The sequence below is a fragment of the Ruditapes philippinarum genome, unplaced genomic scaffold (genome assembly GCF_026571515.1).
Source record: "Ruditapes philippinarum isolate M1 unplaced genomic scaffold, ASM2657151v2 ctg4062_1_1_1_1, whole genome shotgun sequence".
Taxonomy (NCBI): Eukaryota; Metazoa; Mollusca; class Bivalvia; order Venerida; family Veneridae; genus Ruditapes; species Ruditapes philippinarum.
This window is the reverse complement of record NW_026858275.1, coordinates 301-72,389: the sequence shown is the minus strand read 5'-3', so window position 1 is coordinate 72,389 and position 72,089 is coordinate 301. Positions and strand designations below refer to the sequence as shown.

The 72,089-nt window shown below is 33.0% G+C and overlaps 3 protein-coding genes across 5 annotated transcripts; all 3 read right to left on the bottom strand.

Moving 5' to 3' along the window:
- Window positions 1–36,095: 36,095 nt before the first annotated feature.
- On the bottom strand, window positions 36,096–38,331 carry LOC132752643 (uncharacterized). The gene is made up of 2 exons (XM_060742993.1): window positions 38,128–38,331; window positions 36,096–36,960 (listed from the first exon to the last, which is right to left on the bottom strand). Exons 1-2 carry the CDS (start codon window positions 38,297–38,299, stop codon window positions 36,755–36,757), a joined length of 378 nt encoding a protein of 125 aa, XP_060598976.1. The 5' UTR covers window positions 38,300–38,331; the 3' UTR covers window positions 36,096–36,754.
- A 1,777-nt stretch (window positions 38,332–40,108) lies between these two features.
- On the bottom strand, window positions 40,109–41,451 carry LOC132752642 (complement C1q-like protein 4). Its single transcript, XM_060742992.1, has 2 exons — window positions 41,328–41,451; window positions 40,109–41,032 (listed from the first exon to the last, which is right to left on the bottom strand). Exons 1-2 carry the CDS (start codon window positions 41,449–41,451, stop codon window positions 40,614–40,616), a joined length of 543 nt encoding a protein of 180 aa, XP_060598975.1. The 3' UTR covers window positions 40,109–40,613.
- Window positions 41,452–48,194: 6,743 nt separating this feature from the next.
- On the bottom strand, window positions 48,195–69,704 carry LOC132752641 (uncharacterized). 3 transcript variants are annotated; one of them, XM_060742991.1, is made up of 16 exons: window positions 68,897–69,702; window positions 68,403–68,594; window positions 67,542–67,559; window positions 65,909–66,112; window positions 64,437–64,637; window positions 63,690–63,840; window positions 63,246–63,348; window positions 62,973–63,056; window positions 62,482–62,697; window positions 59,303–59,458; window positions 58,646–58,728; window positions 56,784–56,856; window positions 56,397–56,585; window positions 55,915–56,144; window positions 52,866–53,100; window positions 48,195–48,900 (listed from the first exon to the last, which is right to left on the bottom strand). In XM_060742991.1, the coding sequence occupies exons 1-16, from the start codon at window positions 69,105–69,107 to the stop codon at window positions 48,895–48,897; spliced, it is 2,352 nt and encodes a 783-aa protein (XP_060598974.1). In that variant the 5' UTR covers window positions 69,108–69,702; the 3' UTR covers window positions 48,195–48,894. The 3 variants fall into 3 exon arrangements, with proteins under 3 accessions (XP_060598974.1, XP_060598972.1, XP_060598971.1); XM_060742989.1 differs by having other exon boundaries at window positions 48,195–48,889; XM_060742988.1 differs by lacking the exon at window positions 48,195–48,900 and having other exon boundaries at window positions 51,414–53,100; window positions 68,897–69,704.
- Between the last annotated feature and the right edge of the window lie 2,385 nt (window positions 69,705–72,089).

The window sequence follows — 72,089 nt, the reverse complement described above, 5'->3', positions numbered from 1 at the left end:
CCAAAGGGCTTTACGAACTATCCATCATAGAGTCTCCCACTTGGTCCGTCAATGCAATCAAGAGGAAAGCGTAGTGTCCAACTGTAAAGGGTTTGAACACTAAACATGCAGTATGTCTTACTAAAGGTAGGGTCATAACCTCTTTTAATAAAACGTTTAATGATTTTAGTAAAAACAGCAGAAAAATTACCATGACCCAAAATCTTTACGAAGTTTGTAAATCACATCGCCATAAAAACCAGGCTGGCTAATCCCTTGTCGCAGAAGAGTTTTTAAAAATCACTATTGAATTTGGAAAATTAAATCAAAGTTACGATTGTAAAATTTAGTAAAATATTTCCGTAATTATGATAGCGGTAGCCCTGTTTTAGAAAGCTTGCTGGTAATAAAAATGTTCCGCTCGTTGAAATCCTTTACGTTGCTACAAGCTCTAGCGAATCTAATTAACTGGAAACATAAACCCCGTAAGATGTTGCATGGGGTACGTCTCCATCTAAATGTGGATAATTAACTATACAAAAGTCAAAGTCATCTCTTTTATCATAGATTTTCGTGTGAATAGAATTGTTGTTGATAGTAATATGAAGATCCAAAAATGATGTACTAAAATTTTTGAAGAGTTCGTTTTATTAAGTTGTAGTTCATGCGGATATATGTCAGACACCATTTGATCAAAATAAGGATTATCTAAATTAAAAATATCATCAAGGTATCTGGAAGTATTATTAAATGCGACTATAACATCTTGTTGTTTATCTTCAGAGAGACTCAACATAAAGTCTCTTTCATAGCAGTACAAAAACAAATCGGCGACCAGGGTGCACAATTAGTACCCATAGGAATTCCTATGTTCTGTTTAAATAGGGTATTACCAAAACCTGACATAAATGTTGTCTAAAAGAAAAGAGAGTGCTCTACAAACTTCGTCACAGGTCCACATAGTATAATGTTTTACAATACCGTTAGTAAAAAAAGCTTTGTTAGAATTACATGCTAGAAAGGTAACTTTTTCCCGTGCAAAAGTTTTCTGAATTAGGGAAATTTAGTTTATCATTGATTAATTTATGTGGCAAAGTTGTATAAAGTGTAGAAAATCGTATGTACTGACAGTTGAAGCTTGAAAGTTCTTAATTTTGAATTTATCCAAGATTTCACCAGAATTTTTAATTGACCAAAAGAGATGTTTGCCTGTGTTTTCATAGACTTTATCACAATATCTAATTACATGTGTTTTAATGGCAGTCAAACAAGACGTCAATAAAATGGAAAGTTTACTTGTAGTGCAAGATGTAGAATTAGCAATGAATCTAGCTTGTAAGGTTTTTTATGTAATTTAGGAATCCAATACATAATAGGAAGTTTAAGTTCTTTTTCATTAATTTGTACTTTAAGATTTGAAATATTAGTAATATGATTGTTTACAATGTCTTTTTCGGAGGCAGAGGTTTTAGAATACGCATTAGTACTATTAAGTTCCTTATGCAAAACGTTAATGTAATGGATTCGTCATACAATTATAATTATTATTAGCCGCCTTGTCCGCTGGCACCAAAACAAATTTAGAATGAAAAGCTAGAATATCTTTCTTCAGATGTCTTAAAGTAAGTCTTGTTTTAGGTGGCAAAAGATGTTCATTTCCACGATAAAAATTAATACGTGAATCAATAATTTTAAAGATGTTACGTTTCCATGTAACTAGAGCATTACTATCCGCATTTTCACGGCGACACCCATTTGACCGAAAAATCCTCTATAGATTCAGCAATCTGACCACGACAAGCATTAAAATCAATTTCAGAAGGAATTCTGTATTTAGGTCCTTTCAAGAATAAGTTACGAATTCTTTTGTCTGCAATTATATCAAAAATTTACCAGTGATTATATGGCCAAAAATCTGAATTACAGAATTTAGAAGTATTGCAGTCTCAAGTTGTTGGAGTATTAGACTGAATATCTAAGTCAGAAACCACTTTGTTGTAATTAAATATGATATTTCTAACAGGTTTCTTATATTTATAGCAAATAATTGGTATCTCGGTGTTTTTGAATTATTATTTTCTTTGAATTCCTAATCAGTTACAAATTATTTATCATTTATTGATTAACGTGTCGTTGCCCTGTCCTTTTTATGTTTGGGGTCCGCCTGGGCTCCTTGCCATTGGTTCTTGTTGCTGGGTCATATGGGGGTTGCGTTCATTGAACGCCGCCTTTCCTTGTTGATCTTGTTTTTCATATTTTGAAGTATAAAGGAACTGAATTAGTGACACGTTTATCACGAAAAATACTTGGTAAATCGATGAAATCGATACCTTTATTAAGAAAGGTTACTTTTAGGAAATGCCTGTTGTGGTCAGAAGTGTTGTCGATATGAGGTCTTAAGACGTGCTGAGTATAACTTTGAATAAGATAAGCTGCTGTATATAAAGGATCTGTTTGAATAACTATATTATCTGCTTCCGCGTCTAAGATTTTCAGAGATGATAATGAAAGGGAAGTAAGACGTGATAACATTGCATGTTTACCAGAGTTCTTTAAGATAATATTTAAGTCGGTGACAGACAGGGTAATTTTAGATTTACGTTTGATGTTGCCATTTCTACGTACTCCGTGAGATCGGGATTTACGTTTACGAATATTCAGAATAGAAAATATATCAATGTTTGGATCTTTAGAGATGTTACCTTGTTGAAAAATATTGTCATTTAGGCCAAGTGGGAAAGGCGTTTGTAAGTTCTTGATCCATTTTAATTCTGCTAAGTGTCTAACTTTAACTTTAAAACTAGCAGAAGCATCAGAATCATAAATTATTTGTTCCACTGGTTGTATTGAAACATTTTTAAATGAATGACCATCTTTACGAAAATGTTGATATAGAAAAGTTGTAAATTTTGTGCGATTTCTCATTTTATAAAAATGTTCACGGAATCGAATTTTAAGAGAACGTCCTGTCTGACCAACATACTGTATGCCACACCCAGGGGTGTTTCAAGTTAAAACATAAACAAAATGAGTTGCCTTTCAGTCAATATCTGTATTTGAAATAATATTAAAAGTTCTCCCATTTACATTAGAGGTTATTGTAGACCTGTGCGATAAAAAGTTACAACATCCGCACCTCTTAGAATTACACTTATTAATAGAAGGATACACTCTAGCACTATGAGGATAATTAGTATGTGTGATATTATATTTCTTAAGAATGGTATGTTTTATAGGAGAAAGCCTAATGCGTAAAGAATTATTAAAAATATTAGAGTTAGTGGATCGTGGAATATAAAAATGAATTAACAGATGAAAAAGTTTAAAGGCGAAAGAACGACGGTTGGTGTTCGTCTAGGTGTACTGTAATTTCTAATCTGTAAAGAATTAGTAGACGTAGAATGTACCCGAAGAGGTGAAAGAAAGTGTGTATTGTTTCTATTCAATGTATTCATAATTATATGTAGTAATAAAATGATTCCGTGTCCAGTGGGGCACCAATATTAAAGTAACGAGACTAGAACATTAGTGCCACATTGTACACAGAACCTGCAAAATGGTAAGATTAAAGAAAATTTGGGTTTAAAAATAAAATAAAGTGGAAATAAATATAAACCATTAGTCTATGAAGGCTGGACATGGAGGGGGACACCGACACTGAACGCCGAACAATCCCTTGAGGATGAAAATATAACAACATTGATTGCATGTACGGGGAGACTTTTTACAGCCGCCACACGGCACAAACAACACGGTTGTGAGCATAAAATATGATAAACAAGATCAACAAGGAAAGGCGGCGTTCAATGAACGCAACCCCCACATGACCCAGCAACAAGAACCAATGGCAAGGAGCCCAGGGGGACCCCAAACAAAAACAGGACAGGGCAAAGACAGAGCACGGACAGGTTAATCATTAAATGATAATTAATTTGTAACTGATTAGGAATTTAAAGAAAATAAAAATAAGTCGTATTTTGAAGCGGAGCATGCGCATAACAGTTTTTGTAGACTGATCCTTATGATTTTACGCTTTAAATGAGGTTCATTTACTACAACCAGATACGCAAGAAATGATGCCGCTAGCAACCAGTCTGAAATAGATAAATACAGAATCCCTGAAGAACGCCCAACACGACAAAATTGAAAATGTTGCAGGCTCGGTTTGATTCGGCCTGTTCATGGACGGTACTGGAAAGTGCAAGTTACCGTCCACGCCCCCTAGCACCGGCTTAAGTAGAATTCAACATTTAACATGAACTGGTAAAATTTAGAATTTTGAAACATCCGTGGATTTGTTCATATGGCGGTAATCATGGAACCTTCCTGAACACTGTGAATAGGTCTGATGACCTCTACAATAAAATATTTAATATCACCGGGGTGGTCCGGGATGATCCGGTAAGATATAGCTTTGCCGGTTTCATCCTTAGCTCATCAGGGAACGACTCGGGTTACACCTTGGAAGCAAGTAGCTCTGCCGGCACAAACCGGGGTTGATCCGGAGTACGATATAGCCGGTAGAGCTACGATAGAGCCCCGGTGAATGCCGGGCAGAGCCCCTGTAAATGCCGGCAGAGTCCCGGAGGATGACGATGGAGCTACGGTTGATCGTGGTAGAGCCTCGGCAAAGCCCGAATCAGTTCAAAAGAAACACGACAATTAAGGATATTTGCACTTGTTTGTATTAAAAACCTTCCCCATTTCCTTTATGTCCAGTCTCACATAAAATAGATAAAAACAGAATCCCTAAAGAAAGCCCAACACGGCAAAATTGAAAATGTTGCAGGCTCGGTTTGATTGAGCCTGTTCATGGACGGTACTGGAAAGTGCAAGTTACCGTCCACGCCCCCTAGCACCGGCTTAAGCAGAATTCAACATTTAAACATGAAATGGTAAAATTTTGAATTTAGAAACATCCGCAGATGTGTTCATACGGCGGTTATCATGGAACCTTCAATCTGACACTTCCGTGCCATTCCATGAAAAGAGGGATTATTCAGAAAATCATCATTATTTATTATTAAATGGAGAAAATATATTATTGTGTATCAACGTCATCATTTTCGTGCGTTTTCAATCCAACGGGGTTTTGCCGGGGCTCTGTCTGGATCGACCGGGACTCTGCGTGGATCAACCGGGGCTCTGCCGGCGTAATCCGGGAACAACCGGGGAAGCACCGGCATGAACTGTAAGTTCACTTGGGCTGTGTCTGGATGGTCCGGGACGCATCCAGGGTGTTAGTTAGTATAGGAATTACCGTAGTGCTGCCGGGATGTGTGACCGCAACAATAATTTCATCCTGGATCGTCCCGTATCATCCTAGTATCTTACCGGGGTGGTCCTGTGCTCTGCCGGGAGTAAGTGAAACCGAGAAGCATTTAATATCCAGTTTGTAAATAGACATAACTTCAAGTGATTGACACGTAAAAGAATAAAATAAGCATAAAGATACGGATTATTTTAAATAGCAGATCAAATTTTTTATTTTTATTCACTGCAGCGATGGTGCATCACTAGTATAAATGGAGCTTGTCAGCAGTGTGGAAGATTCCGTGAAAGTATGGAAACGAAGTCGTAAATACTTTTTGGTCAGAAATCTCAGATATCTGGTACTAAGGACGTTTAATGATTTCTGTTCAAACCATAAGTAGAAATAATTAGATTTAAGTATTTTAAACGAATTGTTTGTTTTGGTTTTGTCTCCGTACGATTAAGATCGAAGTACTAGTACACAGAAATCGTACTAGACATTAGGTGCTAAAATATATTTGCTGTGTCAGGAAATATGTTAAGAATTGGATAGATGTGATAGATAATGTATTTACTGGTACAGAGAAATCTTAAAAGCTTTCTTGCTTCAGTAAAATGTTTGATAGGAAATAGTTTATTTTTATTTCGAAGATAATACTTCATTAGCGATATTACGTCATCGCTCAAAACGTGTTTTTAAACAAACAATCACCGAGTTATTAATGCAATTATTAATGCAGTATCTTTTACGAAAATGAAATTAAAAATTGAAAAGGTTGCAGGCTCAGATTGATTGAGTCCGTTCGTGGACGGTACTGGAAAGTGCAAGTTACCGTGCACGCCCCCTTGTACTGGCTTAAGAATGAAACATGAAACGGTAAGACACTCATTTATGCATAACTAAACTCGAAATTGATGGACAAGTGGAATTTCAGGTTATTCAGCTGTACCTTTTTGTAAAAGATCATAAATGTGTTTTTGGTTTGGTGCCTTCTGGGTGCCTTGCTGTGGTGGCTTGGGTGTGTCAGGGTGCTGCGTCCTGCGAACGTTGCCTTTGCATTTTTAATTTTTGATCTTTGTTCTTGTTTTTTTTTAGCACACATGAGCTACTTCAGGGTAAGCTTTTAGAATCGTTGGATCTTCATCGTCTGTCGTCCGTCCACATTTGTTCTTTAAAAACATTTTCTACAATTCAAGGAAAATTTAATCCTTTCATAGAAGTTTCTAAATTGTAAAATGGCAGTTTCCCTGGTAATCGTAACAAAACTGTAATAATAGCCACACTGTGTACTAAAATATAATTCATGTATAAGACAGCTTAATACACCAAACAAGCACAATTTTATACATAGTTTGCTTTATCGAATGATTCTGTGTGATACAAATGATAATTTGAATACATTTCTTTAAAATATGCGTTTTTCAAGCTTTTTAACTGAACAAAAATGAGAATTTAAAGATATTGGAAACATTCTTTCATAGAATTGTCTAATTTTTTTATCTCATAAGTAAAAATTAATGATAAAAACAAAAATAACTAGAAATGTGACAATTAGACACGGGTGCCCCCACACTGCACTGTTTTGTCAATCTTATGACTCTAGTTCAAATATTTTTAGGCTACATGTGCCACAAGTTGAAAACTAAAAATCTGTTACTAAGTAAAGGGCAAGAACTTTACAAATACTGAATAAATCCACAAGCGAACCCCAAGGTGCATAAGTACGCATGCTGACCAACATTCTAGTAAACTTTCAGGCCTACAGGTAAAATACTTTGAGCTATGCATAAACAAGTATGTATGTAGTTTATGGCTAATGAGGGTCTATCCGCCCTTTCAGGCATTAAATGCAGCTTTCGCTGTCGAGTACAGACCCCGGACATGTTACCAGTCATGCCCTTGAAGCACAAAGTGGTGATAATTTACCTTCATGCAATTTCCACGGATTATTAGCCAAAGATATGAATTGGAGTCAAAAGTAGGTCACTGCACGGCGGTCATTGAGAACCTTAATGTACAGTCACTTGAGACAATATTAAAGGGTAGCCCTGAAAAGGGCTGTTGGTGCCTGCAATAGGCCTGTCGTTCAAGCCGTCTAACCGCACCCTAGCACACCATCCTTGTCGACCCAAGCCTACTTTGTAGTCCCATCGGCTGTAGTCAGGACATCGGCAGCTGGTCCGCAGCACAGGTTCCGATCTTTAGCACCGTCCCAAGTCTTCAAATGCCCTGTGTCTTCTGTACGACGTACAAAAACCGAGGGGAATAGAGAAGTGAATGCTATGCATAAACAAGTTGAAAATGCAAATTTATATTAAGTCAAGGGCAATAACTCTAACAAAGCTGAAACAATCCACATGCAAACGCCCAAGTGCATAGCTTCACAGTGATGTTGATCATTATTCCTGCAAAGTTTATTTATTCTAAATCAAGCACTCAAGGAACAAATAACACAACATTATGAACGTTTTACTAAGTCAAGGGCAATAACTCTACAAATACAGGAAGAATCAACAAGTATAATTTAAGGTACACAACTACATATGCTGACCAACATTCCTGTGAAGTTTCATGACTCTGGGTTAAATACATTTTGAGCTACGCACATCACAAATTTAAAATTGTAATTGTCACTTAGTCAAGGGCAATTGCTTTGACAAAACATATTATTTCAAAGAGAAACCCCAGTTGTCAAACTTTACATGCTGTGCAATATTTCTGTAAAGTTTCATGACTGTATGTCAAATACTTTTCGTGCTACATGCGACACAAGTTAAAAATTGCAAATTTTTACTAAGTTAAGGACAATTAACTCTACAAATACTAAAAAAATCTAAAACAAAATACGCACGTGCACAACCACACATGCTGATCAACATTCCTGTAAAGTTCCATGACTCTAGTTAAATACTTTTTGAGCTACGTGCGACACAAGTTGAAAACTGAAATCTTTATTAAGTCAAGGGCAATAACTCTTACAAAATAGAATTAATCCACAAGCGAAACCCCAGGTGCACAATTTCACAAACTGAGCAACATTCCTGTAAGGTTTCATGACTCTATCTTAAATACTTTTTGAGTTACATGCGACACAAGTTGAAAATTGTGAATTTTAACTTAGTCAAGGGCAATAACTCTAAAACATCTAAATTTATCCAGGTGCACAACTTCACATGCTATACAACATTACTGTAAGGTGTCATGACACTTGGTCAAATACTTTTTGAGTTACGTGCGACACAAGTTGAAGATTGTAAAGTTTTACTAAGTCAAGGACAAACACTCTACAAATACTTGATAAATCTAAACCAAAATACCCAGGTGCACAACCACACATGCTGATCAAGATTCCTGTAAAGTTTCATGACCCTAGGGAAAATACTTTTTGAGCTACATGCGACACAAGTTGAAAATTACACAATTTTTATTAAGTCAAGGGCACTAACTCTGACAAAACAAAATAAATCCACAAGCGAAACCCAAGGTGCACAACTTCACATACAGAGCAACATTCATGTAAGGTTTCATGACACTATATTAAATACTTTTTGAGTTACATGCGACACAAGTTGAAAATTGTGAAATTTTAGGAAAGGGCAATAACTCTAAAATTACTAAATATACGAAAGTATCCAGGAGCCCAACTTCACATGCTGATCAAGTTTAAGTTTCATGACTCTATGTCATAACTTTTTGAGCTACGTGCGACACAAAAAGTACGGACGGACGGATGGACGGACGGACGGACAAGGTTAAATCTAAATCCCCCCAAAAGAAAAATATATGTTGACGTGTCGGATGTTTGTAAAATGTTCCATGGTAACCGTATCTATCTCAAGTGTCAAAATAGCCATACTGTGTTTATAAAAATGTATTATACAGCTTATTACTTACAACAAGCAAACTTTATTACAGATATAGCTTTATCCAATAATAATGTATGAACCAAACGATAATTTGAACATACTTCTTTCCAAAATGTGTTTTGCATGCTTCTTAAGATCCTGTATTTTTTTGTGATTGATATTGTTACTGCGTGTGTACAACACTTGCAAAAATTATATATGTATATAATTATCCAAATAAAACAATTTTCAAACATCAAAGAATATGTAAAATGTGTACAGCAAATATTTGTTCACATGATATTTAATCATAAAATTATATGCATTCATTTCTTATTGGAAAATTTGACTTAGAATTTATAGAAAATGAATTTCTAATTTCCTCCCTATATTTACATGAAATGTTAAATTCGGTATATCTTTATCAATAATGCTTATTGGAACTTACAATATTGACATATCTTAATTTGAACATCATATTAATTATGAAATAAAACCATGAAAAAAATGTGTTACAGGATCTTTAACTCAACAAAAAATAATATAAATAAACATGAATTTTGTAAATAATTAAAGATATCAAAAAATTTATTCCACATAATTTTCTATATTTACAAGGTATAATTGAATGACGAATTCAAAAATAAAAGTATAGATTGACGTATTAGATGGTTTGTAAATAGACAGTTTCCATGGTTTCCGCAAATGCCAAATGTCAAAATGACCACGCTTTCTTACTTATCAGTGCTATAACAAATGCATTATTATATATACAACAAAAACAATTCAAAATATACATTTATAATTATTTCTTTTGATGTTATAAGAAGTAAATAATACTGCACATGTTTTTATAACAAGTCTCCCATAAGGGCTATATATCTCATCATTCTGCTAACATACGAGCACATATTCAGAAAAAAGATAAAATTGGAACATTTTTATGTGTTATTTTTGTTTTTCTATTCAACATTTTTTACTATATCGTTAAAACTTCTCTTCTCACTTGTCTGCCAGTAATTAAGTGGCGACACACTTTTGTCATCACCACTAGTGGGTTGGGTAACATGCACGTAATCATCATCAATTTTGTCTACTAATGCTAGAAGACATCTTTTCTCTAATTTTGTCTAAACGACCCTCTTTTTCTTCTGATGCGTTTCTTTCGGAATATTTAGAAATATTAATTCTTTTATTATTAATTACTCAGCCGAAACTTAATACAGTTATCCGAGTACTTTTCAACATAAGAGTAATTATCCGTGATCCGTGATTATTTCCCTTGGGTGTACATTGCAATGCGCAAAAATAACTACAGAAAACATCTTTATCACTATAGCGGTTACATTTTTGCCGCAATCAACCACAAACTTGGTCAGGATGCTTGTCTAGGTACTTGCTCGGATGAGTTCGAACATGGCTTATCTCGGATGAAAAAAAAAGGTCACAGGAGCTAAAAATAGAAAAATCTTGTTGCCACTCTAGTGGTGACTGTTTTGATCCAAATATCCTGGAAGTATTCTGAAACTTTGTTTTCGTTATTTGAATATGGATCACCTGGGGTCAGAAACTTGGTTACACCACCTAAATATGGATAAACCTTGTTAACACTCTAGTGGTCACATTTTTCACTCAATCATCATTAATTTTTGTCAGGTTGCTTGTCTAGTCATCAAACTTGGTCAGGATGCTATTGTACAAATGAGTTCGAATATGGCTCTTCTCGGATGAAAAATAAGGTCACGGGAGCTTAAAGTAGAAAAATCTTGTAAACTTTCTAGTGGCTACTGTTTTGATCCAATTATCCAGGAAAGTTTGAAAGGTTGTTTTGATGATTTCTAAATCAATTTTGAATATGGGTCACCTGGGGTCAAAAACTAATTCACATCGCCCAAATATGGAAAAACCTTGTTAACACTCTAGTGGTCACATTTTTGACTCAATCATCATTAATCTTTATCAGGTTGCTTGTCTATGTAATTGGAACATTGGGTATTTCGGATGAAAAACTAAGTCACAGGAGCTATAAAGAAAAAATCTTGTTTACATTTTAGTGGCTACTGTTTGCGTTCATTGAACGCCGCCTTTCCTTGTTGATCTTGTTTTTCATATTTGATCCAAATATTCTGGAAATTGATCTGATAGTTAGTTTTGATGAGTTCTAGATCAGTCTCGAATACGGAAACTCACCTGGGGTTTTCCTTGTTCCCTGTCCTGTTTTCCTTTGGCCCTGCTTGGGTTATAACCACTGCTCTATGATGTTGGGTCATATGGGGGTTGCGTTCATTAAACGCCACATTTCCTTGTCGATCTTGTTTACCGTATTTCACACATAACTTGTCCCTCTTCTCCTTTCGCCGCCCTTACGTCCACTTCCGGATTTGTTTTGGTGCCTTCTGGATGCCCAGCTATGGTAGCTTGGGTGTGTCGGAGACTTTGTCCTGTGAAAGTTGCCTTTGCCTTGTTGATCTTTATGCTCATCTTTCATAACCTATGATCCCCTTTTAAAACTCCATTTAGTTTAGCTCCGCCCAATGTTTTCTCGTTGAAGATTACTTGGTGACCATACGTCGCTTTTCATAGAGTGGCACGGAAGTGTCACATTGCCTTCAATGATAACCTCCGTATAAAGACATCTTCTTATTCCTATTTTCTCCATTTACTCACAAAAATGGCGACTTATTTTCTCCATTTACTCAAGAAAATGGTATATCTCTGTAGCACTTACAATCGTTTAACCAAAATCTGGAAACAAAGTGATCACTCGGAAATACTAATCACAACAAAATTAAATCAAAATTGCAGACTCGGTTTGATTGAGTCTGTACATTAGGGATATAAGTGCAACATCCTTCACGACCCCTAGCACTGGCTTGTGCGGTTCTCAATTTTCGACACTTAATAGAATATAACAACACTGAAGTGAAGTACGGGGCAACTTTTTACAGCTGCCACAGGCAATTGACACCTGTGACACTAATCACATCAAAATTACATAAAAATTTCAGACTCGGTTTGATTGAGTCTGTACATGAGGGATAATAAGTGAAAAGCACCGGCTTGACCCGTACTCCATTTTCAACAATTAAAAGTGCTTGACTCAATGATCCCGAAGGACCAGATATACATCTGAGGAACACAGAAGGGTCTTCGAAACGTCTGTCGTATAAGTACTGCTGGGAGTTTAGCCCAACTATGTTCCTATAAACGAGACTGTGTAAATAAAATGAAACTTGCCAAGTAAAATTCTAACAGTTGCTATGGTTACAAAAGGTGAAATAAATTAAACACCGAAATGATAATGTAGAAACATCTAAAAGAAAACCCAATGGCCAGAACAAACTTACTCAATGTCTTTAAAGAAGACAGAACAACAAGAAAATCACCTACAAGGGCCGGACGAAGCAAGGCAAAAGACAAACATTCAGGCAATTCAATCCAAACTGCCCGTCATAGAGGCTCCCACTTTGTCCGTTAGATGTAATCATAAGAGAAGTGTAGCCTCCAACTGTAGAAGGGTTGAACACTAAGCATGCAGTATGTCTTAAAAAAAGGTCACAACCTCTTAGTCACAATCAAATTAATATGAGTAAACTTGATAAGAGACTATTAAGAATGCTACAGACAATTTGAAAGTGTGGTGATTATTCATCAATTATTTTAGTATTAGATGATATTCAAAGGTTTCTCTATTTTTAGCTTAAGCTGCCCCTAAAAGGGGCCAATCAAATTACTATGAGCAAACTTGATAAAAGACAGCATAAGAATGCTACAGACAAAATTTGGTGATCATCCATCAAGTTTTTTTGAAGCAGACGTTTAAATGTATTTCTATTTTTAGCTTTAGCGACCCCTTCAAGGCGCCAATAAAATTTAAATGAGCAAACGTGATAAAAGACTACCTAAAAATACTATAGACAAATTTTGGTGATTATCCATCAATTACTTTTGTAGAAGAAAATGTCTAAAGGTTTTTCATTTTTAAGGTTTAGCAGCCCCTAAAAATGGCCAATCAAATTAATCTGAGCAAACATGATAAAACACTACCTAAGCATGCTACAAACAAAGTTTGATGTTCATCGATCAATTAGTTCTGTAGAAGGATACGTTTTAAGGCATTTCTATTTTTAGCTTCAGCGGTCCTAAAAGGGGCCAATCAAAATAATATGAGCTATTTCGACAAAATACTCCCTAATAAAGCTACAGACAAAGTTTTGTGATCATCCATTAATTGGTTCTGTAGGAGAAGATGCATCAAGTTTATTTTTCCTACTTTTAGCTCTAGAGAACCCTAAAAGGGTCAATCAAATTAAAAAGAGAAATTTGATACAAGACTACCTTAGAATGCTACAGACAAATTTTGGTGATCATCCATCATTTAATTTAGTAGGAGAAGATGTTCAATGTATTTTTATTTTTAGCTATGTTGACCCCTAAAAGGGGCCAATTGAAATGGCATGAGCAAATGTAAATGTGACTGTCACAAGGATGCTGCATTCTAAATTTGAGGTAAATCTGCCCAGTAGTTTCAGAGACGCATGACAACGGACGCCGGAGGATCCCCTTTGATACTAATAGCTCACCCTGAACCTTCGGTTCTGGTTAGCTTAAAAGAATTATCTAATTAAAAATATCATAAGTATTATCAATTGCTTCTATAACATCTTTTTGTGAATCTTCAGAGAGACTCATCAAAAAGTCTTTTTCATAGCTGTAAAAAAAACAGCATGTGACCAGGTGTGCATCATAAGTGCCTACAGGAATTCCTATGATCTGTTTTAATAAAAGTCTACAAAACCGTACATAAATGTTGTCTTAAAAAGAAAAGATACCATATACAAAAAAGGAGCGATAGATTATGAAATGAAGAAACTGCTTGAATGTGGTACCATTGAACCAGCAAATTCTGACTATGATTCTCCAATTGCTTTGGTGAAGAAAAAGGATAATACAAACCGCTTTTGTATTGACTTTAGACGACTCAACACTGTAACACAAGTTTGATACAGAATATATGGGTAATGTTGAAGATGTGATGGCAAAGCTTAAAGAAGATACGTTCTATACAAAAACTGCTTTGACAAAAGGTTTTTGCAAATACCAAAAAAGCAAAATCAAGACATCTGACAGCATTTTCTACAACCCAATTCAGAAACATGCAATTTTGAATGGTCAATTCTAATGCAACATTTAATAGAAAGATGTGGAAGTTGCTTTCCGGGGTGAATGATAATGATCACTATGTTGACGAAGTACTTAGACGTACACGTAACCTGGGAAAGACATATGATGGTGAGACAGTTGTTCGAAAGAATACGAGAGGCAAAGATTACAGTTAAACCTTTTTAATGTATGATTGGATTTGAAAGATAAACATTTAACGGACATGTTTTGGCAACGGTGAAATGCAAATGGAAGATGACAAATTGAATAAAATTAGAGATGCTATGCGACCAGAGTCAAAAGAAATTTCATAGCTTTTTTCTGCTGTTGCACCATTGACAGATCTTACGAAGAAAGGACAACCAAATGAAATTATATGGAAACCAGAATAAAGGCCTTTACGTCATTTAAGCATGTATTGCCACGATCACCAATACTACGACTTTAAGACTTCTCATAGTCGTTTGTTTAGCAGTCAGATGCTTCAGACACCGCAATATGGGCTACACCTCTTCAACAGATTGATGATTATTTGCTTCCAATAGCTTACACTAGTAGGATATTGTTGAATAGAGAACGAATCTACTCGGAAATTGAAAAGTAATGTCTTGCAATGGTTTTTGGAATAAAGAAATTCAACAATTATGTGTATAGAAATGAATTTGAGCTGCATACTGTCCATTCTCCGTTGAAATATATTCAGCTGTGTTGAAAGTGACCGTATACTGAGATGGGCATTACATGGTTATACAGAGCTATAAGTTTAGAATAGCAGCTGTGTAAGAAAAGGACAACATGTATACAGATAACCTTAGTAGACTCGATACCTAGAAAGAGACTTTGTAGATTAATAATATCGTTTGAAAACTGTGGAGTATTTTCTAAATGAGTGAGCTGTCAGTATAATTATACAGTTTATCTGTATATATATATATATATATATATATATATATATATATATATATATATATATATATATATATATATATATATATATATATATACAACGATAATATTTTTCCTAAGGCTGAAGTGTAAATATCATCATTAGTATATGTGTTTCGTTAGCGTCATGCAACGCGCATGTGCGGCCAACATCTCGGATAAGAGTCACTTCCGACGGCCATATTATGTGGGGGTGCGAATAATGTGTGAGAGGCAGCCATCTTAGACTTTTAACGAATGACTATGTGTCGAAGTATTAAAAAACAATTTAAACGCGTAAATCCTTTAACACGCTGTAATCAAGAAAAAGGGGCCAATCAAATTACTATGAGCAAACTTGATAAAAGACAGCATAAGAATGCTACAGACAAAATTTGGTGATCATCCATCAAGTTTTTTTGAAGCAGACGTTTAAATGTATTTCTATTTTTAGCTTTAGCGACCCCTTCAAGGCGCCAATAAAATTAAAATGAGCAAACGTGATAAAAGACTACCTAAAAATACTATAGACAAATTTTGGTGATTATCCATCAATTACTTTTGTAGAAGAAAATGTCTAAAGGTTTTTCATTTTTAAGGTTTAGCAGCCCCTAAAAATGGCCAATCAAATTAATCTGAGCAAACATGATAAAACACTACCTAAGCATGCTACAAACAAAGTTTGATGTTCATCGATCAATTAGTTCTGTAGAAGGATACGTTTTAAGGCATTTCTATTTTTAGCTTCAGCGGTCCTAAAAGGGGCCAATCAAATTAATATGAGCTATTTCGACAAAATACTCCCTAATAAAGCTACAGACAAAGTTTTGTGATCATCCATTAATTGGTTCTGTAGGAGAAGATGCATCAAGTTTATTTTTCCTACTTTTAGCTCTAGAGAACCCTAAAAGGGTCAATCAAATTAAAAAGAGAAATTTGATACAAGACTACCTTAGAATGCTACAGACAAATTTTGGTGATCATCCATCATTTAATTTAGTAGGAGAAGATGTTCAATGTATTTTTATTTTTAGCTATGTTGACCCCTAAAAGGGGCCAATTGAAATTGCAATGGTTTTTGGAATAAAGAAATTCAACAATTATGTGTATAGAAATGAATTTGAGCTGCATACTGTCCATTCTCCGTTGAAATATATTCAGCTGTGTTGAAAGTGACCGTATACTGAGATGGGCATTACATGGTTATACAGAGCTATAAGTTTAGAATAGCAGCTGTGTAAGAAAAGGACAACATGTATACAGATAACCTTAGTAGACTCGATACCTAGAAAGAGACTTTGTAGATTAATAATATCGTTTGAAAACTGTGGAGTATTTTCTAAATGAGTGAGCTGTCAGTATAATTATACAGTTTATCTGTAGAGATATATATATATATATATATATATATATATATATATATATATATATATATATATTATATATATATATATATATATATATATATATATATATATTATATATATATATAATATATATATATATATATTTACAACGATAATATTTTCCTAAGGCTGAAGTGTAAATATCATCATTAGTATATGTGTTTCGTTAGCGTCATGCAACGCGCATGTGCGGCCAACATCTCGGATAAAAGTCACTTCCGACGGCCATATTATGTGGGGGTGCGAATAATGTGTGAGAGGCAGCCATCTTAGACTTTTAACGAATGACATCATATCTCCTGCAGAGCTGACACTTAGAGCTTGTTCGCGTCCATTGAAGGTCAGGAAGACGGGGAAAAATGAGTTTATAGGCACACGTGATTTTACTAACAATCGATCATTAGCGTTTGATAGGACGTCCAAAAACATTTCGTTTGATAACCAACTTGAATATGTTCCCACCGCTCGTTAGGAAGATATCGACAATGTTCTTCGCGAATGATTTTTGTTCTCTTACACGTCTCAATTTTACGAAATCTATTCTTAATATTTTATGCCCTTTTGTTTCTCCGTTGTTTATTTCCGTAAATGAAATGAGCCACTGATCTATTTTTAGTTCACCATAAGCTATTTCATTAGCCCCCACGTAAAATGATACATCGTTTTATAATTAGAATGACATCAATATTTTATTTATAATCTCCCGGAAGTATATCCGAGTTAAAGTTTTTAGATCCTCGACGACAAGTTTTATATTTAAATATATCCATATAAACTATAGGGTTTTCCTTCACATTTTTATGTCAATATTCTATTATTAAGGTCGTTTCGATTAGGAAAACCAGAGTGTAAATTGCTAACTTTCCTGTACATGTAAAGAAGCAAGTTTATAGTGAAAATGTTATGTATATTTAACTCAAAAATGCATATAATTGTTACCATTTTACATACTGTTAGATAGTGATTACGGAAAGAGTTTTTAAAAAAGCTTTCAAGCTTACTACTCAATCCGTACTATTTATTATTTGTCAATTATCATGTAAATGTAATACTTATAAATAAAATATTGTTTAAACTAAATATATCCATATAATATATCCAGTTTATGTTACGATTAAAGTAAAGATAACTATTTAAATCGAAATCGTTTTATTTCATTAAACAGCGAACAGATAAACCGAAATTATTATTTTCTATCGACGATGCCTTAAAAAGACCCTTATTGCGCGGTGACCATATTAATTATATGGCTAGTCCTAATAAGCGTCTCCATTCGAGAAACCATAGTTGTGTAACGTATCAAATCAAAATGACAGAATAGGCTTACCAAGATGTTTTTCCTTCCATATACGATCCATGAATGACCAATTCGGGTGCAGACCGGTATTCATGTAACCTCTTTCGCATGCTGATTGGTTATTAATACAGTATTTTGAAACGAGGAAGAGGTGTAGGACTAGGGTGGTTATTTATGCTAACAGTCTACCGATTATTATGAATGCTAATTAATAAGCTGCAGATAAAGTCATCAGTGCATCAAACCTATTTATTGCTAAATTTGTCAAGTACTCGATTAATTTTAAGTCCGCTTTAAATCAGTCAATACAAATTAATAAGTAAGTAATAGCTTACGGAGATTTGAGTCTCTTAGCTATTCAATTTAAAACTTAATGCAATGAACCAAATAAGATGTTAATTCATATCAGCATGGAAATGTTATACGGGATAATAATTCGTACGGTTTTTAACATAACCAGAATAAGTTTATGCAGTAATAATTGCCGATTAGTTTGTCACTAATATTCTACATTGTTACGTGCGCAAAAAGATCGTACAAACATTAATTGTTATTAAGTATTAAAGCTTGCATGCCAATCCTCACGGAAAAACAGCTCGTACAACTCTTAAACCTTCGAATTCTAACAGATATAAACAGAAATGAAATGCGCAGAATTAATGTTTTTAACTTGAAATAAAATAGTTTGTAGATTTTTATGAGCACTATTTAAGTCGATTCATCGATTATAGTTAAATACAGCGTGTTAAAGGATTTACGCGTTTAAATTGTTTTTTAATACTTCGACACATAGCTTATTACTTATACTAATACAATGTATATAACATATAAATTATGTTAGTACATGATATATCAACAGAAAAATGTATGGCGACTTTTGTATAAATTGACATCAGTAAAATTACATTTAGAAATTGACCAGCCGTTGACCGCAATTGTTTTACGAAGGCCCAGTGTTCAATCAGGCGTTTAAATTTTCATTACTGCACACAGTTATAAAGGTTTAAAAAAAAGGCAAAACAATTTTTAAACTTTTACTTTTCATTAAAGGGAAGTATCGTGGTGAATGAAACGGATATTGTTGTGTAAAGGTATGTCCCTTTTACGGCTTTTTGATATAGCGTGGTAAATATTTAACGCGTTTAATAAATCGGTCCGTCGAATCATATTATGACGTTCATTTATAACAAACTTTATGGATTTATTTTACGAGTTTGATAATATTTAAAAATTAATAATGACTCAGTAGTCAAGTGTCATTGGCACACGCCTCCGATAAACGATTTCTGTCAAATGAAACTTAATGGTCATATTTGTTTGAAAACAAAAGCGTCCTTATTTTTAAAAAATATTCACAAACATTATAATTATTACTTAACCATAGGAGATATGAAATAAACGTTTCCAATTTTCTTTCATATTCATAAAAATGAAAAATGCACACCCACCAATTTAGACAATATATCGATTTGCGAGTAGCTAATTATTTTGATGACCGATACAAATTGACCATGCACGGATATTCTATTTAAGTTGTCACTTAACAAATCTGTAATTCAATTCGTTTATGACAGACATATATCTTTATTCACTTAAGCACATTTGTACGTACAAGATTAGGATTTTCTAATATAATGAATATAATGCATTAGTGCATACAAAATTTTACACATGTAAACAATATGAATAATTATTACAGTTTTTCTTTTTAAAAACTGTACAGCGGCGAAGCTTTAGAACCGCATTCCCCACTAAATTAAACGATTTCCCAAAATCAAAACCGGGGAAAATGCGACGATTTGATGCGGAACTAAAATGCGCCAGAGGGTTGCGGGGTCCTTACCCAAGGGAGTCATAACAAAAATTCTTAATATCTTTACGCAAAATTTTTTTCCCGAAGGAAAAAACCTTAAAAAATATAAAAGATGATGGAAGCAAAATGGCGACGTTGGCGAGAAGAATTTATCCCTCCTCCATTTACATTTAAATAGAAATAAAAATTGACATAAATTTCGTCTTTTGTTTTTATTGATGTGGCACTTTCTTAATTTTATAAACTCTAACTTAACAAATTGAAACAATTGTTCTCCACCCAAATACTTTAAAGGGATGAGCTTACTGTAACAAACGCTTCTTCTATTTGGTCGATTGCGAACAAGTTTTGTGAGGTACACTTATCCCCGAAAATATCTAAATCCATACTGATATTTAAAATTCTAAAGTTACAATGTTACTCGTTAAACTTTTAAAATCGGAATTATTAAAATAATCAAAACCCTTGTTATATACTCTCCACAAAGCCGATGCGTTCCCATTTTTAGAAAAGACGTCATGTATAATCAATTTTATTGGTTCCAGTTTCCTTTATGTTAAATTTAAGACTTAACTTTATATATTAATTTGGAAATAATAATATTATTATTTATTTTATACGTATCTTTTTTCACAAGTGGCATTTTATATATATATTTAATAATAATAATAATGATAATATTGCTTTAAACATTCAAATCAAGCACTTTTTTCATCATTGTTTATTTTAAGTCATGTTAAATTTCATTTTATAAGTATCGGTTGATCAGGATTTTTAACGCGTGCAATGCGAGTTATTGTTACTAGTCCCCATATAAAGTATTTGTTAATTTAAAATTTTACAATTACTGAATAATGATTAATATTGATAACGTATTTATATCTATTATGTTTATGTCTAAATTGGTGGGTGTGCATGTTTCATTTTTATGAATATGAAACAAAATTGGAAACGTTTATTTCATATCACCTATGGTTTAGTAATAACGATAATGTTTGTAAATAATTTCTAAAAATAATGACGCTTTTGTTTTCAAACAAATATGACCATTAAGTTTCATTTGATAGAAATCGTTTATCAGAGGCGTGTGCAAATGACACTTGACCACTGAGTCATTATTAATTCTTAAATATTATCAAAATCGTAAAAATAAATTCATAAAGTTGGTTATAAATGATCGTTATAATATTATTCGACGGACCGATTTATTAAACGCGTTAAATCTTTACCACGCCATAAAAAGGGACATAACTATACACAACAATATCCGTTGCATTCACCACGTTACTTCCCTTAAATAAAAAGTAAAAGTTTAAGATCTGTTTCGACTTTTTTTTAAACTTATAACTGTATGCAGTAATGAAAATTTAAACGCCTGATTGAACACTGGACCTTCGTAAAATAATTGCGGTCAACGGCTGGTCAATTTCTCAATGTAATTTTACTGATGTCAATTTATACAAAAGTCGCCATACATTTTTCTGTTGATATATCATGTACTAACATACTTTACATGTTATATACATTGTATTAGTATAAGTAATAAGCTATGTGTCGAAGTATTTAACATGCTGTATTTAACTATAACCGATGAATCGACTTATATAGTGCTCATAAAAATCTACAAACTAATTTATTTAAAGTTAAAAACATTTATTCTGCGCATTTCATTTCTGTTTATATCAGTTAGAATTCGAAGGTTTAAGCGTTGTACGAGCTATTTTACGTGAGGATTGGCATGTAAGCTTTAATAGTTAACAACAATAAATGTTTGTACGATCTTTTTGCGCACGTAACTATGTAGAATATTAGTGACAAACTTATCGGCAATTATTACTGCATACACTTATTCCGGTTATGTTCAAAACTGTACGAATTATTTTCCCGTATAACATTTCCATGCTGATATGAATCAACATCTTATTTGGTTAATTGCATTAAGTTTTAAATTGAATAGCCAAAAGACTAAAATATCCGTAAGCTATTTTGGTCAATTTGTATTGACTGATTTATAGCGGACTTAAAATTAATCGGGTGCTTGATAAATTTAACCATAATTAGGTTTGATGCATTGATTATCTGCAGCTTATTACTAAGCTTGTAAAAAATTTATTCATAATAATCGGTAGACTGTTAGCATAAATTTGATATTTATCTAGTAAATCGAACCAACGTCTGAATATAGAGTGTAAAGGTTTATAATTCATTTGATTTGTACATTAAGCTTTTTATTTAATGAGATTAAAATATCCGGTCATTCATTAAGGAACACATGGAACGGTGTTTTTTAATTAATCGAATGACTCAGTAAACCGGTGCTTCATAGGATGTCAAATTGATAACGGACCGTTGTAGCTATGCACTGAAAGGTTAACTAAGGACAGCACAATTTTGATTGATCGGTAAAGATGAACGCACGAAGTATATCGCATGTTCTGTAAACTTGACGTTATATAAATTTCAGAAAAAAGGCACGACATACTGTATGTATTTACCAATATGCTGTTTAAATAGATAATTACATTGTTGTACATCAAAATTGCTTATGTTTTCTTGTTACAATATATTGATGTTTCTGGTATACGTACCTAAAGCTTATTTAGCAGTAAAATGTAGTCATATAATTAATATGGCCACTGCGCAATAAGGGTCTTTTTTAAGGCATCGTCGATAAAGGAAATAATTTTTGTTTATCTGTTCGCTGTTTAATGAAATAAAACGATTTCGACTTAAATAGTTATCTTTGCATCAATCGTAAAATAAAGTGGATATATTATATTGATAATACATAAATATAATACTTGTCGTCGAGGAGCTGACCCTCAATATCTAGCTCGGGTAAACTTCCGGGAGATTATTAATAAATTAATGATGTCATTCTTATTATAAAACGATTCATCATTCAACGTGGGGGCTGATGAAATATCTCATGGTGAACTAAAATAGATCAGTGGCTCATTTCATTTACGGTGAAATCAAAGGACATAAAATATTTAGTATAGATCGCGTAAAATTGAGACGTGTAAGAGAACAAAGATCATTCATGTAGAACATTGTCGATATCTTCCTTACGAACGGTGGTAACAAAGTCAAGTTGGGTATCAAACGAAATGTTTTTGGACGCTCTGTCGAACGCTTATGATCGATTGTAAGTAAAATCACGTGTGCCTAAAAACTCATTTTCTCCGTCTCCCTGACCTTCCATGGACGCAAACAAGCTCTAAGTGTCAGCTCTGTAGGAGACATGATGTCATTTGTTAAAACTAAAGTCAAAGATGGCTACTGCTCACACGCGCCCCCACCAAATATGGCCGTACTCTTATCTGAGATGTTGGCCACACATGCGCGGTGCATGACGCTAACAAAACGCATATACTACTATCATGTTTTAATGAACCTGATGCTGTGCTTATAAAATTTATCTATATGTAAATGTCAGTTTGTTAAGCTAGCGAATATTGTTGAGAATATTTATTTATAAAAGGGAAAAGTATGAAAGATATATCTTATAAGCATGTTTAATACTGACAGTCAGTATAGTAAAATGTTGTTTTTTTTTTACAACAAGTGAATGAGGTTGTGTAAATGTAAATTAAAATATAGAAGAAAAGGTAATCAAAAGAACGCCTAAAACGAAAGAATTGAACATGAAATTCAGACTCGGTTTGATTCAGCATGTTCATGGACTGTACTGAAAATACAAGCTTGGAATATGTTGCTTGTTTTAAATTTAGCTCTATTGACGTCTATCTTCAATGAGCAGGCTTTCAAAATTCAATTTTATTTGCTCTTGTTCATTGTTTCCTCGTTAACTGTGCTTTTTACTCTATATGCTGTTTTTCAATGAAAAGCACGCAAAAGTGAAAATTAAGGTTTCCTTATTCAAACTTTCACCATTGTCATAGTTAGGTGGATCGGCCGCCGAAATTTGACCACAGACATGTTTAATATTAAGCTTAAACGCTTGAATTTAAACTATTTGTTTTTACATGATACGTCACAGAATTTATTGATGAGGGCAATTTACCCAGATATATTTATGATATTTCGTATATTCATGAGTGCAGTTTACCCAGATAAATATCTATAAATTTGAACATATATACGAGTACAGTTTATCCAGAAAATTCTGATATTTTAATCGTTTGTTGGTGCTGTTTACCAGTGTATTTATGTACGTTTGAACACATGTGTGTGCAATTTGATTACCCAGATTAATTATGTAAGTTTTATGCATTCATAGGTGTAATCTTTAATTTAATTCTTTTTAAGCAGACATGATTTCATTAAGTTTGTGTAAGTATGTTTGTTTGTTTGTTTTTGTTTGTTTGTTTGTTTCATTTTACGCCTTTTCCCAAAACTATTTCAGTCATATAGGCGGGTAGTTTCCAAACCATCGTTCCAAGAGAGTTACACCAGTACTAGACTACTTTCCCCTGCGCTAAACTACCAAAGCATCTCCCGGGGATTGAACCCGCGCCAGAGAGGAAACTGGATAAGAAGTCATCGACTCTAACCCTTCGACAACGGAGGTGTAAGTACGTGTGCAAGGACCTAGACATGTATTTCAAATAAAATATCATAATAGATGCTTTGTTGTTCATGTACTCAGATTTGTTTCCGACTAGATTCGTTATTATATGTATTTAAAATACAGTTGACAGAGATCTAATTCTTATCCTGGTTGGTTGGCTTGCCTCTAACAGAATACGCTTCACCATTTATGTAATTTGCATGATGGTGTAAATATTTGGCCAGACCCGATTGGCGAATTACTCACGCGAGAAATTTTGAGTGACATGTGCATTCCGTGACACAGAGCCTTCAATCAATTATCTTTTATTATTTCATTTCAAAATTCGCCTGAATATTTGCTTGTTAATTTTATCGGGAATTACATTTGTTCATTTTCTTTTATCATTTTCTGATGCAAGGTCATTCCAACCACTAAGATCAGCTGTTCTAGTCTTGTGCCTTTATTGTTTGAGCAGAAGGTGCAAGCAAACTTATTGAATAGTGACATTAGTACATACGTGATAAAAATGGGGGTTGTTATTTCAAATATCCAGAAAATAATCGGAAAAGAACTGTGGACTTTGTATGATAACACATTTGTGTCCCTTTGAAAACTATTTTAGGTTGAATACAATTCAAAGTCGCCTATTTTCAAGATTAAACACACCAGTATTTCAATTGTCAAACATGGTTGTCTAATTTATTTGATTTAATTTAAAGTCGCTGTTGAGCACCCTAAAAATTTTTCCAGATAATCTTGGCGAAAATCTCACATGTGTACATGTTTTAGGCAAACGATGATGTAGCAAACCTTCTTAGAACCTTTTGCTATCCATTTTTGTCCATCGTCGTACGTCGTACTTTAACATTTTAACGTTTTAAGCTTCTTCTCTGGAACCACAGAACCAATTTCAACCAATTTTGGCATAAAGCATCTATGGGTTAAGGGGAACAAAATTGTAAAATTCATGGCCCTGGAGCCTAAGGGTGGATCTTAAACCCTAAAAATTAATCCATGACGGCATAAGCATTTTTCAAAAATGGCTTTTTTCATTGAAAAGTCTCCCATTACAAGTTCAAATTGATATTAAACTATAAAAACTGCTTCAATAGTAATCAAACTTGGCACTAATGTTGGCTGGACCATTGCCTTTGTAACAACAAGCTCAATCTTAATTTTCTGTTACCATGGCAACGAGGGGACATCTCAAAATTGCTAAAAATTACTATTTTGCGTTGCTTTTTTCTTCTGCAGTTTTAGCTTCTCACAAGTCCAAAATTTTCTTGGCCAAACCCCAAAACAGAAGGGGGCACATCCCCTTCTGGCAACCCCCAGATGTATCTTTTGGTAAGGGGGCGGCGCCGAAAAAGTGGTCACTATTTTAAACAACATTTCTCAAACTAAAACAAGTGTTGAGGGTCTAAATAGGGCATTTGTCATCATTTCAGACAACAAAAGGGAGGGTGAAAAGGCGTTAAATGCGTGTAATGGGTTTTGGGTTAATACAATTTTTAAAATTCTTCTTTACTCCTAGACATCAAGCAGTCAAACTGTTGGCATAATTGTAATAAGCATGGAGCCTTCTACCAAAATTGTGACATTCATTGTCCCAGTGTCAGGGTTTTTGGAGCTAGGGCGGAACTCTGTTATATATATAGTAAAAGTTTATTATTTCCTAAATAATCTTTTCCTCTGCTCCTGTGTATTTAGGAAACAAATTAAAGTTATGGTGAGTGGAATGCCTTTTCCAAAATTGTGAATTTCATGGCCCAGGACAAGGGGTTCTGTTGTTTTTTTTTGTTTTTTTTTGGTTTTTTTTTTTCGTTTTTTTTTTTCGGAGGACTCTAATGATTATGGAGTGAAAGTCTCAGGATGGGGCTAACTTCGGTGTATATTGTAAATATATCTTAAGAAAATGTGATCTTTGCGATGAGGCAGTTAAGCCGTTTGCATAATTATAACAAGTAGCGAGTCCTTAACACTGTTGAATGCATTTCCCCTTGGTTTTTAGGGTCTAGGCGCCAGGGAGAGGATATAGGTTGAACAATATAATATAAAACATAATATTATCTAAGGACAATGTATTGAAATTAAAATATGTATGTGATGTTTGATGTTTTTAATCAATGTATTAAAGTTATTTACGCAATAAAGAATACATACCTAATCTATAAAAAATAATTCAATAAAAAAACAAGTTTATCCGGGATAATGTTGCGTACCGTAGACTCTCCACGCATGGGCAAAAATTTATGAAAAACAATTCTTAAAAATGTGACAATCTCCATTTTTCTGTTTTGAGGGAAAATAATTATATCTTCATTTTTTCCCATAGTGTTTAAGATATTTCGTTATCGTTCCTTTAGAAAATATTGTTCGATGTAGAATACTTATGTGACCTTTAAGGCCTACTGGCTTTTTTTTTTAAATATAAATGATATTTTATGTATAGATATATTATATTTTATTTAAAAGGTTCAAACTCTTAATCTATATGTCACTTAATGACCAGTCATGATGGAAATTTTATACCAACTATAAATACAATATTAAGTTAAACAGGTTTGTCGTACTTCATACACTTTTTCATTTTATGTGCCTAAGTGTGCGTGTGTTTATAGATAAATCGGAGTAAATATCAGAGACACAAGCAAACAAATATTCCTGATTTTTTATACTTAAAACCAATTACGTTATTGCGACATAGTATCATTACCAATGGTTTTTACCTAACGAATGGTGTTCTGAATACTTAGTCTATGACATATAAACTTTTTGCACATGTATTCTTAGATTGAGCAAGCAGTTAGGGAAATAGGAATAGGTCTTCAAGTAAGTCGAAATAGTAACAAGAGCCAATGCCTCGTAGGGGCAACGCTCGGCTAATTTACTTTTTCTAAAACTAAACAAATGATTGGTTTAAACAAATCTTGAAAAAAAAAAGAAAATTAGATTAAATGAGTTTTCTATTTATTTAATTTAAAAGGTCTGTCTAGTCACCCTTGTTTTTTTGCCCCCAAGTATTAACTATTTCCATAAATAGATGACAGAATTAAAAAATATAATTAGAATTCAATCATTTGACAGTCAATGTCATTTAAATATCAAGGTCTATAAAGTTATTCCGTACGTCTATTTTGTCACAAGTGTTTCTTGTACATAAATAACAAAATTATGATAGAATTAACCAAAAGTCAATATTTTGACCTTGACAGTCAATGTCATTTAAAGGTCAAGGTCAGTTCAACCTTTCAGAATGTCTTGTCCAAAAGGTTGTTTTGTCCAAGTATTATAATAATTCATTGATAAATTACAAGTTAGAGCCAAATATAACAATAATCAGTGAAAAAATAATTTGACATCCAGGGTCAAGCTCATACATGAGTCAATGTCAATTTGAGCTTGATATAAATGAAGTTCCTGACCTAAATGTGTTGTGTATTAATATGAAGTTAACCCATTCATAAATAAAACAGTTATAGCTAGTTACAGAAAAAACGAGAGAATTTCATCACAGTTTGTCAATCTAAGGTCAAGGTTACACCTACATTATTCAATATGTTTGATCGGTAACAAAGTCTTGTTTTGTCAAAGCTTAAATCAAAAGCATACATAAATAACAAAATTATGACAATTTAACCAATGTTCAATAATTTGACTTTGACGGTCAAGGTTATTTTAAGCACAATGTCAAGGTCATTCAACCTTTTAGAGGGTCTTGTCAAAAATTTTGTATTGTCAAAATATGATTCTAATTCTCATCGTGATTTTGTCACAATAGACAAAGAAGAAGAAAAAACCGGTGTTAAACTGCCAATAAACACTGGTTAGGGACTACTTGTATATGAGGCTGTTATTATATGTTTTCTTCCTTGATAATATAGTTTATAAAGCCTTTTAAAGCAACAATAAAAATCAATTTTTATTTATATTTTCAGTTCTAATAATGTTTTCTTTTTCATACAATACTGAAATAATATCTCACGTACCACAGATTTGATCCATACCAGTTAATAAATATTTTGACAAAACGGCGCCAATCCGTAAACAGCGTAATGACGTCATCCTAAGTATACAACTCATTCATAAACGTTGACGTCATTTCAAACATACAAAAATGATAAATTGGGAACTGATGTAAACACTAAACAACGTAAGTTCTTTTGTTGTTGAAAACTTGATACAATAACTTCTTTTCTTATTATTTCTTCTATTTTTTTTTTTTTTGATAATTTCTAAATCTTAGCAATAGTAGGGTGCGACATTAAACAGCGTTACACGAAAATCGGCACTGGAAGTTATTTCGGCGTAAAAAATAACATTAGTAATCTTCCTTATTTTATCTTGTAAGAATCGAAATATATCGGTCTGAGCGGTATTTATTGGCTATTTAAAACCGGTTTTGTCTTTTTGATGCGAAAGAATTAACCTCTCAGGCCTACGACCTTCGTGGTTAATTCCTATGCATCAAAACTCCTAACCGGCGCTTAGACCGATATTATTTCTTAAATATAATCCATTTATTTATAACCAAGTTTCAGTCAATTATAGCAAAAATAAAAAAAAATAAAAAAAACTTAAACCTTCAAGGTCAATGTCATATAAAACCAAGGTCTTTCCCTTAAACAATGTTCTGTTATAATATGGAGCCAAACTATTTAATAATAACAAAGTTATAGCCAATTACAGCAAAAAAATTGAAAGTTTCAATAATTTGACCTTCAAGGTCAATGTCATTTATGACTGAAGGTCAAAGTAAGGTTTGTGTAATAATTTATATGGTCTACCCTAGAAGATAATTATGGTCAAGTATGAAGAAAATCCAGTTAAAAGATAACAAAATTATAGTCTTAAATAGCAAAAATCAAGCAAAATTAAAACATTTAACCTTGAATGTAAATGTCATTAATAAATGAATGTCATGGTTAGTCAGGTCTACTTAAAGGTCTTGTCCCAAGGGTTGTTGTGGCCAAGTAAAAAGACAAAACACCAAGAACCTAAAAAGTTAATGATCAAGGTTTAAGTTTGCGGACGTCAACAACGCCATGACTGTAATATTACCTCTATTTATTTTTTTGTTAAATCGATCGAAAATTAAGATTTTAAATTAATTATCAAGCAAAAGACTGTTCTACATATTGAGCTTGTAACTTTAATATATAATGTATAGAGCAGCAAAATTGAACTCAGATATTGTTTAAAAAAACTTCCAAATTAACTTCCAAATTAGAAGTGATGCATTTTTTGTATAAAAATGAAACGAATATAGATAAAAAATAACTTTATAAATTTGTAGAACTCACTTGTCATCGTCGTCGTCGGTATCGCATAAAATAAACAAACAGAAAATGATAAAATCTGTTTCAAGTCCATCATTCTCCAATATAGATGCGCATTTAAACAGTAATTTTCAATGATTTAAGACACCACACTTCGAAATAAACTGGTATTATAAATCTTGGATTTTTTCCAGTATGTATTGAATAGGATGTAAATATGATTGGGTTGAAAATACGAGGGCTGACTGATTTAGCCATGCATGAAAGATCTTGGAAATTGTAAAACATGCCCTGTACTTTAATGTTGTTGCATCTTTCTGGTCCTTTAATTGGGGTTTATTTATTCTTGTACCTTTTTAATCAAGAGGTTTGAATACTCTTTAAACCGGAGACTGGGTGGTAAGTGTGTAAGAGGTATTGCCCCTTCTTCTATTGTATCTCTCTAACAGACTGAGTCATTCCGTGTCTACATTTTTTTCTCTATTCGTATATGTGTTAACTTATTTCAAGAAAACTCTATTTCTAGGATAAAATGTGACTACATTTTTTTCTTGAATTGAAACGGTTTTTCATTTTGACCAGTTAAGGAACATCCTTTTAAGACTGCATATCCATAGGCAAAATGTATAGCCTATGGCTTTATATCTTATTATATGTTCCGTGTTTTGTATTTATGTAAATAAATAGCTTTAAAGCATGTCAATACAAAACTAAACACTAGGTTAATGTTTTTAACTCTACAAAATGCCTCCCCGATGGAGCGTTATGAAACGATTAAATAAAATTATTTAGTTTTTGAAAGAAAATAATTTTGAAATATAAAACACGCCTCGATGAAATTGTATATTCTAAACGATTTATTATGAAATACACGAATGTAATGATATTGCCTTTCAGTGTTTTTGTAAAGAAATACATTATTTATTTGCATAGTCTCATTATCAACGGCAATTGGAAAACCTGAATTACAATTCATGAATTTTGATTAATAGGCATGAATTTTATCCGAAAATGGTGTCTTTTTGCCTTTTTATTCTCGACTAGCTAACTTTGTATACTTTGGTATTATGCCATAATAATTTATCATTCAATACATTTAGAAAAATATCATTGACGTTCTAAATAGTATAATGCTAACATTAAAGGCGTCTTGATGGTCTGAATAGATTTATTATCATTACCTAATGCTATGAATACTAATTCCATATTTACTACTGTTTAATTGAACCGCTGAAATTTTGTGCATGCGCAAGGATGAAATGAATTATTTATGGTGCTTGATTTGGAACGCTTTGGTGCGTCTTGTTGGCGCTAGCGACAACAGGACAAAGCGCCAAACGGCGCAATATCGGACTTTCGTCTTGTCGTCCTGTCGCTAACGGCGCAATGTCGTGCGAAGTGTTGTCGCGATGTCACATTGTCGTTCGGTTCAAATCGAAGAATTGGCTTATAAATAAGTCAAGCGACATTGTGCCGTCTGGCGTGCTTTGATAGAGATAGGACGACAGCGCGACGTTTCGCCTTTTGCGAGCGACAAGACGAAAAGGCAATAACGAAATAGGTTGCGTTGTCGCTCTCGAAATCGCAACGCGCAATGTACCAAATCAGTCACCATAACCATCAACCGGTAAACATTGTTACTGTTTATCCTTTGTCATCGAGTATTTTCGTTAACGCCGCTCGCTAATATTCGATTTTTGAACGCCGCTCAGCTCATTTAACGGTCGTGATTTTAAAATATTCAAACGTCTGTAGGATTCGGTTGTAAAAGCGTTATTTTGATTGCAAAGAATTAGGTAAAAAAAACAGTTATTTCATGGGTGTTTGTGGAACAGTAAACTGTTGTTCCTCGGTATCAGGGATAACATTTAGAACTCTTCTCTCTGTCAGCAGTTCCAAATGCCATCCCTGATACCTTTCCACAAACACCCATGAAATAAATTTACAGGTTATATGATCTTACATAATCGGTTGTATTTAAACTATATTAACAAGAACCGGGTGATGCTCCTAAATAGGTTTTGGACACTGAAAAGTATACCCCTTGTAGTTATGTCCCGGACAAAGTTCAAAGTCTAATTATTCCAAACTTAGGCAAGACAGAGTTACTGTTCTTTGCACTGCTCATCTACCCAATGATATCTATCTACCTTCAAAGTTTCTTGTTCATATCTCTTAAAGTGTATCAGACAAAGTTCAAAATGTTAATATGAACAAAGGGCAATAACCCCAAAATAAGGCAAGGCATTGTTACAACTCTTGCGCACTGCGCATCCACCTAATGAGATATATCTACATACAAAGTGTCTTGTTCATATCTATTATACTTTCAGACCTATGTCCTGGACAATGTTCAAAGTGTAAAATAAATAAGGGCAATAAATCCAAAATTTGGCAAGGCAGACTAATGGTTCTTTTGCACTGCCCGTCTACCCAATGAGATCTTTCTACCTACAAAGTTTCATGTTGATATCTCTATAAGTTACAGAGTTATGTCCCAGACAATGTTCAAAGTATAAAACTGAACAAAGGGCAAGGCAGAATTACTAATCTTAAGCACTACACCTCTACCAAATAATATCAATCTACCTACAATGTTTCATGTTGATATCTCTTTTACTTTTAGAGTTATGCCCCGGACAAAGTTCAAAGTTTAAAATGAACAAAGGACAATAACTCAAAAATTTGGCAAGGCAAAGTTACTGTTCTTATGCACTGAGCATCTACCTACTAAGATATTTTTACCTACACATTTCCGTGTTGATACCTCTTGTAGTTACAGAGTTATGTCCCGGACAAGAAAAGCGGACGGACGGACAGACAAACGGACGGACTTACAGACAAAGTGACATCGGCTCATCCTTCGGGGAGCTTAAAAAATAAACGTTTATAAATGGTTATAAAATCTGTCAAGAACCTTTATAACGAATCAATAATACTGCAAACTTCCTTTATTAGGAAAACGAAAAGAAATACTTTGTCAATCGACTGCAGTCGTATAGATTATATAAAAACCAGGATTATCCAATGTAAAACAGTATAACAAAGCACAAATAAAGCACAAATAATGTCACGTCAAAAAAAAGCACGACCGTGCAATACAACTTTAACGAAGTTGTAAAATCGGCACGGGTTAGTGATGAAAAATCGTCTTGTTTAAGATAACAAGATATAATTTCTTGAGCAACAAATTGAAAAATAGGGCATGGTTAGATTTTCAAATATGACTGTTAGAGGGACTCCTCGTTGATGTGCAGAATAAAACAAATGCATATTTTTCTCGTGCATGCAAAATCTGTGTAGGATTAAAATATATTGTACTAAACAGTATATATAAAGGGCGATAATTAGATAATTAAATTCACTTTTTTACTTTCCTCTTCGTGGGATCAGATAAAGATGCAAGTGCGCATATAAATTATCATAGAAATGATAAAATAAATATACACCTATCACCATATCGATATGCCAGTCCAACTACAACACAGCGCCTAGCAGAACAGCCATAAAGGCATAGCCACTGCTAATCCACCATCCCAAAATGATGGTTTCAGAACAGCTTTATATACAGTCACAAACTGCACTTCACATTGAAACTGGCTCAACATTTGCATATATAGAGTTCTTTCTCTTTTATCATGTCTCACAAATCAACGATGACATTTTCATTGTCTTTTGACACAATGAATTTAGATGAATAATGTATAAAGGTCGATAATTAAATTAAATAGAGTTGTACTTTCCCCTTTGTGGGACATGATAAAGATACAAGACCGCATATAGATTATTATAGAAATAAGAGATTAACAACCATATCAATATGTCAGTCCAATTACGATACAGCGCCTAGCAGAACAGTCATGAAATCATTGCCACTGCTAATATATATGTATGGAAATTAGTTCCGAGTATTTACTCACTAATTTATTATACTTTTGTCAAAAAACATATCTTTTATCAAGAAAGAAATGAATGAAGTTAAAAATGAAGAAGAAATTAAAGCAAGTTCCGCCTTAAAATCTGAGAATACTGTTGTTTTGTGTTTGTGGCCAAAACATGAAAATAAAGCACGTACCAAAAATTCTTCAAAACATTTGATTTAATAATGCATGTTGTACATGAAAGAGAAAGAGTATGAAGGGTGATATAGTACTGATTGAGCCTTAAGAACACAATCTGTTGGAACCGAGAATCAGCGTACATGAAGTCCTATTAAAATCGTCAAAATGATGCCTTTGCGCTCGTATCAAAAGTGCTTTATGCTAAAAAACTCAATTTTAAAACACAAGGTCTCAGAAATTTCTAGACTTTAATATGTGCGTCAAACCGTCAGTTATTCAACTCAGGTGTCCGTTCATCCTGAGGAAAAGTGTAAGGCTGACGAAAAAAACGTTTTGGCTTGTTCAAACTAAACACTATTTGATAGAAAGGAAAGATATGGTAGAAGTTGAAGAATTAAGAGTCTTTTTGTATTCCCTCATGTTTCCGTCAATGATCAGGATTATCAATTTAAAATTTTAAAGTAAATTCCTCACAGAAAATATCGTAAAATGCAATAATTGCATGAAAAATAATACGTTCCACTAAGAAATAATTCTACAAAATATGGCCGCTAGAGATTCGGACGTATAACTTGTGATGCGGGTGGTGATTCGGTTCACATATTCGACGTATGAAGTAAAACCCCTCAAGAAATAAAAGAATTACATTAAAATACTCCATTTTTTAGAAAAATAGTTTAATGAATCGTACCACGTATGGCGTTGGTAAAGATAAGAAACATATCTTTGATTTTTAAGTAGAAATATCAATTAATAAAACGAGTTTTAGAAACAATATTTACCGTACAAAAACTTAAATCAAAAATACAGTATAAACACTGGCACCGACGCTAGATAGAACGTAGGGCTATAGCTCTCCGTGTATAATAGTTGAGCTAAAAGAATTTCATCTCTCCTTTATTTCTTGTTTTGTTAATCTGGTTTCTCTTACTTTGCTTAAGTCATTTGACGTTCATTCACTTATTACCTATGAATTTTGGGTTGCATGTTAATTTAAATATATGCAGCATTAAATTATTCGATTAACAAGTACATGAAAACACATCTTGACATGAATATAAAATAAAAATATCGGCCTGAGCGATCTTTATGGATCAAAAATACAACATCTCTGATGTAATGTATTGGGAACATTTTAAAGGCTCAACCCGATAGATGCAATTACCACTGGTTTGACAATTATTTATAAATGAAAACATTAAACAAACGCTTAATGCGGCAAAATTATAAAATCTTGCTGATCGGTTTGAGCCCGTTCATAGACAACGGTAGTAAAGTTCAAACTGCAATTCACACCATGTAGCACGGGCTACACTTATTTCAATTGCTCAGTTATCTTAAGTTGAATGATATCATTTGTAAACGAAATTCAATAGTTTTTTACATCATAAACGTTTGGATTTATTTAACATACTTATAACATAGTGGTTTCGCATTGGAAATAGTTTTTAGTTTTTATCTATCCTTTATATACATTCTAAATTTGTTTTAAACTGCATTTTTAAAGCTTATATTTGTAATACATGAAAACAGGGCAGGACTGAAATGTCAATGATACCTCCCAGATATCATGATGCACAAACATATGTGCATTATTCGAGTAATAAGATTTAAATAAATTTTATTTTAAAGAATATCAAAATTGTTTATTAAGTTTCTCTAATTATCTGGTATTCAAATATGTCCTTTTATATTTGTCGAGCAATGTGAGAGCTATGGAACATTGCAATTCTTAAGATATTTTTTGTCAACTTTATAAGGTTTGTTGGCGGAATAGAAAGTCTCCTTGAGAAAGAAACTTATATTTGAGTGTGTCTATTACACAATCAAGCTAAAATGAATTCTGTGTCACTAAGCAAGTGTGCCGAACAAGAAAACAATATCAATGTAAGAATTACAGTTCTAAATTGAAAAGGAACTAAATTGAGGTCCAAAAAACAAGAACATCAAATTAGAATTTCTTACATAGATTAGCTAGGGCATTATGAGGTAATATTTTCACAAGAATTATTCTCGAAAAACGTGATGACGGAATGATCTGAATTTCTGCACAGAAGCTATTGGTCTAGACCTACATCAAATGGAACATTAATCTTGAAAACGTATTTCCAGTCCTGTCATGCAACACTACTCATTGTAGAACCTTTAAAATATCAACAGGTGGACAATTATACGAAACATTATAGAGAATTATGAAGTTTACAGATAAACAAATTGTAATTACTTTTTTTTATTGGCAATAACATTGTGGAATACTATAAATGTTTTTATATGTGAGTCTTTGATACATTTCAGTAATTTATATGTCAGGTACTAAATGTTGGTGTCATCTTTTGCGTTGTAATGTTTTTTAAGGTAATATTTTCTAGTTGATAACACTTTTCTAAATAAAGATTTTATTATTATTATTATTATTATTATTATTATTATTATTATTATTATTATCGAATATACTCTATTGATTCATTTTTGTTCAATACTCCTTAGACCCGATAACAAGCATTTTGGTATATATCAATGCATTTACAGTTTTAGGAATTCATTGTACGGTTTGGTTGTCAATGGCAAAATAAGGAAAGGTCGGGCTGAACATATTGAAAAGTTCATAAATAACTCTCTAAGAACAAAAAGATTTTTACAAACCATGGGTATGACATAAGCATTACCAGGGCTCCTATAAATGTTCATCTTTTGAGTTGAGGTCTTACAGTCTTCGTATCTTGTTTGATTTTAAGATTATTTATTATAAAATCAAAAAATGGCGTACTATTCAGTGAAATGTGTCGAATGAAGATCCCCGATGAGCTCTATAAGGCAACAACTGCGACTTTGTGATCTATTAGAGAAGATCCCTATGGACAAAAAACTTACTATTCATGACATAAATTTACATCATGAGTTGCAGTCAAATAAGTTTAATTTTCAAGCACTTTGATAATTTAACATCTGGTGAATTATTCATTTTATGTTAATATTCACAGGAAACTAAATACCAGCACCATACAACAAAACACCGGAAAATGAAGTATATTTATAATCTGCACCGCCGTCGATGAGAGCATTAGGAACACCGTACGCTTGTATAAGGACTCGATCTCCAGCTCCAAGTTTCAAAATGACTAAATTTCCACCTTGATCATTATGTTCGTTCTGAATACCTTCTGCAATAACATCCACTTTGTTTTTACCATTTACTTGAAGTTGTAACAACACCTGATCATGCAGGGCCGTACTCGCCAACAAAGCATGACAACAAGTAAACGCCGTCAATCGGTACGGTAAACACTCCAGTATTTGTATCATATGCGTCACCGTCGTTGATATACGCCTTGTTGAAAACGATGGTTTGTCCAATTACGATATTAGATAGTGCATCATCTAGAATTGCAGAAAACGATATACCGACTGGAGGGCTGGCGTCGGCTACAATAAATAATACACCTATATAAGGTAAAACGTTATGTTTCTTAGAAAAGAGTATTGTTATGGCCCTGCATCAGAATTGGTATTTCAAAGGTTAACAAAATAAGAGCGTTTCACCACTATGTTAAATATCTTTTGTTCTTTAAATTAAATCAATCATAGCAAGTTCGTAAGTAAGGTTCATACAAAGATCTAAAATGCCAGTTCATACAAAGATCTAAAATACCAGTTTGAACAATTCATTATTTGCATAAAGAGATAAAATTTCACGATCTCTTTTTCAATCAGGAACCCTATTACTGGATCCAACATAATCCGTTAGCGTAACATAAATGAATGACATTCCGTCCCAAGCAAGACTGAACATGATCTGTACCTTGGACATGATAAACATTTTGGCATTAGTATTTCATTTATATCCCGAGCGGTCTTGTAAAAGGCAAGTATCATTAAATCTATTTTTATACAAAGTATGTTTTTAAGCTCAAAATCTGGAAACAAAGTGATCCCTCGGAAGCATTAATCACAACAAAATTACTTGACTCGGTTTGTTTGAATATGTGGGATAATGATGGATAATGAATAAGTGCAGCACCCCTCATGCCCCCTAGCACCGGCTTGAGTGGTACTCAATTTTCAACACTCAATAGTGCAAGCCTAACCGTCTCAAATTGTGTCAGCAAACTTTAAAAGGATCTTCCACGGGGTTTGAACATTTGATGATAATTATAATATGCATCACATAAACATGCTTTAAATTCTTAGCAGGGTGACATTTGAACGAAGGTCATTGGTATAAAAAAAAGTCATTCTAAACAGCAAGTTTGGAGTAAATGAAATCTAAGTTCAAAGTAAAAGACCATTGCTGTCGCGGATCAATTGATTATCAACCAAAACCTAGCATATATATTCTTTATCTTAGATATTCTTACGGCGCAAGCCTGTTCTAGCTCACTACTTTTAAATTGCAAGTGCTCAGCTCAGACAAATTCAGTGCAATGACGCCATATATTGAGGTTCTTTGAAAACAATGCTTTTGCAAATTTGAGTAAATTTTGAATTAGATGACAAATATCTGAAATAACGTATTAAATGGAAAACACATTTTTAAATGTCCAAAACGACAAGAACTAATTAGTACTATGAAATACATTACATAAAGTTTACCTCGTTTATTTCTTGCCATAACATTACTTTGTTCAACTGATTTCTCCAATTTTGCCACTGTTCTTTGAAGTTCATTCACTTGCTGCAACAATTTTCCGTATAAATTTTCAATAGGATAAGCATATACAGCAGTAAATGCTTGAAACAAAAGTACCACACATAAATGCATCATTACGTGAATACAAGTCTATACTTTGATTATACTTGCTGGTATGACAAGGCCATATATACTTTAAGCAAGTGTCGTGGTCTCCCCATGAGGCTTCCACCAGATAATGTCATATGTAAACAACATCTGTCCGTTTCTAGTGTCCAAAAACTTTCGACTGAATCGTGCTGTTACATACATTAAAAAATCACGTTTAAACATTTCAGGTTTGTTCTTATCTTCATTTATGTAACCTAGATTTGTAATTCATAGAACAACATGAAAGGTACACTACTGGTATGTCAATGGAAACATAATAACAGTATATACCCGATATCTTGATGCACTCTCCTTATGCATTAATCAAGAATCAAAATGTTTTAGAGTATATTAACTGTTCTTGACAAAAATATCAATATTGTTTGTAAAGTTTGGTAATTTTTCTGTTATTCGAAACACAAATATGTTTCTTAAGAGTATAGCAATCTAAAAGTAATAGAAGTTGGAATAGTTAGTGGCGGCTGTAAAAAGTCTCCCCGTACATTTAATCAATGATGTTATATATTCGATCCTTGAAGATCGTTCAGCACGACATTATTGTTGTGCTTGTGGTATTTTTTGGTTTCAACTTTTCGGCATTTTCTAGTTGGGTGGTTCCAATATTCCTACTTGAATAATGTTGAATCACCCTTAGGATATGTTGCCTGCTTTTTAAATTTGTCTTTTGACGTCTTATCTGTGATACGCAGGCTTCATAACCTCTGATCCCCTTTCAAAATTCCATTTTATTTAGTTCCACCCATTGTTTTCTCGTTTAGGGCACACGCTTTTTATTACTTGGGGACCATACGCCGCTTTTCATGGAATGGCACGGAAGTGTCACATTGAAGATTCCATGATAACCGCCGTATGAACACATCTGCGGATGTTTCTAAATTCAAAATTTTACTATTTCATGTTTAAATGTTGAATTCTGCTTAAGGGCGTGGACGGTAACTTGCACTTTCCAGTACCGTCCATGAACAGGCTCAATCAAACCGAGCCTGCAACATTTTCAATTTTGCCGTGTTGGGCTTTCTTTAGGGGTTCTGTATTTATCTATTTGACAAAGCAAATGGTCAAAGCAAATGGTAAGTTTATCAGTCAATCGGAACGTCCTCGGCTATATTTTTTAACCCTTTACTTCATATAGACGTTTTTTGACGGCTTTTCGACCCCTTCCCCTATTTGAGACCTCAAACAGTGAAAAATAACCCTATTTAGGCCCCAAACAAATTTTTTTGTTTGGGAAATCTTGATAAAAAAGTGATTACTTTTTCGTCGCCGCCTCCATCCAAAAGGTACATATGGGGGTTGCCAGAAGGGGTATGTTTCCCCCTCTTTTTAGGGGGACTTCTGAGAGGCAAAAAATGACCCCAGGTGGATCATAAGGTAATGTGTAACCAACGCTGAAAAGCCTTTGACTCTATCTCAGTCCACTGAGAAGTTGCAGTACTTTGAAATCAATTTTGACGGAAAAAATCAACACAAAAAAGTGTTTTTAGTCAAATTTGAGATGTCCCCTCGTTGCCAAGGTTACAGGAAATTTAAGACTGAGCATGTCTTTACAAAGGCAATGGTCCAGTCAACATTTAATGCCAAGTTTGATTAGTATTGAAGCATTTTTCATAGTTTCATAGCAGTTTGAACTTGTAGCAGGAGACATTTCAATGAAAACGGCCATTTCTCACAATATGCTCATGAGTGAAAGGGATAATAACCTCGAAGTACATATGGATTAAAAGTAGTTCTACCACGTGGTTTCAGATGTAAACAGAAACAGAGAGAAATATGTAAAACGAATGTATATATTTGACATAAAAAGGAAAATAAAGTCTGTTTCGATACAATTATGATTGAAAATATGTCTGACAACCATTTTCAATTTAAATTAAATATGGCCGCTGTGCAATTTTAAACAAATCCGACTAAATGTCAACAAATTTGCATTTTGTACTTTCGGTTTCTTCAATCATGATAGAAAATATTTTAATAATGTATTGTTTGTTTTTGTATGTATGAATTCACTTATTATAATGGACTTTTACTTGATTTATTGGTGATAAACTTGCCGACAACTCCCGGCATTAAATCACTACTGTTTACATTTTAGTTTCTTAGCGTAGGTTAGACCGAAACCGCATCCGTTCTGTGTATTCATACTTTTGTGCTCGAGATCCTTATCCGAAGACTGACGGAAAGGGCCGAAAAGTTGCAATTGTGTACAAGTCGGAAGAGTGACAATCGAACAATTCCAGTCCAAAACATACATCTTGAATATATTATATTATTCCAGTCTCTATGCATACAATCGGACACCAGAAAACGACGTATACCAGTAACTTGCAGCGCCGTCAATATGGACGTTTGAACTATCATAAGCCTGAATCAAAACTGTATCTCCCGCATGCAGCCTCAATATCACTAAATTCCCTCCCTGATCATTATGACGATCTTGCAAACCTTCAGCGACAGCATCAACTCTATTTTCACCATTCACTAAAAGTCGTAAAACAACCTCATCTTTGTTCCATTCGGCTACAAAGTAAGAAAAGAGATAAACGCCATCCATGGGTACCGTAAACTCGCCAGTTTGGGCATTGTATGCGTTTCCTTCGTTAAGGAACACTTTGTTGAAAACAATTGTCTGTCCAATTACGATATTAAACAGTGCATCATCAAGAACTGCGGAGAATGATACGCCGGATTCGACTAAAGCTGAAACGTAAACGAAGTGAACATTAAAGAATTGTCCTTTAGATCCAAGACTAAGTAAGTCAATGAGAAATATTATAACAAATACCATTAAATCTAACATACAAATAACTCTTTAACAAGTACGTTATAAAAACAATAAAAACATACAATTATACTTGGTCATCTTTCAAATACATTGTTAAAGGGTTTTGTCTTCTTCTGAAATGCATTATCTCTTGTATAGACCAAATAACATAATATTAAAGATTGGAGAAAGTAAAAGTTAAGTTACCCCGTTTATTTCTTGCTTAAAAACTTGACACCAAATTTGCAACCGTGTTTTCTAGTTTCTCCAAACGCTCTAACAATGATATTTCTGCAGGCATAGCCTGTACGCCACACAATACTGCTGCAACTGCAAACGCTAAATATGCCTTCATAGTAAAGAAATGTCTACTATTTTGTATAATTTCAAGCAGAAAAGAGTCTGTATAACCGCTGTTTATTCTCTAACTGTTACATAAGATCTGCATTTAAAGTAAACAAAATTAATGTGTGTCTAGAAGCAAACAAATGTCATATACATGTATAGTGAAAATTATCTTTATAAGGTCAGGCTAGATTGCACAATATTATGAACAATTGTAAAGCTACTTGGCGAAACAACTAAAAATATTACACGGCATATAATTGCTATATCTGTTGTAAACAAAATCATAATTGAGGAAGCCATGGTATATAAATAAAATTTATAATAAAGATATTAAAAAGTGTCTAGTATATTATTCAGTATAAATTAACGGTTGAAAACATATGACAAGAGCGAGTAGAAGAGTGATACAATATACATAATCGTTCCAAACGTAAGCATTCAACAAATTCTTATGTATTTGTTGAGCATTGTACGAGAACATAATCCTTCATTGTCATTCCATTTAACAGTCGTAATATAAAGGTGGGGTTAACACATGCGTAATTAGTCAAAAATATTAATTATTAAGAGTAATAAGTCGTATAAATCAGCATTTAAGTTTGTCTTTACAATTTAAAGACTGAAGTGATTTCATTGGTCTGGAAATGATGTTGAACATGAAGTGATTGAAAAAGCTAAAAGGTAAAAAATGAATAAAAACTACAAGGTCAATATACATGTACTTTTATTATAATCATAGAGAAGTGCGTCAGAACAAATTCTTCTATTATCGTCACTCATTACCATTCATATTTAACAAAATAAGCCGAAACACAGGTATACCAATCATTCATTGTTTCAAAAGTAACGGTTCATATACATATATCAAATGTTTAACCACAATCTCTTTTATTGCCTGACTTCAGGTAAGGAAACGAAGCATAATTTGGTGATCTTAAGGAGGTTCGCTCTGTAAAGACCAGGGTTAGATAAATTACTAGGTATGTTTTGTCTGTATTTCAACGGCATTGTCTGCTAGTCTCTTACGTATGCAAGCTTGATATTCAATGGTAAGGATTAGCTAAGATCCAATCGTACAGGATATTACAAATGTATACTGAGACTCTTAAAAATATCTATTTCACGTGTTTCGTTCGTATCGTGTATAGTTTACAATGTAAACTACTGGTCAGTACTTGTACACGAGTCTTATGTGCTTGATAGTGTATGATTATTATGTTGATTTATTTGACGATTTAATAACTTTATGTGAAAATACAGGCACTGTAATGATGTACTAGTTAGTAATTCGAGATCTATCAATGATTTTACTAGCTTACTCATGTTTTTTTAGGTTTAATGAGTTAATTAATTTTCATTGTAACGATATTCAGTTTTACGACAATCATTTTTCTTTCTATATCAGAAAATGAAAGACTGACCAGTACCGACAGGGTAAAACAATCGTTATTTCGAAGGGTGTATCAGTTGCATGTCCGTATAATATGACTAAAATATATTTTCAAATTACTGGTTTAAATTGTCCGTTTCGGATGACAACTTCACGTTTAAACCGTGATTTAGATCAAAAGGGGAATGTAGTTTCTATACACAAAAACAAATGGTTAAGTTATCTAGGGTTAGAAAATGTTCTGTTTCTAGATTAAAAGGGGTAATCTATTTTCATTCTCTTCGTGCTGGGGCGCTACTATGACGGCTAACGCTGGCGTAAATGACAGGTGCATGAAGAGACATGAGCGTTGGAAAGGAGAAAATAGTAAGACGTCATATGTTCCGGACTCCGTGATGTTTCAAAATCAATGGCGCTGTAGCAAGTAAAATCTCGTTGTTTCTTAAGTCCCTCTTTTTGTGCTTTATAAATCGCACGTCTGGTATTGTATTTATGTTTTTGTTATTTCTTTAAACGAAAGAAAGGAAGAAAGACTATCTATTTCACGCGTTTCGTTAGTAAAGCGTGAAGTGAAATATTTGTTGGTACAAGCAACATTCTTCTCTTTTTTACTACCGGAAAGACAACGTGTGTATAGCAGCCATGTTTAATAAGCAAATTGAACTTCATTTCGAGCATGAAAATAATGATATTTCCAAAAAAAGCAGAATTTAAAACCTCTCAAAAAGAATTTTCTCAAGCTAAAATTTCGAGGATTCATCAAAGTTTGGCATCGAACGAAAGTTACACTTTCTGTAAAAAGGAAACATGAAGGGCAACAAACAGTCAACGTGTCTGTCCCTTGATATATTGAAGGAAGCTTATGTTACCTCTAGGACGCTGTAAACGAACGGTTCCAAGCTAGGGAATTACTTCAGCAACGAGGAAAATTGACGAAAGTATTGACGTACTTAATCATAGAGAAGAAAAATTTACTAAGCTTGCAGATTCGTCTGATTGTTGGTGATGAGTTGTACAAGAATATGAGACACATCCCTTAGCTGACGACTCCGACGACGAAAAGAAAATTTCAGAGCTAAAATGAAAATAGATCGTAAGCTGAAGCAGGTAAAAGTCTAATCCCGGGTTGTGCAAGTCAATATATTCTTAACATTGTAAAATTTGGTTATAAACTACTAAGAAAGGGCTGTATAACGGATACTCTAGAAATGCCGTACATCGTTAAGCCTTTAACAGTGGCTTATAGAAAATCGGGAAAAGCTCGTTTAGTTTTAGATTGTAGGCATATTAATCCTGACCTTTTTCAAATTTAAATGTCAATTTCAGGATCAGTCAGTTGATAAGCAAATGTTTAAAGCCGGGGATTTTCGTTTTTCTTTTGATATAAGGAGTGCTTATCACCATGTCACTATCTTCAAAGAGCATCAAAAATATGTTTCAGGTTTTGTATTTACTAAACTGTTGAGAGTTGTTGTAATTCAATGGAGATCACTTGTTGTTTTCTTTGGCGAGTCGGTGACATCAGTCAGAATTGCCTGGATTTATACCAAGCTTATGCCCACTTCCCTAGCAATGCTTCGTAGGTCTCGCCTCCTGTCGCACATGACCCAGATCGTGCACAGCTGCGACAGTTTCATCACTCCAATGTTCTCTTGCCCGTCTTATCTTCAGCAGCCAATTGTTCATAGTGCTATGGGAAGGGGACTCCTTCCCAAGTGTATCCATAAAGTCCTTATGAATTTCCTTTGGGACATCCTTTTCTTACAGAGATATTTAATGACAGCTCTAATTTTTACTTTCTCCGTTTGGTTTAAATGACACATCCCTCTATTGATCAATGTCTGTTTTATGTTACTTAATCTGAGTTAAACCGCGTGTAACTCTGTCTGTAATCTTCAATAAGATATCGGTATGTAAATGTCAGTGTAGCGGCAAGAAGTATAACGGGCTGAGAACTTTTTGATCATCCCAAATACCACGTACAAAATTTAGTAAATAGGCTTCATTTATTTTACTTTTTTATTTTTGGTTGTAAAAAATTTTCTACCTTTGTATTTTTCTGTTTTGGTTTAAATAATTGTGCATTTGGGGGGTTTTCAAATGTTTTTTATGTTGTCAGACATTGTAAATTTCATTTTTTCCCGGGAAAAAAGTTTTTATTTTCTCAAGATGTAAAATATTACTTTCTTTAAAATTATCAAAGTTACACCTCAACCCCGGGGTTTGAACTATTTCAATCCGTAAAAAGCCCAAGGTTATTTTTTGGAAATTTAGCCAGATGTAAAGTATAAGCTGGCAGCCCACAGGGTTGTACATGTTTGCCTGAAAAATGTGAGGGTTTAAATAAATGTAAATAAATTCCCCTGGAAAAATTTAAAGTTTTTAATTTTAAAATTTCAAAAATTTTAAATCGGGGAAATTTCTGAAATCCGAACAATTTTTTAGGGTCCCGTAATTTATCCTTTTTATTTCTATGTAATTCCCGTACTTCTTAATTCTGCACTCCGGACAATTTTCTGGTAAATAGCAGTTCTCATTATTCAATTAAATGATATTTACGATTTAACAGTAAATGATAAACTAGCTTCTATCATTGTAGAAATGACAAGACTGATGTTGCAGAAGTAATAAGTGGACAGTTGTTATTGTCAGTAGGTACTATTTGATGACAACTGGCCATTTTTAAGACATGCAGAAGATGTTTTGGTGACAATGATAATTAGTAATTATTCGAAGCGGTCAACCATATTTAAGTTCTTGTCAAGGTAGAAGAGTAATTGTTTTCGGTGTCACAAACAAGAGATCAGTGTCTGGTCTCCGATGAAATACGGCGTTTTAGATATTTCGGCTAATCTTAGTTGTCGACCTTTGATTAACTTGTTTGTCATGTATATAAAAAAGAACAGTGATGCCAAAAAGAACATATTTTATTGCGGAATTCACTACAAACCACATTCTAGTAAACAAATATGTTTTTCAAACACGTGATAATTCTATCAAGATATCAGTAATATTATAAGAAAATATTTTGTGTAAGAAAATTGAGAATACAAAAAAAAATGTAAAAATTAAAATTCAGCAGTTAGATGCCCTAGATTTGCAAAACGTTGAAAATTAAACATTGACAGAATACAACTATTGATGTACAGTTGTTGGCCTTTTATGCTATCGTTGTTTCATTAGTATTTATTGAAGATGAAATCACTTGGGCAGCAAAATATATATCTGATCTTATATCTAAATGCATTAAGGGTATATATAATTAATATTCTGCAACAGTTCAATTGTCCGTTTAATAGAAATACAAGAGTTGACATTTTCTATGACTGCTTATATATTCAGGAGTACTTTTCTACAGGTATGGCAATTTCTGTAACTTACATAGTTACAATCGTAGTTTCGAAAAGAATGATTGTATACAAGATTATACCATTCACTCTTGTTATATTGCTAATATGTAACAGTTGTAACACATGCTAACTATGAATAAATTAAAATTAATCATTGCAAATAAAAAGAGAAGTTTATGGTAGAAAAACTTTTTGTTTAAGGCTAAAAGAACGTGCAGTTGATGCAAATAATGATAAATAAAATTTGATAAACAAGATTAACAAGGAAAGACGGCGTTCAATAGCTGCAACCACAACACGACTCAGCAACAAGAAGCATGAAATCAAGCTTTAAAATAATAATGATAGTAAAATTGAACCGTAAAAAGTAAAAGAAATTAAATGAATGTAAAACAAATATATGATCAATAAAAGTGTAATGTGTATTCAGAAATTAAACTAATTTAAAACAATAATGATATATTTTTTATTAAATGGTTTTATCACACACTCGTGCTGATTTTGCGACTCAGTAAAAATGGTATTGCACGGCCGTGCATATATTTTGACGTGACGTCAAAAGCGTTATACAACGATAGTGTAAAAACGCGCTATATGTCAGCGTTATACTATAGTCGCGTCAATGAAAAAAGAATCTTTTTAAAGATTTTATTGATCTCGTTGAAAAAAATAATATCATGCTCGCCAAATGCGCGCAAAATATAATTTTATTCAACTCGTGCCATAAATTCACCATTGAACTTACACTCATCCAATATCCTCTATTCATTACACTTCTGCGCCGTAGTTTATGTGATAAAGCTATTTAATAAACACGATATTACACTAATATCATGAAGTCATTTGCGTTTTACAAACATAAAGCTAAATATACAAACATAATAATAGACCTTTTTACCACGCGGTCCGTTGCTATAAAAGATCGACCGGAATTAGAATTTTCCCGCGCATGCGCAATCTGCGTAGGGCAGAAAATCCTTCGCCCTACATAGAAATATAGCAGAAGTTCATAGACAATACCGAGTTAGTTCAAGATAAACGGTAGAAATTATATGAAATAGCTTTTAACAAATATAGAAAAGATGTCTTATAGCTTTGTGGCGAAGAATGTCATAAAAAGGCATGGAAAAGATACTTGTTTAAGAATTTACGATCACGGACCTGACACTAGCTGAGATTATTTTTTTTAAAGAAGATGTGTAAATTAATGTATCTATTAGCAAATGAAAATTCAACTTATTTGCTGTTGAAATAGTTCATATAAAAACAAAAGAAATTTTAAAACATGAAATCGAGATTAATTATAATTCTGAAAAACGATCAGAACAGGTGATGGGTAATGCATTTTTCAATTTGCTCAATATATATACCTGATTATATATATCCTTTATCCGATTTGCCTGTGATGCAAACAGAAAAAAATTAAGTCACATAAATAGATTTAAAATAATTAATTATTGTTTTCAAAATCTTGAAAAGTTAGGTTGGGTTGTTTGGAAAAGATATAACACACATTTTTTCCGCTTCTTCGTAATACTACCGATTCATATTACATAATATAAATCCGTGGTAATACATGATATTTTTAATAATGCACGTTATTTTTCTCTTCTCACAATCCATAAACATTGATCGGTTTATTTAAAGTTACATAAATTACCATTTTAATAAGCGTAACTGATTAATTATATCATGGTATTTATAAAAGTCCCGGTTGAATGAACAACCGTTGGCGTGCCAATCTGTTTTGACACTTGCCGCCTGACCAATCCAGTTATTAAAAAGGAAGTGTACAATACAAATTGTGTAAATATTATGTAATACAGGGGTAATAAAGTTATATCTATAACACCCTGCTGTTTCAATTTAAATTACTGATTTGAAAAAGCCGCCTAATGATACCTTAAACAAACGACATGTGTGTGCCTTTTTGATCATTGAATTATTAGTCCCGCACATTTTCGTAGATCTGTTAAAAAAATAAATTCACGTTTTCAGTACTTACCGCCTTAAAGTCATCCAAAATCAATATGTTTTGGGTCACATAACCATGAAATCGCATCTATTAAAGCCTAAAAGTATGATAGACTGTAGACATCGTTATTGCGTTCTGCCCTACGCAGAATGCGCATGCGCGAAATGCAACATTTCGTTGCTATGGAAAATCGTATTGTAAAAAGGTCTATAGCATTACACTTAAAAAGCGCGTCAATGAAAAACTGATAAAACCCGTCTTTTCATTGCATATGTGATGAATAGAACATAATATTCGTGTAATAGAACATTGAAATAGAAAACAAAGACAAATTTATCTTCGATTCATTGCTTGTCCGTCTGTGAATCAATAATTAGCTTTGTTGCACCAAATTTGTGTAGCTCTAGTTATCAAAAATGCATAAAAAGTGATTACATGTACATTTTTTCTTGTTCTTGACTAGTAGTCTATACTATTTTGAGAGAAACTGCAGATAGTCCACGCTCATATTTAATATCATCGCATCGCGGCGGTTGAATTTCATCATCTTCATTTTGAGACACCAGTTCATTTAAGTAAACTCGAGCTTTCATCTCATCTTTTGCGAATGCGTCTTCCATTGGTTTAAAAATTCCAGTGGTTTTCAAACGTGGTTTTGAAGCATCAAACATGGTAATGTCTGGAAGACTGGGTCCCGAAATATCTTCTGTTCTGTTCCTGTTATTTATTTCTGTATTAATTCTGTAACAAAAACCAAACAATTAAAATGATTCTTACATGTTGAACTCCTTTGTCAATTCTTAATTAAGTAATATGTATACCTCACAGAAAAAAGGTTAGAGCAATTGAAAGCATATTATTGCACAGGGAATAATTTGTACAGACCACTTGTAAATTATAATTTTGTTATACACGTAAACACATATATTACAAACTGGATTCATGTGCATTTGTGGAAACGCGTAGTGTAAACATGTCGGCTATCTTAGGTGAATTTTAGACACTGTTCAGGTAGTCTAATACGAAATTGCTTATCATTTGATTTCTAATTCAGTATCTAAGTGCGTACTTTTTGAACATGCACAAGATTATTTTGTCGAAGATTTGACACTGAAAATGAATATCTTAAACCATGGACTAACTGTTAAAGTTATATCGAAGATTTATGAAATATGCACAAAGGAAAACAATAGTTTCTAAAGAAGTCATCGGTTTATATACAAAATAAATGGTTTCCTTGGATGTCAGTGCCTGCTAAGAAATTCAATGGTAGATTCACTCGTTTCTATGAAAAGTTAATGTTTTGTATGCAAGTCACTAGTTGCTATTGAAATTTACAGTTTGCTTTGAAAAAATCAATGGCTGCTATAAATTCACTGGTTGCTATGGAAGTCAGTGGTTGCTATGAAAAGTCAAAGGTTGCTATGGAAGTCTATGGTTGCTTTGAAAAATCAGTGGTTGCTAGTCACTGGTAGGTATGGAAAGTCACTCGTTGCTATGGAAGTCACTGGTTGCTATTGAAAGTTAGTGGTTGCTATGAAAGCTAGTCAATGGTTGCTATGGAAAGACAATGGTTGCCATGGAAAGACAATGATTGATATAGATATTCAATTGTTGTTATTGAAAGTCAATTGTTGCTATGGAAAGTCAATACTTGCTATATCAAGTCACTGGCTGCTATGGAACTCAGTGGTTGCTATGGAAAGTCACAGGTAGCTATGGAAAGTCACTGCTTGCTATAGAAGTCATTGGTTGTTAATGAAAATTAGTTTTTTATGGAAGTATCTGGTTGTTATTGAAAGTTAGTGGTAGCTATGGAAAGTCAGTGATTGCTATGGAAGTCATTGGTTGCTATGGAAAGGAAAAACTTTTGCTATAGAAGTCAAAGTCTACTAGTTAATGTTTTATGTCTATAACTAAACTATATAGCTCTTGTTTTTGCGACGGACGCGCCCTCAGGCGCGTTCAGAGCTAAGTCATCTACACATGGGATTTTGTTGGCTACACTCGCGCAATGTGTCCTAAACCGATTAACAGCCCAAGAAATAGTACATGAATTTGATCCTTCAAAACTCCCATACTTTGTCTGGATATCTTAATGTCTTTCATATTTAGCCTTTTCAATTTCAAATTAAGTTATCAAAGTTAAAATATGAACGTATATTATTGTATTTAAAGCGAGTATATTTCTAGCAATATTATTTAACGCTGCAACATGTGCGCTGGCCAATGACGCATTATTTCCATGCTACAAAATTTATGAAAGAATGCCTTATTGCATTTAATTCATTAAGCTATAAAAGACAATCATATACTTTAAAGGACAAAACATTTTCAATCTGTTTTTATTTTCTAACATTATATAAAAATTGGAAAACTGGCTTTTTAAAGAAATAAATCTTTACTTACATCAACAACTTTACGATTACGTTTGCTGTGCTTTGATAATAAATAAATAAATAAATAAAGTTTGGCCTATTATGTCGGGCGATAAAAACCCAACCATATACATTCACATGATACTGCTTAACAATCAATTTTGATTATGACTAGCTGGCGCGTTGTCAGGGAACTGTTAATGAAAGACATTAAGTATATGCAAATCTAAAAAGATAAAAGAATAAAACTTCTACAAGACTATTTTTTTTAAAAAAACATAGCGTGCAAATTAGAATTTGTAGAATGGGTCAAGTCTCTCAGTAAACATGTTTAAACTGGAGCTGGACTGAAGAGAAAGGGGAAGGCTATTCCACAAAACATGGTCAACAAAATCAGCAAGGAAGGGCGACTTTCAATGAACGCACTCCTCCCACCACACAACCAAGAAACAAGGACCAGCGACCAGGAGCACAGGAGGTCTAAAAACAAAAACAGGACAGGACACTTGGCAGAGCACAAATAGGATAATCACTTAATAATACATAAAAGGAAGTGATAGTAACCAACATAATCAAATACAATTGATTGATTAAAAAGCCCACAAAGTAAAAGGACACAGGCGAAGGGGACTTTAAGTACAGGGAAGGGGAGGCACAAAATAAAAGAATAAAACTAGGGGCAAAAGGGAAGATGCATCGATGTGAAAACAACAAGGGACACAAGTAAAAGTGTCACCAAACAGTATGGAACAACAAAGATATACATCTGAGGAACCGAAAGGCTGCCGCCTTGGAACGGTCAGCAGCATAAATACTGCTGGGGAGTTTAAACCGGTTAATGGTGCACCAAACCTTACTCTTAGTCCCACCAAGATCCTATTTACGAAACAGTGTAAATAGAACGAATCCCCGCAAAGTGAAATTCTAACAGTTGTTATGGTTACAAAAGGTGAAGTAAGTAAAACTTAGAAATGATCATGTAGAATATATGAGTATAACAGAAAACCCAATGACCATAGCAAAAGTATTAATTGTTTTAAATGAAGACAGATCATCAAGAAAATCACCTGCAAGGGCCCAAGGAATCAAGGCAGAAAACAAACATTAAGGCAATTCAGTCCCAAAGGGCTTTAAGAACTGTCCATCATGGAGTATCCCATTAGGTTCGTCAGATGTAATCAAAAGAAGAAAGCGAAGCGTCTAATTGCAAAAGGTTTAAAGCGTGCGGTATGTATATTAAATTAGTAGGGTCATAACCTCTTTAAATAAAATGTTTAATAATTTTAGTGAAGACAACAGAAAAGGTGTTTTGCTTCTTGGGTTGATTTAGGTTGAATATTATGGAGGGTATAAGGAAAATTTACAAGGTTTGTTGATTTTGTTATTCAGAGTATTAGAAAATTATCAGGGTTAAACTCAATGAACCAGTTATTTATCCCATAATTCTCATGCATGTAGGTCATCTTGAAGAGTTTGGGCATCGTTGTTTGAAAGACAACAGTATCGTGCGCAAAAAGCCTTACCTTACTTTTAACACTCTCAGGTAGACCATTTATATAGGAGACTTAATACCAAGCCCTGGGGGACACCTGAAAGTTACAGATATTGATGGTCCATCTTATCAAGTGCCTTACTGAAACAAGACTATGACATTAGTTTGTTGACCTCATTCAAGATTGTCATAAATTCATGGGAGAAGCTTACTAATTTGGACTCACAACTTCGTTTTGACCTGATAGGGGATAAGTATGTTGTGTTTATCATAAAAAAACATTGTATTGGACACTTAGATGTGTTCCATCAATTTGGACGCTATGATGTGATGGAGATAGGTCCATAAATGATGGGTTTGCATTTTGGATCTTTTCCTAAACTAGTGCAATTTATGCATGCTTCCAGTTATCTTTTTAAGAGATCTGAAAGATGTGGGTCAGTATAGTGGTAATCTCTTGATGGAGCACTTTTAGTACACGTGGAGTCAGGAACAGATGCTTCCTTTAAGTTAAGACCTTTTAAAAGTTCCTTCACACCATCTTTCGATGAAGTTACTTTTGGCAAAGGTGGTTGGAACAAGCTTCTGTTTGCATGGCTGGGATACGCTAAAGGGCTGAGGTCTAGAGAAAACATAATCAAACTTGGAGTTAAAGATATTTGCTGTTGCAAATGGTTATAAGAATAACATAATGTTTGATATTTTAAACTTATTGGAATTATCCCTAAGTTTACTTCAGGACTTAAAAGGGACATAATTTTAGTATAATCTAATTCAATATTTTAAACTTAAGTTCTATAACACAGTAAAGTTTGAATGTACACATTTACATATACCTTTTTACGGCTATCTAAATCTCTAGTTACATGCAATTGATTCCTCTTTACTTTTACAGTATGTCCATCTTTTTCATGTCTTTTCCTCCTTCCATATTTATTCGCCGCCTCGGAACATTTTTCCATTTTGGTAAAGGTTATAGAACCTGTGCGACGACATATCGGAGGTACATAACCATTCCATTTCCTTAATGAGATTGTATTGTCTTTGAAGAGATTTTCGCCGTCCTTTAACCTTAAACACGCATTAAAAGAGAAATATTCAGAGAACAAACAGTCCTTAAAGACAATACATGCTGGATTTTCTTATCTTATTCGTGGAACTTCAGAAATACAGAACAAGAAACACGAAACCACAGGCAGTGGAATAAGTGCAAAATCGGCTAATTGTCCTTTAAAAGCAATACAGAAAACAGAATCCGATGAGATCTTTCGGCACGGTAAAAATGAAAATTTACAGATTCGGTTTGTTTTAACATGCTGTGCAAAGACGACAACGAGAAATGTAAACTACCGTTAAGCAGAGTATTTCTTTTTAATATAATTAAAACGGTGGAATTTGAAATTTTTAAACAGCCACAAATGTGTACATTTAGTGCTAATCATGGAACGTTCGATGTGACATGTTCGAACCGATGTATGCTCACTAAATAGAAGAAAGCGCTTAGGCCTATCGTGAAAAAGAAAACAATGTTACGAACAAGATTAAATGGAATTTTAAGAGGGCATTTGAAGTCATGAAACATCTTGTGTAATAGACACGTACAATTTTCATTTAACTGCTTTTGTTTCATCCCCGACTTGATAGTTGTGATTAAGAATAAGAGATAAATACACGGCAGAGTAGGGTCAGAAGGTGATAATCGGCCCGCAAAATGAATAATGGCCCCGAGGGCTTCAGCCTGAGGGCATTATTCATTTCAGGGCCGATTATCACCTTCCGGCCCTACTCTGCCGTCTATTAATGTCTTTAACACACTTGGTAGATCTAATAGTAGCATTTAATAAAAAAAAAACCAAATACTTTGAAGTTCTTTCGTTGAAATTCTTGTCTACATTTCTACTGTTCTGTACACAGATGTTTACTGTTTGTGTGTTCAAAGCAGTAGAATCTAGAAGCAAGTTTTTATTTTCATTTTTTTTTTCGGAATTAATTTGTCTTATTATTTCTTCAAATTTCAATTGTAACAAAAATGTGTTGTTCGAAATACGCTTTTAACAGCACTCGTAATAAAATAAGCGATTCGTGCTATTACAGTTAACTGTTTGATGACGTAAAATATGACATCATTATTTCAGTTTATGCACGTGCACATGTTCTGCGGGCTGATAACTAGTTCTCGGCCCGGGGCCGCAAACTCATAATAGGTCACGTGACACTCACAATCAGTTGAAATCATAGGCAATTTTGTTACTATATATAGTAACAAGTGTATTAATATTTGTTCTTAGACGATGATTCATTTAGAATGAAATGCTTCTGCAAACTAACAATAAAAAGAACAGTTCATTTGTAGCAAATTGAAATAACAGTTAGCTAAAATATTTAAAACTGCAAAAATAGAAACTCTCACCATAGCCTTTTATAAGTATAAAAACGACTTTTTAGACACCCGGGTTCAGTGCTGAGTGTAAAAGGTAAGACGTAGATATAACATCCCATACAATACGTAAAAATAACTTATTATAATGAACGAGAAATGCACATCCTAACTAAACCACATCAGTAAATGTACAAGCAGACGATGATGAAAATATATTTGTAACAACATAACTTTTAATTAGTCTAAGGCAACAGAACTTGTTATTATTACGTACACACATTTTTGAATACGTTATAGCACAAAAAGTATTCAATTCTGCTACCACCAGGCCCCGATATATGTACTACTTTTTCACAGATAGTAAAAATTTGAGACATACAATTCTCAGTACTGGATACTTCAGAACTTGTCAAATGTGGCGTCATCAACACATAAAATGACAGCTTATTTTTCCCTTGTTATGAAAGATACAACGTCGTAAATAATTTATTGTTTATCTTGTGAATTCCCTACTTACATTAATAAATTAGCGGATAAGTAGTTTACATGTATAAATGTCGTTTACGAACGCCCATCTCATGTAACCCCAGTTATCATTTATAATAATTGCATGTATAAAGTGATAAATATCGTGATAAGCCTCAGATTCTTTGGACAAGTACTTAGCTTACATGACCGAGGTATCAACATTTAGAAACCTTATTACACTATTAAAGTATCAAATTAAACTGCCCGTTTGTACACATTATCCGATGGATGGTTGTGGTTTTTAGAAATATCACCAACGCATGTAAAGCGCCATAACCACAAAGGGAAAGAATTTAGATTTCATTCTCACCACGGACCGATAATAAGACCGAATAGCTCAGTAGTAAATTGCGGAGCCAATACGCAAAAGGTAAGTGATTCGGGACCACCTTGTCCCATATTTTTTACCCACAATGCGACGCCTTTCTACTTGTGTCCACTTTAAAATGATTGTCTATCCATACATATGCAGCAGTGATAACGACACTGACATGGCTAGTGAAAACAAACTGCTATGACATGATTGGTATGAGTTTCTAAATATGTTATATGCCAAAATAAATACATGAATAATAAGTTTTAAGACATGGTAAACAAGATATAAAGAGCTAAAATATTATCACTTGGCTATTTTTGGCAATATTACCAACTACGCAATAAATATCTGAAGTATCTTTACTAGCATACATTAAATATGTACACTTGCAAAAGAATAAAACGTTATTGAATTATTGATTGTTAGGGTTTCTTAAGATAATACGTTCACCCACCGGATCATGTAACTATGCAAAAAAGGTAGGTTTAAATTTTCGGTCAATATTATAGGGTAGACTGGTGATACGATAGTATATATATGTACATGTATATGTTGTTGAAGGTTGATGTTACCGGTTTTGTTTAAATTTAAAGACTGCGGTCATTTTGATTTTTTAGTTCAAATTTCTTTTCTTTCATTGTAAAGACACCGTAAACCTTACCTCCAACTTTCAGAAAATCTATGGTCATCATTATTTTCAACAACGTCTTTGTTGGGACCCTGTTCTCTTAAGAGAAAATCATTAGAATCGTTCTTGTCATACTGTCCACAAAGTCCATCTGTGCGTCCTTCATCCTTCGATGATAGATATATATCCACATTCATATTGCGACCGTTTGCCCATCCATCCAATAGATGGATTGAAATTTTAGAACCAATTGGAGTGTATATCTACAAATATTTTAGTGGTTTTTAAAGGTATTAATGTTTTAGATATATGTATTACCATGACAATGTTTAAAAAATGTAAATGATTTCTTTTTTTTTTACTTTAAAAAAACACGATAAAACTCAGTAAGTAAACTATAATAATGTGAGGCACTGCTCACAAGCTAACATAAATAAAACATGTGATATATACAATAAAACTTCACGTATGATGCTTTAGCATGTTTATCAGTTTTAACAATGTTCTATATTTACCTCATATTTACTGTCACTTATTCTTACAACTTCAATAATTCCACCATTGCCGCATTGAATGAATTTAACTTCGAACGGTTGCCCGTTACAACGATTTATCATAAATGCGTCTGCGCCGGCTCGAACAATGATAGCACAAGCACACACAGGTCCAGAATTACCAAAACAATACCCTGCCCTTTCAAGAACCTATTATTTCATAGTAAACATGATTTTCATTCATGTGATATTTATTGATAGGAGCATTTCCAAATAGAAAGTGTAAATTTAAAATTGTAAACAATTTAACAATGACAGTTCAATACAGTTAACGTTACTCAATGCTTAATTTTAAATACTTGAATAATAAATTAATAAAAACACTGATTTTGAAATACATGTACATACTAGAATCTCATCTTTAGCGGAATACATGTTTCTGTAAAGAATAAAGTCACCCTCTCTCTGTTGCTCGTACGGTCTGGAACATAACGAAAATATTTAAAATAAGAAGTTTTAAGAGCAATTCCTTTTTTTGATACAACATATTTTACAAAATAACATTAAGATACAAATAAAGCTGGACAAAAATACTCTTAAAATTTGATAAACGTTTAATAACTTTTGTTTAAATTATCAATATTCCACTTACAAAGGATAATTGAATATAAAATTATATGTATATAATTATACTTCAATAATACTAAAATTGCACGAAAAATCAGCACGCCGCAGCTGAGACTCAAACTGCATATATATATTTATTGATAAATTATATCTCGTATATTTATTTCTGTTTAGACGTAAAAGCACTGTACCCAAGTGAGCCATGAGCAGAGGCACGAGATGCGGTTGCACGTGCATTAAATCAACGTGCCAATCCTAGCATACCCACAGAAGATGTTATTTATATGATGGTCACTGTCCTTGAAATCCTATTTCATTTGATGGAAGGAAATTCACACAGACAGAAGGAACAGGGATTGGTTCAGGATTAGGGATGAATTACGCATCTACTTATCTTGGATCATGGGAATCACAGCTGATGGAAATATCAGATAAACTTCCGCTTGAGTATTTCCGGTATGTTGATGATGTTTGGGACCTTTGAACTCACGGTATCGAGTCTTTAAAAACATTCCACGATCTTGGGAATAACCTTCATCCCAGAATAAAATTACATTTAAGATATTCTACTGAAAAACTTGAGTTTCTCGACGTAATGACGAAGATTCAGAATGGCATTATAATAACAGACCTTTACACTAAACAAACAGATAAACACCTGTACAAGATCCCGACAAAAAATTAATACCATATGGACTTCCCTCCGAATATGTACTAATGAATCGACTTACAAACAACATATGGAGAACATTACATCTCAGTGGCAAAAACGAGGCTATGAAGATTGACATATTGAAACAGAATTAAATAAAGTAGATAGTAAGAAAAGGAGAGACTTATTAGAATATAATGAAGATAAAGAAAACCCTGAAAGAGTGACATTGTTACTGATATTTTCCCGAGCGCTCCCGAATATAGCACAAATAGTACGAAAATACCGACCTGAATTACACGTCTCAAACAGAATGCAGGAAATATTCCCGAATCCTCCAATTACAGCATTTAGAAGAGATAATAACCTACATGACATTTTCGTTCAAAAGAAACACAATAAACTATTTTTTCAACAGTCGAATTCCTGCGCTCCTTGAAGATCCAAAAAAAGTGTGCGATTTGTCAATACGTCATTGAAGCAGACACATTTATTGGTGTGACCGGGCCTCGAACAAGGTACGAAATCAGATCACGTGAAAATCTACGAATGTGGTGTATGCAGTTCAATGTAAGCGTTGCGAATGTTATATTTATGTTTGATAAACAGGGGATACGTTGTACCAAAGACACCTTCTAAATTTATCCAGAATACGAACCAAGTAAAACGATCCGTTGGCGGCGCATTTTTACACGAACGACCACATAGTTAATGATTTTTCAATAATGGGGCTGGAAAAGCTATACGGGAATGACCAATACCGAAAAAAAATAGAAAATTTGTGTAAAAATAAATTAAGAACCTATTGACCATATCGAGTTTATACCAGTTAATAACGCGGCAGACGGCAAACAACACCACGGCGGGCGCCCTTCATTGACGTTTCGTCACTTCCATTGTTAATTTTATTTATATACAAGTCTGTTCATTGAGAAATTTGCTTATATGGTTAAAAAACTTGTCAAAAGTATATAATTATTATTGAATGTACCTGCCGTTTCCGGTGAGCATATGTGAATCTACATGGGAGTAACAAATTTTGTTTTTACTGTATTCCAAGTTGGTAACTGTAACCTGTAAACATTTAATAGAATAAGATGTCTTCATTTGAATGATTTTTTCCTCACATGATATAACTTGCTTAATTATCAATAACAAAGTTGCTAGTAACGTGTGTTCTTTGCAGCAAGCATCCAGATTCATTGTAAGATTTTGTTTTTAATAGTAAATATGTGTAAAGAGAAAAAAGATAATAATTATAACATTGAAAACGGTGCTTACATTCAACGTTTATTGCCAAAAAGGGTATGCAAACATAACACTTTCTGTGTTAGTAACGCAGTAGAAATATGATGACCAGACACTTATGGCACATAACGTGTAAGGTTATACGTGAATCTTGATATTAAACTTTATACAATTTACTCAAGTTTGATTTTTCTTGAATAGTTTGGCTTATCAAGAGGCATGTAGCTTCAATATAAGATAATAATTTTTGGGGAATATGTTCCGATAACCGTTTGACCATTTTGATTTAGTCAAAAAATATTTCTCATTCTCATCAACATTTACATTTAAATCACACCAACAATTAGGGCTTTTTCGTTTTGTGTTTCCATTATGTAAGTTTAAATGCATCAAAAAGTACCTTGGCATCGCAAGTGTCTCCAGAAGACTTTGCATTTGTACCGCTGTGTGTTATAAAAAGATCATACGTATCCTTATCGTCATATGTTCTGTCAACTGTTTCAAGCTTAAACGCAAACCTTGTCATACCATCCCAAATTTCATCTTGTTTCAGTGTCTGTTTTATAAAGATAATTGAGCCGTGTCACGACAAAACCAACATAGTGCGTTTGCGACCAGCATGGATCCAGTCCATCCTGTGCATCGGTACTGTCTGATCAGGATCCATTCTGTTCGCTATCAGTTTTTCAACTTGTAATAGAGTTGGTAAGCGAGCAGGATGGATCCTGATCAGACTGCGCGAAAGCGTAGGCTGGTCTGGATCCATGCTGGTCGCAAACCCATTATGTTGGTTTTGTCGTGACGCAGCTCATATGATTTTTGCACAATTCTTTTTTTAAATGATACATGTATGCATCGGTTTCTTCCAATTAAGCTTGAATAATCTTGTGTTAAAGCAAATGCCAAGTTTGAAATATAACTGAAATAAATGAACAAACTTTAGCTAGATGATAAAGTGTTTGTTTCATGATCAATATTTTAAAGTAGTTTAAGATACACAAACATGAAAAATAAATGTTTTTCTTTCGATGAATATTGTTTCATGACAGAAAGAAAGATTTCTTTAAAGAAGGTAATTAATTATCGCATAGCATAATTAGCAATTAAGGTAACAAATATGAACCATAAGTGATGTCATGTGATGTCAACATATGTGCTTTATAAAGAAATCGGATCGTTGGACATTGTGTACGTATATATTTCAACATTAACATTACTAGTACTGTGCTACAAGCGATTGTCAAATTGAATATGGAAATACGTCAATATCAGTTACAATCGACACAATATATATAAGTTACAATCAAACATGTGGCAGTAGTTCAGTAACTCAGCTCAAGAATTGTTAAAGCTATGCAATCTATGTATAGTGCAATATGTTCGATATAAAAATCAATGCATCTTATATTGGGGTCAAACAAGGAGACCCAAGTTGTAGTCTTATGTTTTTATACTTGATATCGTCGGAAATTTAAACACAGACATCGAAGGAATATTTACTCTAGACGAGCTAAAACTGTTCATTTTATTGTTTGCTGATGATTCGGTACTTTTTGCAAACACTCAAAATGCACTTCAAGATTTACTAAACACACTAGAAGCATATTGTGATACTTGGGGCCTAAAAATAAACACCGACAAAACAAAAATAATGATTTTCGAAAGGGGCTGTCATACACAACATAATTTTATTTTATTTGAACAACAATTAGAGGTTGTTAAATCCTTCAAATACCTAGGGACATACCTATTTAAAATGGTTCTTGGTACAGAAAGCAAAGCAGAAAGCACAGAACGCATCATATGCTTTACATAACTTGATCATTATTTTCAACCAAGTAGAATTAACCAATAAAGATAAATGTAATCTGTTCTATAGCCTAGTTGGATCAGTCCTAAATTATATTGCACCAATATGGGGAAATCACGAATCAAAAGCTATTAAGTTGATACATTGTAAATTTTTACGTAAGGTGCAAAAAAATCTAAAAATTCCAGAAGGGCTATATGGTGAGTTTGGAAGAGTACCTATGAAAATATGTAGAAAAGTATTAATGATTAAATACTTGATCAAATTATTGACATCTTCCAATGTATTAATAAGAAAGGTTTATTATATGTTGTCAAATGATGCTAATCAAAATATTACATATAACAACATGTATTGGGCTTATCAGATAAAACATTTTCTAGAGGAAATAGAATTAGCTGACATATGGATTAATCAAAATAATATAGTCATCCCTTATTATTTCATCAAACAGAGAATCCTCGGTACACTAATATCAACAACTCTAACGGGTTATCTTCATATTGTCTATTTAAACATACTTTTAATTTTAAAAATATCTAGAATGTATAAATGAAAGAAAATAGCAAATGGCATTTTCTAATTTTAGATTGTCTTCTCATCAACTAGCTATCGAAACTTGAAGATACACAAATGTCGATCGACAACTTCGAATTTGCCAAGAATGGAATATGCTCATGATTGAAATGAGCATCATTTTTTTATTAGTATGCCCGAAATATAGAGAACTAAGAACCAAATACTTTAAACCATATTATTGTAGATGACCATCAATCTAAAGGTTCATAACCCTTCCATCATGCGAATCCTCAAAAAGTATTACCAATGTTGCTAAATTTATATATTCTGCCGTTCAACTACGAAATACAAATTACAAAAATGTACCTTGACGATTACTAAGTATTTTATACCATCATACTATAATTAAAATGATCAAAGAGACGCAAATTTTTATAGTAAGATAACCATTGAAACCTCTAGTCACAGTTGCAGATAACTTGTATTTTTTTTTTTTTTTTTTTTTTTTTTTTTATTATTATTAAATTGACTGAATGTACATTTTATCAATATACTTAACCTTTTCTTTGAATTGACCACGTTCTTCTGTTAAAAAATTCATGTCTGCATTGCTTGCATTGTAAATGGCTAATGTCATGCTTTGTTATGTTATGTTATGTTATGATATGTTATGTTATGTTATGTTATGTTATTGTTATGTTATGTTATGTTATGTTATGTTATGTTATGTTATGTTATGTTATGTTATGTTATGTTATGAAATTCAAATGGTTTCTACCGCTATTAAGGCGGGTGTTTAAAAACTTCGTTTATCTGGTTAAATATTTAATTTTCATATTCCAAGTATACACGAGTTATACAGTCATTTCATATTATAATCAAAATTCGGCTGATATTTGTATACTCAACATCACTGTTTCGCGTCATCAGTTTTTTCACGATAATGACATATTTCCATGTGACCAGTGTTAAAATCGGTGAAAATTGAGATACACCCAGACAACAATATTTGAAATATGTAAATACTTACGTTAAAAAGACCATTTTCCTCATTTCTACAAAACGTCACAATAGTCCGTTAAAATGTAAGCATAAGTCTGAAACAATCATCATTTACTAAATGTTCTTCTTTGTTAAAAAAAGGGAAATAATTTTGAGTTTGTTTGTTTTCCTTCTTGTTTAAAACCATTAGGTATCGTGAACTAAGAGGATCATAGTATATATTCAAACATATTTATATATATACGAACCTTGAAAACGTAATAAGGTGTATCCGGAGAATTAGCATTGGTTGCAAAAACACCATTTGAACATATATTCTGCTCGAGGTTTTTATCAACCACAGAGACTGTATCCTCACATGTTGGAGAAGAAGTATCATTGTAAGCACATCCTACCGGAACAGTTTGTTCCACAGTTATAATTTCATTGCCTGACTTACTTAATGAAACATCGGGATCTATTATCTGCAAGTAAAGTTATATTTTCTTATAACCAAATAAATTCATTTAACTTGTAAAACCATAAAAGATTATATTTCAATTTTATTCAATACAACCTCATGTGATTTATCGACACAGTGATAGGAAGGAATTCGGTGTAACCTTGATTGGTAAACTCACAAACAATTTGAATTTAGAATAAATTTACTTCATTTTGGCTGCAATAAGTAGCTCACTTTGATAAAAATAAATAAAAAGTTAAAATTACAAAATGTATTGCATTATAAAGATAAGAATACCATAAATCCAGCGAAAAAATCGTCGCTTGTTGTTTCAATAGGATCAGACCGATTCTTTGAATGTACGGAAACAGCGCACTTTACCTTCAAACATAAACAAATACATTCTAAACTTTCGACATTATTTACTACATGTACGTTTTGAACAGTGTATGTAAGCAGTCACAGATGGATGAATATCTTTATTTGCTTTTGGGTTATTTATCAGACGGCACTTCCTTATTAAATAAGTTTAAGCCAAACTCTTCTTTTTGGTGAATCAGAAGAAACTACCTTATAATTAAGCTTGTTTACGCCAAGTTCTTCTTCTTTTATAGCAAGAACACTTGCGTGCCTTGAAGGTCCCTTTTCTGTCACATAATGTCCATTTAGGTACCTAAGTTGTATTAATAAACATAATTTACATGTAGTTCATTTGAAAACATAAAAACGTAAAATTTCTTTGAAATACAATGTTGTTGTCATTTATGCGCTTGTGTGGGTGTGTGTGTGTGCTTGTGCGTGCGTGTTGATTTTTGGTACGCGTGCCAATGTTTGTGTGCATGTGTGTGCGTGCGTGCGTGCGTGCGTGTGTGCACGCGCGTATGTGCTATATTAATACATAAAAATAAAAAAAAAACCTTAATCAGTGATAATGTATACAAATAAAGAAAACATTATTTCTTAAAATATAAAGCTTGTAGCTTGTAAAGGTGAAAAAATGAAGATTAAAATTACCATTTCACAATGTACATGAGGTTTTCTAACATCTTGAATGAACATTTGAACTGCAGAAAAGGGTCATATTGTTTATAGATTTTCAGTCCATCATCAGCATATTTCACCGTGTGTCGAATCTCTGGTATAACCTTTACAACATCTATCTGAACTAAATGTAGTAATGAAAGACAGATTTTAACAACAAAACAACCGAAAGCTGTAAAATAGTATGCATTTTTTAATTATAACAGATAAGTAATAATTAACAGTTTTTCAAACCAAACTGTTCGATATGTTTCAAAAGGGTGTTTTCTTATTCTTACAACAACACTTGCAAAATTAAAAGTGTAATGGGGTCTGTCTGACAAATCATGTTAAATGCCGGCAGTTAAATGTTCTTTATTATAAAGGCATGGACTATAAGAATACAGTTATCATAGATTAAAGGGACTACATTATGTTTGTGTTATATTACATGACCGGAATTAAATCATTTTTTAAAATAAATATACCATTTGATGTAGGTCTATACCACTAACTTGTGCGTAAAATTTCAGATAATTTGGTCCCTCCTTTTTTCAGAATAGCTATAATAATAATTGCGAACAATGACTCAAAATTGAAAAGCAAGCAGCACATTTCACTCATATTGGGCTACTTTTTGATCTATTCAATTTCAAATTCAAAACAAATAAAGAGAAAAAATAACAGATTTAAATTAATTGGAAATGTAAAATAAGTAAGTACATAATAAATAAAGCTTACCGAGACATTTATATCCTTCGTAAGAAAGTTTTAGTGTCAAATCCAATTGTATTTTGCCATGGCATGATCTAACATAGACATGCCGATCACAAATATACGAAGGTCTCCATACCGCCGATTCATGAAAATAATATTCACTTTTTGAAACTTCACAAACTCTTTGTCCCTCTGCTACGTCACCAATGTCCAAATATTGTTCATCTTATAAAGAAAAATAATATTTTGTTAGTTATATTCACAGAATAAGTGCATTGTACATTTTATATCATCACAAATTGTTGACGGGATATATGAGAGAATATAGCCTGAATGAGAAGAAGATACGTATAGATGAGCTAGCCAATTGTTATTTACTATGGATGGCGCTTGTTTCCAAAATTCCAAACGTGTTAAATGTTCCTTTTGAAAACTACTTTTGAAAATTTGAACGTGTATATGCCTAGCATTTTTACTGTATCCGTGTACTGCAAGTAATATGCCCCTTAATCCATCTTTTAATCGAAGAACTACGCTTGCAAATAACAAGTTTACAAATAGATTTACACAACTGACCGAACATGAACAAAATAACAAATTTACATGTTCGTATCTCCTATTGCAATACGCACACTTAAAGCCTGAGACAAGATAAAAGTATATTCATTTGAAATGTAGACCATAGAATTTCCAGTTGTTGCAAAGCTACACTATAACAGGTTTACAGACGTTCCGCCCTATATGATCGAGTATCAAGGTAGAAAACCCGGCGCTTTTCTCCTATAAACCATGAAACAATAGTGTTTATATATAAGTATATAAATGTTTGTGTGTTGTGTAAATATTTGTGTTTTGTTTGTTTGTTTGTTTGTTTGTTTCCGTTCAGGAAAAGCATGGTTCCTACTTGTGTATGAGTATAAATAGTTCGTTTTGATTGTTTGTTCTGAAAAATATGTTTCCTTCTTGAGCATGTTAATTTTTAGATGTACAACTATTGTTTTTTCCAGTTACTGTTGAGTTTTTCGTTTAAAAAGAAGTAGGACAGTCGGACAAGAACAGGTTTGTTTTTCATTTATTTATTTTTTATTTACATGTATTTAATCTTTTTTTTTGGCAACTTCAACAACATATAACAGTTTAGTACATGATGCATATAGTAGTCTCATTCGCCTCCCTTACATCACAAAGTCGTCATATATATTGAATACCATTTAAAAAAGTAAACAACAACATATATTTAGACACATACAGTGAATAACTGGATTCATACAACCGCACACAGTATAAACCATATAATGATAAAAATAACTTTATCAGAATCTAAAAGCGGATAAATAGTATTTAGGGTTAAGTGTTTTAAACGTGAAACCAACGTTATAGCATTAATCATTGACATCAAATTTTATTAGTGCGTGTTTATGTGTAATTACAAACAAAGACCATTTTCTCAATAACAATGTATTGTAATTATTGGTTTAAACAAACAACTTTGTTACCTTGACTATATAATCCAATCCCGTCATCACCGTAACATACTGCAGAGATGACGTTTATATCTTTTATCAAAGGTATTATGTAGTTTTGACCATCATACATACTGTTATACCAACCAATTTCAGTTTCAGAAAAATTGACTTTAACAAGTTTTGCGCTACTGTTAAGATGTTCTGCTGGCAAATCTAGTCCTGGTGTTGAACAATCTGAAAGTTTATAATTGACAATGAAATACAATTAGATAAACACGTTAAATTGAATTAAATGAACATGTGCTTACAATCATATCGAATTTTAAAATAAAAGAATCAACAAAACAATCTTGATGGTCTGTTGCTCCTTTTATGCGTATACATGTTTATTATTTCTATTGTAAATGTCTCTTTTTTTTTCTTTTTTTTTTTGCTTCGTTGAAAAATATGTTGTAAGATTATGAAATCACAATTAGAAATCACAAGACTGATTACTAAAAACAAAAGAGCAATGGGCACTGTTAACCTCTATGTCCTAACATGAGTTGCTTACGCCCGTCTAGCTCAGTAGGGAAACATTGGATAAGGAATGAATGAATCGTTGGTTCGATCCTCGGTGGAGGAGTTATTTCTCCGTGAGACTTGATATTGGACATTATGTACAATGGTCCTTTTTTCTATCGCTTACTCGAAGTCATGTTGCGGTTCTGATCAGAATATCCGTCCCGAGAGGACTCGCCGATTTAGCGATAAAGAGGCCTGCCAAGATGAAAAATTTCCGTCATTGGTAAAAACATGTAATCCATTAAAGCCGGTTACGTGAAAAAATGACCAACAATGAGTTAAAATGGGCATAGAAACCAGTAAATAACACAAAACAAACTATCACCTGAGTGAAACCAGTTCACAGAAAATATCAAAGTTTTGAGAGCAAACTTTATGTTTTTATGTTTTACTGTAAACAACTAGTTTGCATTGTACAGTGTGCGTGTCATATTCTGGAAGAGTACATATATGGGCTCCGATCTCACTAGGTGCTTACAGTACAACATTCAAACATAAAGTGAAATTAAGTCATAAACTTACAGACAAAAGCAAATGGCCATTGTTTATCCACTGCCGCTGCAATGTACCTATCGCTTCTTCGAAAGCTATGGCCAGTGTGGTATATAAAGAAATATTTCATACTTAAACATAAACATAAACCGACAAAAATGTACACTGACGTTAACATTTTGAGATTTGAGACAGAGCTCATAATGAATGTTTTATAACCTTCAGGATCATTCATGTAGTTTGTGTTTTTACAAAACGCAATAGTTCTCAGAAGATGAGAAAGCCGGTTTAAACTTTTTTGTATTTATAGCTCTTGTCACCATCTTGCTCAACAAACTCTGCCTATTTTGTAGACGACCACATAAGGATAATTCCAATGGATTTCATCTACCCTGAGGTTGAACAAATGTTTTAACAAATTTAAGTTTTATTCTCTTATTAACTAAATCGTCTTTTCAAGGCATTTTAACAGTTGCCTTAAGAAGCAGACGACCGAATGCCGATCACAAAACCATGCTAAGTTTTCCATTTATAACATTGGTTAGGCTTTTGCAGACTTTGACAACTTTGTTGAACTGAATAAAGAGAATATTCATGTAATACTTACTGCTGAAATATATTTTATCTGCAAACAAAGAAACATAAACATTAATAATTGACAGTATGAAACTGTTCTCAAAGTTATTATTGGTCATAATTACTGTCATATTTTAAGCGGTCCAAATGAATGTAGCAGCAAATATCTTAATCGTTAAGCAAAACAATGGTGTTATGAATTAAATTATTCATCATGGCGCTAAATCATTGACATTTGTTTTCACCTAAAATTATTGTATGTGAAGTATAAAGGCTTTTACAAGGTAATGCTATATACCGGATTTCTGGGCATTGTGATTTATGAAAATAAAACCTTATATAATTTGTCTCTACATGCCAAAGCAGTGGTCTGTTTGGCGAGCAAATACTTTTTAAATTTTGTAATCCTTAAAATGATGCATACACGATTCTCAATTATTGGCATTTAAGCTTTAGATAGAAAATTGAAAGATTTTTATACTTTTTGTCTATCTAAAGTTTCTATGACACAATTTGAGCATAACACTGGTACTATTACATTACTTTTTAGATCAAATAGCAGAAGATTTTTCGTTACAGATTATGTGGATGTGAAAATGTAAAACGACAGAAAGCTGAAGACGGATGTAATGCAATAGTAAAAATGCAACCTTTTTATTGAACTACATACTAGTATTAAATACATTTTGTATGGGTGTACGTAAACAAAATACAATGTTAATATACTTTTAACTGCATTGTTTGTATAAACCGAGTCTGCAGTTTAAGATATGTATTCAAAACATAACGGATTGTGGTCTATATTAAAACATATATTTTAATAATGTTATTTATTGCTTAAAATTAATTGAATGTTGATTGAAATTTATTTTTGTATATTTTCTCCACGTACCAAAGCAGATATAAACACGTCCTATGTAATCAAGTGACCATATTTTGTTGTCTGAAAATCTGTACATCAAATCCCCATCACAATACAAAACATCTACAGTTGTGTTGCTTGCACATACTTCGTCTTGGGACATAATGCAAGCTTGTAGCACAGTTAAATTGTTTTTGAATTCAATTATATCCTTATGTTCATCTAAAATACAAAGATATATAAATGTCTTTATAATGATACAATATATATGAACTTTTTGCCTATATTTATATAAAATCGGTATAACTAGGGATGTTAATATATATATTTCACTGATTTTAACATCTCTAGTTATACCGATTTTATATAAATATAAGCAAAAAGTTCAATATGAAACCCTGCTTTACGCATGTGAACACGATTAAAAAAATGTGTTTTACTTTAAATGAATATGCATATTAGCTCTATATTAGACATTTTACGACGCTTGTGCTGGTAAATGTATTACATGTATAAGCAAATACCTGTTAGGACTAGAAAGTAGTGGTTTTTAAATATATTTTTGCATTGAGGGCCAATATTATCCTTCCAGGCAACACGCATATATCCGTCCCAAAATGTTGTGTTGTACCATACATAATCATGAAAAGGATACAAATCTTCATAAGTTGAACCGCTGTATATATGATGGTATTGTAAAGTTGTTTCGCAAATCGTACCTGCAATGACCATCATAAAGTTGGTTTATTCACACCATGTAATGTATATGTAACATTTTACGTTCATGCGTTAAATCACAAAAGTAAATTAAGCCTTGTTTACTAACATTTTTAATCATTTGATGCGTGTCAGGATTTGTTGTTAGTTCAAAAGTTTTAATTAATATGTATTCGAGTGAAACATTTGACTATTTTTTAAAGTAGAAAATATTTACGTGAAGGATGTACACATGGGTCATCATAATCATATATATATATCATATTTATTAAGCGGTAACAGTAGTTACTTTTATCCCTTGCTATGTTTGTATATACTGTTAATTTACTATAGGCCGATACGAGGGAGATACTCTGACTGTTAATTTCACTTTACTATTTATCACTTATTGTAACAGTTACATAGGTAACTTCCTCAAAGTGAAATTTCCCAAGGTGAAAATCTGAAAAATAAAAGCCCGTAGAAACAGTTACGCCAATGAAATAATTGTTCGTGAAGAGGAATTTTCATATTTTCCCTTTATAATCAACATTTGACACTTTAAAACTATGAACCGTTATGGGTTTGTGTATTGCGTGATACTGCCTTTGTCCTAAAAATATTGTTCCTGCGGATCTTCTTTTCGAGGAGCGTCCTGAAAATTGGCATGAAAAAGTGGCTATATTTCAGATAAGATTCCGTTGATTTTATTCCAATAGATACAGCCTATTTTTGTACAAATTTCGTCATATTTGACCATCAAAGCCCGTTTTTAAACATGACGTCGTTGCGTATCCTTGACAACCTGTATCACAACGCCATAGGTGGACAAGATATCTAAGATAGATATATTTTACAGAATTCGATGAAAACTCCTTTTTCCTTTAAGCTGATATAAAATTTATCGTTAAGGCCGAAAATTGTTTGTAATATGGAAAGAAAATTGTTAATTGTAAGTAAAATTTGAAATGTATTCTTGACACATTTTTCGGCTTTAAACCGGCTTATAAAAAAACCTGAAATACATTTTTGATTTTTTTCTTTAAATGTCCTTTAAAATGATTACTTGATTTAAACATATTTTATTGCCAAAATAAGACATAATTATACATGCATGTATACAGTTACAATACAATGACATGAACGCCTGACGTCATTTTCTGTTTTATGCGTCTGTTTACAAGTATCTATGAAGTTATAAGTCATGCTTAAAAACAAGAAGAAGGTTTGTTTGTTTTTCGTATTTTTTTTATCAGCAAACATTGACATCAAAAACAATTGTTGTGACATGTCAAGCAAGTTTCATACACAACAGACAGTTTCTTTTTCAGGGCCGGGAATCAAAACTGCGTCGTATCCTACAAAATGTAAACAAACGCAGCTATCTTGGAACGAAAAACGTATGTTTTTGTTTATAACTTTTTTTTGTTGGAAGTGACTGAAAACCAGATATATGTATTAACACGCTACACTTTTTTCCGCTTCGTTCGGTATATGTTGCTTGCACAACTATTTTGTAAAACAAAAGTTATAGCGAACTTGCAACTCGAAGCGGGGCAGAATTTTTATGAAAATGTGTGGATACAACGCAGTTCATACTGCTTTATCTATCGTTTTTCCTTCAAATCAATTATATATTTATTTTAGAGTTCATCCATAAACTTCGAAATATAATTTTGCATCATTTACTAAAATTTCATTAAAAAGAGATGTTTATTTTCTAAGAAAATAATGATTTTTACGAAATGATACGACGCGGTTGAAAAAAAATATGATACGACGCAGTTGTATTTTTTGGCAGTCTTTTCAACAGGGATAATTTTGGCAAAATATTTCTATTTTATAGAATAATCACTTGCGCTAGATAAAAAAAAACCCCAGATCATTTGCGGTGTATAGCAATGTTCTGTTGCTTTTGATTATTTAGAATACATTGTGTCATGTCCAATATAACATTTAATTTGAAAGTTTACATTGCGGAAGCTAATTTTCAGTTAAACATGAACATGTCACCTAATTGATCATAATATCTGAAATAATTTCTTATATTTTCCTGTATGTTCAATATTATCCCTATTTTTTTTTTTGCAAAAAAAATGTAGAAATCTATTCACTTGAATTCATTTTGGCTAGCTACGCTCTTAGTTAACTGTTGTTCTGCATGTTCTGGGTAATGACTGTTTTTTGTGGGTTTTTTTTCAAACTTTCACTCTACACATTAGCTTTACTAGGAGCGAGGACCTAAGGTGCGCCTTTGTGCATTATTTCAGGCAAAATGTTGCGAAATTTTGAAACTACCTTGATAGGTTTTCCACACGAAAGAATAAAAAGTTCCTGGTGGTTTTCGAATTCAAAGCAGTTCAGTTCAAGTGATTTGAATCTAGTAATTATAAACAGCTCGGCCTCGGTCGGACACACCTTTCTGATTTGTTTTTTCAACAAAATTTGTTAACGTCAGCTGTACAAATAAGCAGCTTTTTTATTAACTTCTGGCGTGAATTTTAAGATTATAAATATATGAATTAATTATAAAGAGAATAACATTTAAATTTCTTATTTCGGTATGACTAGCAGCAGTGTGGCCATACCACGTGACCGTGACGTCATTTTTGGCATCATTTCCAAGAGAAAAACCGCTCGCTTCAAACAAGAAAATAGCCGTAAGTATTTTATTTCTGCACCAATTTCTATGGGAAATGCACCAGTCTACGGGAAAAAATATTAGCTTTCCGCGGAATATTAGATCTCAATCAGTAGATGAGCCATTTTATCAAACACTTTGCATAACCTTAGAAGTTGTTTGTATACGAGCGGACTGCAGTTGCAAGCAACTTTGTTTTTTGCATTACCTGATCTATACGATGATTTAAAGACCACATTAACATCAACCGGGAATATCGAAGGCAAAGTCCTGCCTAAATATTTCTATTTTGTTACAATTTATTGCGTAAATCTTACATTTTCTTCAATTTTCAATTCTGGCACCAGTTCCAAGCCAAAATAAACGGACTACAGTTTAAA

Coding starts and splice junctions, on each gene's coding strand:
- LOC132752643 (XM_060742993.1), bottom strand. CDS start 38,299: ATGATGCATTTATGTGTGGTACTTTTGTTTCAAGCATTTACTGCTGTA. Junction 36,961..38,127: donor TATGGCAAGAAATAAACGAG/GTAAACTTTATG, acceptor TATTTATTGTAG/CCGACGCCAGCCCTCCAGTC.
- LOC132752642 (XM_060742992.1), bottom strand. CDS start 41,451: ATGAAGGCATATTTAGCGTTTGCAGTTGCAGCAGTATTGTGTGGCGTA. Junction 41,033..41,327: donor GGTTGCAAATTTGGTGTCAA/GTTTTTAAGCAA, acceptor TTTACGTTTCAG/CTTTAGTCGAATCCGGCGTA.
- LOC132752641 (XM_060742988.1), bottom strand. CDS start 69,107: ATGATGGTCATTGCAGGTACGATTTGCGAAACAACTTTACAATACCAT. Junction 64,638..65,908: donor GATTGGATTATATAGTCAAG/GTAACAAAGTTG, acceptor TTTCTTTATAAG/ATGAACAATATTTGGACATT. Junction 56,857..58,645: donor ATGCTCACCGGAAACGGCAG/GTACATTCAATA, acceptor GTTATGTTCCAG/ACCGTACGAGCAACAGAGAG.